This window comes from Suncus etruscus, chromosome 16, assembly GCF_024139225.1.
Source record: "Suncus etruscus isolate mSunEtr1 chromosome 16, mSunEtr1.pri.cur, whole genome shotgun sequence".
In the NCBI taxonomy this organism is placed as follows: Eukaryota; Metazoa; Chordata; class Mammalia; order Eulipotyphla; family Soricidae; genus Suncus; species Suncus etruscus.
Genome location: NC_064863.1, coordinates 49,770,727 through 49,838,748, shown reverse-complemented (window position 1 = coordinate 49,838,748; position 68,022 = coordinate 49,770,727). Strand labels below are relative to the sequence as shown.

General features: G+C 32.0%; 2 non-coding genes across 2 annotated transcripts; one reads left to right on the top strand and one right to left on the bottom strand.

Annotated features, from left to right (window-relative positions):
• Positions 1-8,630: 8,630 nt before the first annotated feature.
• LOC126032969 (U6 spliceosomal RNA) lies at positions 8,631-8,737 on the bottom strand. Its single transcript, XR_007504127.1, has one exon. It is a non-coding gene; the product is annotated as a U6 spliceosomal RNA (small nuclear RNA).
• A 27,776-nt stretch (positions 8,738-36,513) lies between these two features.
• On the top strand, positions 36,514-36,620 carry LOC126032883 (U6 spliceosomal RNA). Its single transcript, XR_007504044.1, has one exon. It is a non-coding gene; the product is annotated as a U6 spliceosomal RNA (small nuclear RNA).
• Positions 36,621-68,022: the final 31,402 nt, after the last annotated feature.

Here is a 68,022-nt window from a genome sequence, read left to right as displayed (position 1 = left end):
CTGGTTTAATCTTTAATATTTTATTTATATTTAATAGTGTACCCAGAACTTATACAATGTTGTTTTAGCTAATCAAAGTCATAACACTAATAGTAAAGCTTACATATCACCATAGAATTTCTTTCTGTTTGGAAGAACTGTATATAATTATAATTGTAACTCTCATGTTTAATTATATGTTTATTCAAAATGTAAAATCTTGAAACTTTATATTATGAATATGTAAACTTTCTTATTAAAATTCAACTTAGAACCTTCTCGTGATATTTCATTTCTTGTTCAATTTTTTTTAGTTTTTGTTTTGATGAGTGGACTTGTCATGTGTGTTAGAGACCCTTAGTTTCATTTTTCCTTAAATATTACATTTATTCATTTAGAGATGACAATTTTGGTTCACATTGGGATGTGCTAAGGTGTCCTGATTTTAGAGATAACTACTGGCTAAACTCTACGGACTACATGAATGATAGGGCTAAAATCCAGGTCCCCCATGTACAAAACAAAAACTTGATATGCTGTATCATTTCTATGAACCTCTATTAAATTTTTAAACTGCTTTAAGTTATTCATCTTTCAGCTGTTTTTTTTTTAATGAAGTATTATGCTATTGGACCAGAGAGATACCACAGCTGTAGGGCGTTTTTCCTTGCACATGGCCAACCCAGGACAAGCCAGGGTTTGACTCCCAGCATCCGATATGTTCCCCCGAGCCTGCCAGGAGAGATTTCTAATTGCAGAGCCAGGAGTAACCCCTGAGCACCACAGGTTGTGGACCAAAAATACAAACAAACAAAAAGAGGTAATATAGCAGCAGTCTTTCCTTTTAAGTTTTAGCTTAGCAGAGCTTTGTATTCCTGTTACATACACTCTTGAAAAGATAATTTTGGTGCATACAGTCTACATATACTGGCAATTTAATATAAACTATTTATATTGCCTAATCATATTAATTTAGATGATCAAAATTATAATGTTGTTTCAAATGAGTATTTCATGGTATAATAGTTTTTGTTGAAACTTTAAACTTAGAAAAGCATAGCATAAAGCAATAACTTTTGCTTATATTTACTTAATAGATACGTTTTGTTCTCATTTATAATTTCTCAAAAAAGTGGGAAAATTTTAAACTTTTTATATGTTAACTAGTTTCTCATATTACTACATACTGTGAAGTTCCAAGATGTGAGTTCGTTGTCTCTAGACAATTGAATAAAAGATTACTAACTGCAAGTATTGATAAATTTCCCTGGGGCAAATGTTTCAGTGCAGTTTACTTCTTCAGTTTCACAATTGCTTTTATATTTTTGGGCTTTGAGTAGCTAGTTAACTTTCCTTAAATATATCTTAAGAATATATTTAGAAAATTTATTCATGCATTTATTCAGCAGTTCAGTATGAACAGTAGCAGATTGTTTTAGAAAAAAAAACATGTAGCAAGTGCAAGAAGTTATCAACAAATTTATTCTTCAGAATAATGATTCAGATTGTTGATCAAAATTGATGCTTAACATCAAAGATAAGGTGAATGTTTTAAGAAGTTTATTGGAAGAGAATGATAAATCAAATAGGATTTTTCAATTGTAATATGTAACTGTAGCCAAACTGAAGATGCATTTTAGAGGTAAGGCTTATAGTAGTCACTGAAAGATGAGTAAAATAAATATTATAAAATAAAAATAATTTAAAGGGTATATGAAAATATATTTAGACATTAAGAAACTGAAACTAATTGTAAGGTCAGAGATTCATTGCAGAATTACTTAATTTAGACAAATGTGCTAACAAGTGTGTGTTATATAATAAAGATATGAAAGTAAGTAATATGACTTTTCCACAGATTCCAATAATAAATATACTTAAATTGTAAGAAGACATTACTTTTGTAAAAAGTTGACACTAAAATTTTAAGCATCTTGAATTTTAGATTCTTATGGGCATTCATTAGTTTATTTTAGATTGGTTTTGAACTCAGGAATATTCTTAGATATATTTATAGCCTTAGTGTAAAATTCTGAACTAAATATAAGACTTTTTAGAAATTTTGACACTAATTATTGAAGGTTCTAAAATATGAACATTAAATGCCTTTATTTGATATAATTTTCAAAGTCATTAATTTCTGTAAATATAAAAAACCCCCAAAAACTATAATTTAAGTGTCTCTTCAAATTTTGAATTTACCTTATCATTTCATTATTTTATTTAAATTACTAATATTATAAGTAGTGTTTGCATAATTCATATTTAAATTGCAAACCTTGACTTCAAATATTGTTTTCCTGTGTCAAATAAAATGATTAAAATTAAGATTCAAAACGTCCTTTATTAATCTGCTGCTGCGATGCTTACATTTATTTTTCTCTATTACATAACTTTGCTTCCAGGCTACACTGTATAAACAACTACAGTTCCATAACTGAACTTTGGCCCAAAACCAGGAATTTATTTTACTATTTTCCATATTTTCAAATTCTTTACTCGAAGTATAGGCATTCTCTAGAGAACAGAATCAATAAACCTTGAAGAATGCATATGGAACAATATTTAAACTCAGAACTGAAGTGAAGATAGCAGATGCTAAAGAGCATTGAGGGTGAACTGTAGAAATCTGTTAGAAACAATAGGCATGTAAATGAAACATGCATCCACAGAATGGTAACTATAATATAAGAAGAGTAAGAACCAAAATAAAAAGACTAGTAACTCAAAAAGAAAGAAACATGATAACCCGTATCAGAAACAAAAAGAGGAGTTCACTACAGATATTGCAGAGATTCAAAGGGTAATCAGAGATTATTTTGAGAAACTTTATGCCACTAAACATGAGAATCTGGAAGAAATGGATACATTTTTGGGCTACTGTAACCTTCTACGATTGAATAAGGAGGACATAGCATATCTAAACACCCCCACCACTACTGAGGAAATTACAATGGCAATCAAATATCTGCCCAAAAACAAAAGCAAGTTGAAAGTGTTCTAAATAAGTGCATGTACACAAGCAAAGTTATAAAATGATAATTTTTCTAAAAATGGGTTTAAATCCAAGGAGAAAGAGCTGAATAATATTTTGGGAAAAATACTTATAATTGTGATATCATTTACGTACTCATGTGTTATTAAGTGGTTCTTTCTCATAGAAAAAAGATTTCATGTAAAAGAGAAAGAGAAAAAAGCAATCAACAGGAGTTTAAGTTTTTAAAGAGATATTGAGTTAGCCTCTAAATTGAAATAATTTTTGTAAAGGATGGATAGTGGCAAAAAATTAGAATACTTAGGATATGACTTTTGTAATAAGTTTCTTTTTGTGAAAATAATAGGAGCTGCTGATAAAAATAAATCTATTAAGGTTTTCTAAATGATGGACATTATGGATAACTGGGTACTAAAGAATGTCATGAAGTTTGAATTTAATTTTTTCTTATATTTGTGACCACACTTGACTGTTAATAGCTTACTACTCAGGGGCCATTCATGCTAGTATTCAGAGAATTATATTTGTAAATACAGTGAATAAAATTTGTATTGGCTAGTTTGCTTAAGATAAGTACCTCAACTTCCATATTACACAATTTATATTTTGTTTTATTGTGAAGTGATGCAGAGATGCAATCTTCTTATTTAAGAAGGCAATGAGGACCTTAACTTGGCATCAGACTGGAGGATTTTATGAAGGAAGAAAGCGGGTTTTGTAACAAAATATTTATTTAAGAATTACTGGTTAAAATAAAAGAAGTAAGAATAATTACAGAAGTATTGAAAGTCAGTATTTCTCCTTTCCACTTCTTTTGGACCACATTTGGCTGTGCTCAGTACTGAATCCTAACTAAGGAATCATATTTGGTTGTGATTTAGGATGTTTACAGTGCCAAGGACAGTAACAGAGCTGCACAAGCAAGTCAAGTATATTTTCCAATGTTATGTTTCAAGAATCTAATATTTCAATTTCAAGAATACATAAGTTTCATAGTAAGTTTTATGCAAACAAAATTCCAAAACCAATGTAAACTTTCTTCCACTAAAGCCCTCAAGTAAGCATTAAATTCTGAAATGTCTGGGGCTAAAAACAGATAGTTCAGGAGATAAGGAATATAGCAATCCTAATTAAACCCAGTAGTGTACTCTGACCACAGAGTCAAAAGTAAACCCTGAACATCACTGGTATTGCCTCAAACCAAATATTAAATTGAAAATTCCTGAAATTTTACAAAAAATATTAAATACAAAAATGTACATATAGAAAATAGTAAATATAGAATTGGATACAATACTTAGTTTTTTTATTTAAAACTTTAGACAGAATATCTAAGGGACATTTAACATTTAGAGAAATTTACTGCACATGTAGTGCATATCTCTACTCTTGAGATAATGACTTTCTTACATTCATGCTGGCTTTGTAACAGGGCTCTCTCTGCCTTTTAAAAAATCCCACATTTTCTTTTGAACACCTCATTTACTCATTCTCATTTCTACTTCTCCTTTTTAAATATCTACACGTAATAGTAGATATTTAATAGTAGATACAAGTTTTTTGACGTAGTGGCATGAACTTTCCTCAAAATAATCAAGGGCATTTACCACATGCCCATGAAAAGTATTATTCTCAATGGAGAAAAACTGAAAGCCTTTCCCCTAAGATCTGGCACAAGGCAAGGCTGCCCCTTCTTGCCAATCTTATTCAAAATAGTTCTGAAAGTAATTAACATAGCAATTAGGCAAGAATAAAGATATAACGGGCATCCAGGTAGGAAGAAATCAAGAACATACTGTTTGTAAATCACATTATACTATATTTACAAAACCGTTACAACTATACCAAAGCTTCTATAAACAATATATCTGTATAAAAACTTGGCAGGCTATAAAATTAACTATCAATAGTAATGACTTTCTTTTACACAAAAAATGATAGGGAAGAAATATGCATTAAAAATTCTCATTCACAATAGCACCATAGAAATTCAAATACCTTGGAGTACACATTACTAAAGAAGTGAAGTACCTATAGAAGTAAAATATAAATCAGGGCTTCAAGAAATAAGAGAGGACACAAGAAAATGGAGACATATACCCTGCTCATGGATTGGAGTACTGACATCGCTGAAATGGTAATGCTCCCCAAAGCATTTATTTAATGCAGTCCTACTTCTGGTATTCAAAGAAGAAGATCAAACACTCCTGAAATTCATTTAGAACAATATATACTCAAGAATAGCTAAGGCAAAATTCAGTAAATAAAATAATGGACAAGATCAATTTTCCCAACTTTAAATTGTACTACAAACAAATAATCATTAAAACAGCATGGCACTGGAATAAAGAAAGAAACTCAGATCAATGTAATAAACTTGAGTATTCAGAGAATGAGCAGAATGACCCCAGACATACAATGAATTAATCTTTGGTAAAGGAGGCAAGAAACACAAAACAGAGCAAGCAAAGCCTCTTCAACAAGTGAGGTTGGGACAACTGGTCAGTCACATGCAAAAAAAACAATATCAAACATATTATAGGGTAATATTTATTCAAATTAATATTACGAGTATCTGAAAACATTAGTCTTTTTTTTTAAATTTTTGAGTCACAACCAGCGGTGCTCAGGGGTTACTCCTAGCTCTGTGCTCAGAAATCGCTCATGGTAGGCACAGGGGACCATATAGGATGCCAGGATTTGAATCACCTTTGGTCCTGGGTCAGTTGCTTGCAAGGCAAACACCATACCGCTGGGCTATCTCTCTGGCCCCAAATCTTAGCCTTTTAAAATAAATAACCACATGTGTTTGTTTCTTTTTAACTCTTGTAGCAGGATAAAAAAAGATTACTGAAGATGATGAAGATAAAGAAAAATATAGTTAAGAACTTTTACTAAATACTTCAGAGTATAAATTATAAAGTAGAAAATATAGTATAAGGTTGAGGGATGTATAATTTAAGAATCTAGAATCTAGAAAATACTTGAAGGTTTAAAATAGCAACAATTCAAAGTAGTTCTATAAAGCTACAGAGTAGTGTTAGTGATATAGTGATTATAGATCTAGATGTAAATTTGATAATTACAAATAAATAACAATTTATAAATAAATAACAATTTTAAAAACTGGTCAAATGGTCAAATTAGAAACAAAATACCAGGACAAAAAGACATCAGAAAGATTTGAATATTTATATATCAATTTATATAAAAATACTAATGGTAAAAAGACATATATGATTATTCCACATCATTAATTATCAATAAGATGCAAATTACATCAGCAATGAAATGTCATCCCATACTATTGTTACTGGCACACATCACAAAGAACGAGAACATCCAGTGCTGAAGCAGATGTGCAGAGAAAGAGTTTCTCATTCACTGATGGTAGAAATATCAACTGGTCCAGCCTTATTGAAAATAAATAGGTACATTTCTCAAAATACTAGATATTGAGCTTTCATGTGTTACCCAGTAATAAATCTTCAGGTAATATATTCTAGAGTCCAAAAGCACAATGCAGTAAAAGCATCTTCACTCTGATGTTTATTGCAGCACTATTCACGGTATCTAGAATTTGAAAATAACTCAATTGCCTAACACAGCTGAGTAAATAAAGAAACTGCTACATCTACACAATGGAATATTACATTATTTTTAGGAAAAATGAAGTAATAAACTCTGCTTATATATGGATGGATATGGATATTATTGTGTTGAGTGAAAAGTATCAGAACAAAGGGGGTTAGACATAGAATGATCTCACTAATTTGTGAATTATTAAAACGGATAATAAAAATATAAAGTGGTAAGAATACCTGAAAACAATAAAGATGACGGCCAGGAGGACTGATACTTGTCAGGACGCTTGCCACAAGAGCAAGTTAGTGCAGTTAGGGCAAAGAAGGGAACACTATGACAATGATAGTTGGAATGATTACTGGACTAAATCTGCGTTGCTAAAAGGAGGTAAAGTGATAAGAATGAAATTTCAGAAACTATATTGCAGACTACAGTGCCTGCCTATAAGGATTAAAAAAGGAAAAGAGAGAGCTAGAGGAAAAGAAAGGGAAAAGAAAGATATCTGCCATAAAGGCAGGTTGTAGGGAGAGCGTAGGAGGTGAAGGGATACAGGATATATTCATGGTGGGAAATATCCACTGGCAAAGGAATGGTTATTGGACATAGTGTGACTGACGCTCAATAAAAAATGACTTCTAATTGTGTATTCATGATGATTCCTTTAAAAAAATTGTACCTTAAATATTATTGTGAAAGATTTGTAATTCTCTTTAACACAATAAAAATTAAAAAAATTAAAAATCATTGGTAAGGAGAATTTAACACAATTAGTGGGTTCGGTGCTGGAACATGGTATTTCTAAAATTCAACTATGAATAATTTTTAAATCATGGTGCTTTAATAAAATTATAAAAAAACTATAAAGCTTTAAAAGGCTTTATATAGAAAATGTAACAAATATTTTTGAAATTTTAACTAAAAAGTTTCTTGAATATCAAAAAATGTTATTAGATAAAAAATTATAAAGGAACCAGTGCAATAGTACAGCATGTGGAGTGTTTGCTTTGAATAAACCCAGCCAGGGTTACCTCTTCCCATATGGTCCTGCAAGCACTGTCAGGTGTAATTCCGAATTGTAGAGCCAGGGGTAACTTCTAAACATGATAGAGTGGTCTCTTAAATTTTATAATAAAAATATGTTAGAAATATTAAAATATATGTATATCATTTATATGATTTAGTATATATAATCAAGCATTAATTCAAATATAAAAAATTCATTTAAATAGATGTATATTTATATGTAATTTAACTTGTGAAGTTTATAATATTTATTACTTAAATTCATAAATTATTTAATTTTTTGTTGTACCAAAATTTCCTGATAATAAAATATATCATCAATGTTCTTATTAAATCTCAATGTTTCTTGATATCAAGTCTGATCAAAGTTGTGATTATAAAAATATATAGCAAAATCACACATGAACATGTATATTTTAATCAGTATTTTAGTAATAATATCTAAATACGGTATATCAAGTTATAGCTACGTGAGTTATAGCTATATGAGAGCACTAAAGTTTTATTCAGGTTTTTTTGTTTGTTTTGTTTTGTTTTGGGGGGCTCACACCTGGTGATGCTCAAGCTACGAGCACAAAAATCACTCCTGGCAGGCTCAAGGGACCATATGGGATGCTAGGAATTGAACCAGGTCTGTCTGGTTGGACACGTGCAAGGCAAATGCCTACTGTTGTGCTATAGCTCCAGCCTCATGGTCTTGTTTTTTTCTGTTTTTTTAAATGAAAGCTTACAAATTCATTACAATTCATTCTAGGAGCTTTTTATCAACAGTCTTAAGCTGTAACAATCGTGTATTTAGATAGTAAAGGTGTTACTTTAATACAATAAAATATTTAAATATAGTTTTTAAAAATAAAAATTCAAAAAATTATAAGTATTCATTAACAATTTTAAGTTAAAGGTGCTCAACTAATAAAATTATAAAATAATAGATGTAATTTCAAAAAATACTAAAATGAAACTTAAAATTTAGTAAAATAATAATGAAAATTCATGTCATTAGGAAATCCTACTCATTAATTCAAATATATAGTTTTTAATTTTTTTTTTAAATATGGAATGCTTCACGAATTTGCATGTCATCCTTGCGCAGGGGCCATGCTAATCTTCTCTGTATCGTTCTAATTTTAGTATATGTGCTGCCAAAGCGAGCACAGTTTTTAATTTTTTAATTTTAATTTTATTTTGTTGAAACCATTGTTATTTACAAAGTCCTTCATAGTTGGGCTTCAGATAAACAATGAATCAGGGCCAATTCCACTAGCAGGGTAAACCTATCTCCACCAATATTCCCCAAGTGTATCCCATAACTCACCAGCCCTTTTCTCCCAATCTGTTAGTATCATAGGCCCATTTTAAAATGAGGTTGTTAACATTTTGGTCTCTTTATTCCATTGTTTTTGCTTTTGGCTTGGATATTTTGTTCTGTCCCTTTTAACACATTAATGCACCTGAGAACATTTGCCCCCTGGCACCCATCTTTTTATATTTGTTATCTCCTCTACCACTTGATTTAGTTCCTTCTCCTTGCTATACTCTGGGCCAAGGGTGTTTGAGGCAACTCCCATTTAGACCATTGCATTTCTTCATGCAGATATTCTAATTACCACATATAAGTGATATCATTCTGTATTTATTCGTTTTCTTCTGGTTTAATTAATTTAAAATAATGTCATCCAGGTCCATCCATATTACATCAAATTGTGTGATTGCATCATCTTAAATCTATGTAGTATTCCATTGCATATAATGTACCACATCCTTCTGATCCACTCAGCTATTGTTGTACATTTAGTTTGATTCCAATTATTAGCTATTGTGCAGATTGCTGCAATGAATAGTGATATGCATACATCCTTTTGGATGAATGTTTTTTGGTCCTAGGAATAGATACTCAAAAGTGGCTTTTCTGGGTTATATGAAAGCTCAATTTTGAATTACTTGAGAACCTCCGAATCTTTTTCCATAAAGGTTGGAGCAGGCAACTTTCCCACCATCAGTGGGATATAGTATCACATTAAAGAGAAACTGCTATTATGGTTTTTGTTAGTAATCAGTGATTTCAGTAGAAAATTATAAATTGAATAGTTTTAATTTAGCAGCATATATATGTATGTATACATCTATATATGTTTGAATCAAACTTATTGGAATGTTGAATAAATGATTGTGTTTTTATTCTATCTAGTATGATTCTGATGACATCAGCTAATGCTCAGAATTATAAATCATTATAAAGTGATATGGTAAGTGTGATAAGATATACAAATTTGTAAAGAAGGATAACAACTGTAAATTTATAATTATTTAGAAGTTGTTACTATAAATACATTATGTCCCACCTTATAATACCAAATTATTATCATTTCTATTTTATTATCATTCTCTATCATTCACTTTTCTTCTTCCACAGATATACATGATCATACAAAATTTATGGAAATTATGTACTGATAAATATGCTATTTCCCTTTTAATAATAATATGTTGCTCAGTATTAATTCACATATTGTGTAAAACAAACATAATACTGTATTTTCAGATTCTATATTAGTCAATAAATTTAAAATTAATGTGTAATAATTAGCTTATAAAAATAATTTTTTATTTTTTTACTAATCTAACTGATTTTTATTGTTATTATGTATTTATATGGATGTATTATTTAATATTAAAATACTTTACATCTCTCACAATGTTTAAATAAGAGGCAACATTCCTCTAACAGAATCAAAGAATACCTTTATCTCATTTTTAAAATAAATGCTAAAGTCATTTATTAGTTCTCATAACCTAGTTAATGCAGAAGAAGTGAGACCATTATCTCTATAATATTTCTGTTTTTGTAATAAATTGGACAGTTGAAAATTTTGGAAATTATTCACTACGTATGCTCTGCCATGTTCAACAGTTTGCTTCCTACATTTTCTTGGAGTAGCATAAGGGGCACAGGTGGAGTAATTTTATGAGCCAAGCCTGTACTAGCTGCCAGTCATTTTCACACATATTTCATTTCCTGGAACTTAGTAACATGGCCATACCTAACTGCCAAAGAATCTGTTAAATTTATTTATCTGTTTTCTAGTTCTTTGAGAAATATTGCTTCAATGTTAGATAAAGAAAAAGTAACTGTTTTTATTTAAGTAATATCAGGGAAAGACTATTAATACCACAGTAATGTAGACTAAGTTATAGAAGTGAGAATATATTCTATTATTCAGATTACCCCTAAATCCCTTGACCACAGTTAATATGGATATTTTAATTATATAACTCCTCATTTTATTTAATCTTTAAAAATTCCCATTATTTATTTCAGTAAAATAATAACTGTAGAATTTATAGCAAAAGTCTAATTTTTTGTTTGTTTATTTGGGGTGGGCACAACCAGTGATGCTCAGGGGTTATACATGGTGATGCACTTAGAAATAGCTCAGGGGACCATATAGGATGCCAGAAATAGAACCTATTGCTCTGGCCCCAAGAGTCTAATTCTTATATACACAAATTCCTGTGGACATTTTTATTTATTTATTCATTAGGCTTATTTCCAAATGTGCTCAAAGTTTATTCCTTATGGTACCAAGTGACTACATATGGTGCTGGAGACTGAATCTTGCAAGACAACATGCTAAGCAAGCATGTTACCCTCTTATACTATATGTCAGTATACAAACTTGTTTAATTCAAATCCATATTTTATTTTCAGTTTACTATCTACCTAATTATATTTTACTTTACTCTTTCTGAAACCCATATTCTGGTTGAATACTGAAACAATTTATCAGAAATATTCTATTTATGTTTTAATTTTATTTTTTGTAAAACTCCATACTGTTTTACATATATTATATAAAATTATATGTATGTTGAAAGTGTTCAATTGCTACATATTTACAACCTAATCAACAATTATTATTTCTTAAATAGAATATCAACATGATATATATGACTCAAAATTAAAAATGGAATTAAAGAATGTTAATAGCTGTTAATATAAATATGTCAAATGAACATTAGTAAACTGAATTCAAATACACAACAAAAATAATAAATACATGATAAAGGAGTTTATCTGGGATGCAAAAGGAAGAATATTGTGTAATTTAATTAATTTGATTTTTATATTGATACAATAAAAGAGAAAAAAATTGGGGGGGGGCCTCACCTGGTGGCGCTCAGGGGTCACTCCTGGCTATCTGTTCAGAAATAGCTCCTGGCAGTCACATGGGACCATATGGGACACCGGGATTTGAACCAACCACCTTAGATCCTGGGTCAGCTATTTGCAAGGCAAACGCCACTGTGCTCTCTCTCTGGCCAAAGAAAAATATATTTTAATAGAAGAGAATTAACAATATCTTTCTACAATAAGATCCAAAATATAGTGTTTTATAAGAAATTGACAAACATAACAAAGCTCATTTAAAATGTTATAATAAAATTAAAAACAAATCATGAAAATAAAGAATGGTATCAATTAGATGAAAATGTATACCATTGTAACTATTGGATAATTTATTATAGTTAAAATGTACATATTACAAAAATCATGTATAAATCCAATGTAATCCCTTAAATCTCTAATGATATTCCAAGCAGGCTTTATATTTTCTATTCTGAGATTTTCTTTTTTTGAGGGTTTGTTGGACCACACATGTGGTGCTCAGATGTTACTCCTGACCCTGAACTCAGGGATCACTTCTGGCAAGACTCAGGAAATATATAGGATGCTAGGGATTGAAGTTGGGTCAGATACATGCAAAGTAATCACCTTACCAATTGTACTATCTCTTCAGCCCTCAAAAGAATTTTTTATCTAAATAGAAATATACTAAATTATTTGGGGGCTGGAGAGATAGCACAGCTGTAGAGCATTTGCCTTGCATGCTACCAACACAGGACAGACCCTGGTTCGATTTCCAGCATCTCATAGAGTCCCCCAGCATGCCATGAGTGATTTCGATGCAGAGCCAGAGGTAACCCCTGAGTGACGCCAGGTGTTACCCAAACCCTCTCCCCACCCCCAAGAAAAAGAAAAATAAATATATTAAATTATAAATTTAAAAAATTCAACATAGAATGGATGAATTAGGTTAAATAATTGAATCAAATGAAAGACATGTACAAGATCCCATGTTTGATTCCTTGCTAGGGGAACCCAGAGCTTTGCTTGTGATTATAGTTGACATTCGAGCACTACTGGGTTGTCCTGTTAGTACATTGATGATAAGATAAGAGTATTGCTTCAACATTATGCTTAAACATTGAGCATATAGTCCCACGTGCCAGTGGAACTGTGAGCCCAGCTTAATTGTTCCTTCTCAAAAGAAAAACAAAACCCTTAATGGAGTCAGTGAGATAGCACAGAGATTATAATGCATGATTTTATTGGGTTGATATAGATTTAATATTCAGTGCTCTTGATTATCTGCTCTGGCTTAAACAATCCCACAATTCAAACAGAATAAATTTCATGGTCTCTGGATTCTCATCGATCTAAACAGCAACATATTCTTGGGGCTTCACATTGTCTAGTTCTCCAACTATTGCTAGGGGTAACTTGAACCACTGGAAGGTAAATTTGAGATAAAGGAAAAAAGAAAAATATCCAAAAATAGCCTTAGAAAGAAAAAAGTTGGACACTTAACTCATCTTTATTTCAAACAATAAAACTATATTAATCAAAACAGTATAGTGCTAAAATAGAAAAAATACATATCCACCACATAACAGATTAGACAATAGAAATAAACTCCCATCAATCTACAATTTTGTATAATATATATAAAAAATCTTATTTTGGAAAGCTAAAAAATTATTTTGCTAAAAAAGTATATCCATATGCAGAAAAAGTGGTACTAAATCAAATAGCAACTTGTTAATTAACTCAAAATTTAAAAGCAGTTTAATGTGGATAAATGAGATGTAATACATAATATAGAAATTTTAGTTTTATCTCCAGAAAGCTATATTGCATTTGTATTTATTAAAATGTTATAGTAAAATACTTACATAAGTTGAAAGACATAAACTCATGCATATATTAAAATTATGGCAGATTATGCAAAATTCATGTTTGTTACATAGGTTCTCAATAGATCTTCCTTATATTTCAATTACTGTACATATACTGAGTCCTTACTCTTTTATTATAATAATTTTATTTCAAATTAATAACATAATTGTAGTATAACTTTGAGATATAGCTCAGCAGTCTAAAAATGTAATTTTCTACTTAAAGGAAGTAAAGTAATCAAAAATTAATTTGTACTGCTCTTAAGAATTATATGTAAACTATTTTAATGTATCCTGTATACTTGTACTACACGTTAAGTTTTTTTTTATTATTCTTTTGTCATCATTCTTAAAGTATCAGATTTAGTGCTTTGAATCAAATTTTATTATCTTGTGGCTGTTTCACATATATTTTAGGATTTTTTAAAAGACATTTGTAATGCTAGCAGCAAATGGGTGATTAACAGTATTATTGGCTTCTGTCCTCAGAAATATTGAATATATTGATGATTAAGACTTGTAAGTTTATAATAAATGAAATGGCCACCCAAGTTTTAGGAATAGGTGTGATGAATGTAATTAATGTATCTGAATATGATGATAGAGATTGTGAAATTGTGCAGGGTTAAAACTCTTACCTTGCATGCGCATAACCAGGTTTTAATACTCAGAACACATAAGGTCCTCTGATCAACATCAAAGATAATTTCTAAGCAAAGAAATAGAAACAGCCACAGAATACCTCTGTTTGGGTGTGGCCCCAAAATTCTCCCAAATAAAATTTTATATATATATATATATATTGTACTTTGGCAGTTATATTATGTAAATACATATTAAATGAATTTCACTAAGCATGATATATCAGATAACATCTGATAGAGCAGAAACCTCATAATAATTTAATTTTCTCAATTTTTTTCCATTCTTACTCATAGATCAGTAACATCCAATGTGTTAATTTTTATTTAGACTAAAAAATAGTTACATGAGCTTTGTAACCAGGAGTAAATTCTGAGCATCACTGGGTATACACCAAGACCATAAACATTAAAAAAAATAAACATGATTTTTTATAACTCTTCTAGAGCCTCATTCAACGATCAATCTAGATTTAGTAAATATACATGTGACAAATTATATTGACAGCTTTAGACCTAGGAATATTTAATATGCACAAATAAAGGTTTTATTTTCCTGTGGCCAGTCTGGCTAACAGTATGCATTTAATTTTAAACATGCAAATTATGTTTTCCACAATTATTTAAACTACATTTTCTAGTTGAATGCTCCTATAAGATGAATTTTAGCTTTAAAGTGTTAAGGCAACAGATCTGAAATAGGAGAGATAGCAAAAGCAGAATATTGCTGACAGAAAGAACTTTGAGCCTGCGAAACTCACTAGTATGTTTAGTGAAGCATAATTGATGAACCCAGAAGGCAGGTTGCTGTGAGCTCATTTACAACAATGGAAGAGATGGGTCAGTTATTGACAACCAGAACTACCAAACTTCTGAACCAAATAAACCTGAAGTTTATATGCATACACAGCAATGATGAAAACAAATAGAAAAGGAAAGAGAGGCTAATAGGAAGAAAATTATTTCAGAAGTCAGAACACCATGCTGTGCTAAATTATCTTTTCTGGTTGCTGCATAATGAATTTTAAATCAATAGTTCTAGTGTACACTTAAATATAAATTTTCAGTAAATGTATTTTTCTTTTTAACATTGTGGATAAAGCCATTGTAGCAGAAAATTGCAAATGATTCAGAAATGAAGAAGAACAGATGAAAATTTCAAATACCTAACAAAAAAATATAGTGGAAGCATTTTCGTAGGGAAGTATCAAAGTAACTTCTGTGAAGTGAAACACTGACTTTCCAGCATGTGCAACATTTATGACTGTGGTATTTTAATATACTTTTACATATTTAAATGTTTCTATTTACTTGGATGCTACTTTGCATACAATTTATCTTGGTACATGCAAACTATGAAAAAATGTGACTCTTCAGATTTCTATTCTTACCCTCCACAAAGTTTCTTAACTCTGAAACTCTGTCTAAACAGCTTTCTGGAACAATTCTTTAAAATTTTGTCCCAGTCATTCTACCCACCATATTCATATACCAAAATAGTCTTCAATCAGTTTAAATAGTGGGAGGGGGCGAGTTGTTGGAGAGATAGTCTAGTAGGTAGGAAACTTGCCTTGTAAGTAGCAGATCCAAGTTCAATTTCTGGAACTTCTTATGTCTCCTAAGTCCTGCCAGGTGTGAACCCTGAGAATAGAGCTGAGAATAAGCCCTGTGTATAAATGGATGTTGTCAAAAAACTAATCAGAAAAACACACCAAAATAGTTCCAGTTGGGATTAATTCAATAACAGAGATTAACCTTTTATTATTTTTAAAACACATTTTGTCTACATTATTAAAGTCATTGTGAAATTAATTTAAAATGAATTGACTTTCATTCATCAATTTTGATGATTACATTTTTTCTGTAGTAATGAGCAACCTGAGTAAACATTTTTGGTGGCTATTAGGTAAATAAGATATGGATTGTGTGCAGGAAACTAGGAAATTAGAAAAGCGAAAGTCACACTGGTGGTGAAATTGTTGTTGGATATTCCAACTGAAAAAATAACTATCATAAATAACTTGAAAAATGATGGTGTTATAAAATAAAATAAAATAAAATAAATTTTATTTACCGTAGTCCATGAGTTAACAAGTTATTTGTGATTGAATTTAAGTTTATAAAATTTTTTCTTCTTATTTGTAATTATTGTTTCTAATAAATATTTATTAAAAATTTCTTTGAAAGCTGCCTATTGTCAATAGTGTAAGATTTCTGTTATTTATTTGATAATTTTTTACAAGCTGCCTTTTCTAATATATAGATAAGACATAGTATGTGTAAAATAAATTTGTATTATTGGTTTTATGTTTTTATTTAATAAAAACTCACTATTAGATTACAGCAAAATATGAATATCTAAATATATTTATTTATCAATCACTTTGAATCCAATAAGTCTAATTATTTTTTCTCTATTATCAATTGTCTTCCTAGTACTTTAAATTATTTCTATTACAAAATTCTGATTAATTCATAGCTAACTCTCATAAAAATAACACAGTTAATCTTGTATGGAAAATTATCCTTCACAAACACTCATTTAATACTTTAGACTAAAAACCCAAGATTTCAAAGATGTCAGCATGACTGATGATTTGAAGTTTTTACCAGTGAAAACATGTGTGTGGGCCTCTCCTCAAATGGTTCTTTTGTCTCTATCCATGTCTATACAAAAGAGTCAAATAGGAATAAAGCTTGCAGTTCATTTACAATAATATTGTTATGTGGCCACAGTTTCAATATTCTAAATGCCAACTATACATTGGCAATCAAAAACAGTTTTGTATCCATCCAAATTTTTATTCTTTTGAATATGCATAATTTCTTCATCACTAAAGAGTTTGGCAATGTTAAAATTTGGATTCAAGTATGGCACTCAAAGGCCAACAAAATAGATTTTAATGAAAAAAAGAAATCAAGATTTGCATTTAAGTAAAAGATGAGTTGATAAGACAAAGATTGTAAAATAATTAGGAGATAGTCAGAGATTGTAAAAATAATGCTAAATAAATAAAAAAAACCTTTAGATTGAGAAAAAAAGTAAAACCATTTATGTAGTCAACACCATTGAAATCAGACTTTAGAAATACAGGTACAAATGAAGACAAATGAAATAACTCTGATATAAATACCAATTGATAATCAACATACATGTGTGAACTAATACACAGTTAAATTGTATAATACCAATGTTATATAAATATTTTAGACTTGAGATCAATGAAGATTTTATAGCAAGAAAAATGTGATGGCAAATGTTGAAAATTTTCTTACCGATGCAATTTTTATGTCAAGGAAAATCAGAAAATTATTACTTTATGTATTAATTTACTATGATTCTATAAAAGATTACCACAAATTGGAATAACAAAACTACTCAACATATTCTCTCATAGATCTCTGGCCATAAAGCCAAAATCTAAAATCTCTGAGCCAAAAAAGACAAAGAAAGTGCCAGCAGGATTGCCAACCTCAGAAGGCTCTAGAGAACAATATAATTCATGCTAAATGTAGTTTCCAATGCTACTGACATCTTGGTTTATGGCCAAATCACTTCAATATCTGTCCCCATAATCACTCTGACATCTACTCTCTTTGTATTTAAGCTCTTTCTGTCCTATTATATGCACAGTTGTGATTAAGTTGTGAGTAAGGTCTACATAAAAAATTCAGGACAGTATTTTTATTTCAAATGCCTTTTTTACAATAATGTTTTTTAAATTTAATCACTGTGTTTACAAAAAATTGTACTTGGGTTTTAATTATAAAATGAACATACCCTTCACCAATGTGATATTCCCACTAAGTATCCCCCCTAGTATTCCTTTCCCATCTCAACCACCAGCTTGTCTTTCAGACAGGGACTCTAACTCTTTGCCTCAGTATCATTGTCAAGGTTGTCATTGTTGTTATTACTATAGTAGCACACACTTTTCTGTGAATCAAGTTTCATGTCATGAACTGGTCTTCCTGGCATTCAGCTCTATATTCTCTGAATAGTACTGCAATACAGTCTATTATTTTTCTTATATCCTGCAGATAAATGAAACTATTCTATGTCTATCCTCTTCCTCTGGCTCATTTTAATCAGCAAAATAGTTTCCATGTCCATCTATGTATAAGTAAAATTTAATAATTAATTTATCCTAATAGCTACATAGCATTTCATTGTGTAAATGTACCACAGTATCTTTAGTCACTAATCTTTTGTTGAGCCCCTATTTTTTTCAATATTCTGGTTTTGTAAATAGTGCTATGATAAACATAGGTGTATAGAGAACATTTTTGTATTGAATTTTGTATTCCTAGGAGTTACATTGCTAGATCATATGGGAGCTTATTTCTTAGATATTTGATGAATATCCATATTGTTTTCAGAAAGGTTGGTCTAGGTGGCATGCATAGAAGCAGTGAATGAGAGTTCCTTATTTCTAAATCCCTGCCAGCAATGGTTATTCTTGTTATTTGTGATGTGTGCCAGTGTCTGCAAAGAGAGATGATACTTCATTCTTATTTTCATTTACACTTCTCTGTTTGTTAGTGATGTGAAGCATGTTTCATGAGCCTTATGTGCATCAGTATTTCTTCTTTGAGGAAATGTCTGTTCATTTTTCTCATTTTTTGATGGGGTTAGATGTTTCTTTTTCTTGTTAAGATATGTTTGTATTTTTTATTTTTTTGAATATTAGCCCCTTGTCAGATGCGCTTTAGGTGAATAGTTTCTCCCATGTTGGGTGGCCTTTGTATCCTAGTTACTGTTAACTTGAGGTAAGGAAGGTTCTAATTTAATGTAGACCCATTTGTTTATCTCTTCTTCCACTTGTTTGGACAATGATGTTTCTTCCTTGAATATTCCTTTTGTATCAATGTCAGAAGTGTATGTCCTACATTTTCTTCGACATACCTTAGAACTTGCAGTGGTCCTCAAACTATGGCCCTCGGGCCACATATTGTATTTGTATCGGTTTTGTTTCTTCATTGCAAAATAAGATATATGCAGTGTGCATAAGAATTCGTTCATAAGTTTTGTTTTTACTATAGTCAGATCCTCCAATGGTCTGAGGGACAGTGAACTGGCCCCCTGTTTAAAAAGTTTGAGGACCCCTGCGAGTTTCAGGTCTGATATCAAGGTCTTTAATACAATTTGCTTTGACCTTTGTTCCTTAGTGTTAGAAAAAGATCTGATTTCTCATTTTTGCATGTGGCTGACCAGTTTTCCCACACCACTCATTGGAGAAGCTTTCTTTGCTTAATTTTAGCTTCCTTCTCCTTTATTAAAGATTGCTTGACTGTACAACTGGGGGGTCATTCTCTCAATACTCAAGTCTATTCCACTGATCTCAGGGTCTGACTTTATTTCAATACCACGTCTTTTTAGTGACAATTTCTTTGTATTACATTTTAAAGTTGGTGAAAGTGATGCCTTCCATCTTCTTTTATCCAAGAGTTGCTTTAGTTGTCCATGAGCACCTATTTTTCCAAATGTTTAATCCACTTCTTGAACTATGTCAAAGTTATTGTTAGAGTGATTGCATTAAATGTGCACAATGATTTGGAGTGTATTGCCATTTTATTTATGTTGATTATCCCATTCCATAAGCAGAGTATATGCCTCCACTTCCTTGTGTCCACTTCCATTTCTTGAAACAATATTTTGTTGTTTTCTTTGTATAGGATTTTCACCTCTTTAGTTAAGGTGACACCAAAGTAGTTGATTTTTTTGTTACTTTTCTGAAAGGGATTGGATTGTTTTCATAGTACTTATTTCTTCTCTTTCATTATTTTTATATAAGAAGGCCATTGATTTATGTGTGTTACTTTTGCAGCCTCTCAATTTTCTGTACAAATCTAGTTTTTCTAGACACTTTCTTGATAGAGTCTTAGGGTCTTTGAAAGATAGTTTCATACATCTACAAAGAGTGAGGGCTTGACTTTTCTGTTTCTCATCTGGATGTACTTGATAACTTTTACTTTCCTAATTGTTCTCTCAAGTGATTCCATTACTATGTTGAATAGGATTCAGGAGAGGGTGCCAGATTCTAGATGAAAGGCTTTTAGATTATTTTCCCCATTGAGTATAATATTTGTCATGGACTTGAGGTAAATAGCCCTGATTATATTAAAATAACTTTCTTCCAGTTTCTTCCCAGGGTTATTATCATGAAAGGATATTAGAATTTATCAAATCCTTTGTCAGTATTTATTATATAATATTTTTTAAATTTTTGGTGATATGACATAGTACATTGATTAACTTGAATTTGTTAATAAATCCTTGCATCTCTCAGATGTATGATATGCAGTCATATGTATGACCTTGATGAGACATTGGATCGAGTTTGATAGGATTTTGTAAAGGGATTTTGCATCTGTTGTTATCAAGGATTTAGTATGTAGTTTACTTTATTTTTCTGACAAGCTATCAGCTTTTGGTATCAGGGTGATGGTAGCTTCATAAAAACTATTGGGAAACATTTTTTCTTAAATTTCCCTGAAGAGTATAAAAAAGATTGGCAGTAGGTCCTTTTAAAACGTGTTAAAGAAGAAAAAAAAAAGAAAGAAAGAAAAGGGTGTGAAAGAATTTGTTAGTGAATCCATCTAAGCCTGGGCTTTTGTTTTGTGGAACATTTTTGATTACCATTTTTATATCCTTAATAGTGATAAGTATGTTTAGATATGCCAGATCATATTAATTTAACTTTGGGAGGTTATAGGAATCCAATAATTTATCCATTTATTTCAGGTTCTCTGTTTTATAGCATAGAGTTTCTCAAAGTAATCTCTGAATACTCTTTGAATTTTTTGTAGAACCTGTAGTAATATTTCTGATTTGGATTATTAAGTTTCTTTCTGTCCCTTGTTTTGCAAGTTTGTCTAAAGTTTTATTAATCTTTATTTTTTCAAAGAACCAACTCATATTCATTGATATTTTGGATCAATTATTGTATTTACATTAATATGTTTCTAAGCTTTTTTATTTTGTCTATTTTGTCTTTTGTCTGCATATTTTTGGTTCATTTTGTTTTTTCAAATTTTAAATTTATGCCACTAAATGATATATATAGGACCCTTCTTCCTTCCTGATGAATGCTTGTAAAGCTATAAATTTTTATCTTAATACTGCTTTTACTGTGTTTCACAAATTCTGATACTTTGGGGCCAAAGTGATAGTACAGCTGTAAGACATTTACCTTGCACACAGACAAATCTGGACAGGCCTGGGTTTGATCCCTAGCATCCCATTGGTCCCCTGAACTTGCCATGAGTGATTTCTGAGCACAGAGCCAGGAGTAAGCCCTGAGCACCTCTGGGTGTGACTCCCCCCAAAATATATTAATAATTTGTGCCTTTAATCTCATTTGTTTCCAAGAATCTTTTGATTTTCTCTTTGACTTTTTTCTCTGACCCAAAAGAAGTTCAATAGTGAGTTGTTTAATATAAGGCATTAATTTTTTTCAGTTTCTGTTTGTGATTCACCTATAATTTCAATGCATGACATATGAGAGAGTAATTCTTACGTTCTATTCTCTTGATTTTATTAAAATATGTGTTATGGCTCAAGATGTGGTCTTCGTTGGAGAATGACAATGTACCTTGGAAAAGAATGTGCATTCATTTTTTTTTCTGGGGATATAAAGCCCTATATATCTAGTAAGTCATTTTTTTATATTTCCTCCTTCAGAGAAAGTATGTTCTTGTTTGCTTTTAGCTTGTTTGACCTCTCAAGGCAAAACAGGGAGTACTGAAGACTCACTATTATTTTGTTGCAGTTTATGTCTTTCTTCAGATTAGTCAGCAATTGTTTTAAATATTTTGCTGGTTCCTCTCAGTACATATTTGTGTATTAGTATGATTTCTTCTTTTCGAAACTATCCCTTCAATTTCAAGAAGTGTCCATCTCAATCCCTTAAAGCCTTTTTAAGTCTAAAGTCTGTGTCTTCTGATATATATCCATGCCTGATCTTTTAAAGGATTTGTTTGCTTGAATGATTGTTCTCCAATCTTTGACTTTGAGTCTATTTGCTCTGCACAAGTGAAATGTTTTTCTTGGAGGCAACAAAATATGGGTTTCAGCATTTGCATCTATTTTGCCACTTTGTGTCTCTTAACTGGTGCATTTAGTCCATTGTTATTGAGAGTTATGATTGTCATGGGATTTAGTGTCATCTCTTAAGAGTCTGACGTGTTTGTTAGGATGCCTTGCCTTAAATTAGAACTTACAATTCTTCATTTAAGTTTGGTTTTGTGTCTTTCAAAGTTTTTCAGCTATTGTCTATCTGTGAACTGTGTTTCTTTCCTTCAAACCTTAATGTAAACCTGGCTGTGTAAAGTAGTCTTAGTGAAACATCAGTTTTATTGAGGTTTGTAACTATATCCCACCAGTGTTTTAGGCCTTTAGATAAATCTGGTGTAAACATTAAGAGTGGTCCATTGTACATAATTTTCCTTTCTGATTTTGCTGCATTTAGTGTTCCATACCTATCAGTGCGATTCCTCTTTAGGATTAAGATGTGGCTGAAGTTGTTTTTCTTTGAATTTCTTTTAACCAGTGTTTTTTGGGCATGCAATATTTGGTTGCATTCACTAATTAGCTCTGTGAGTTTTTCTGCAAAGATGTTCTCGACTGTTGATTTTTTTCTTAGAGTTTCTTACAGATCCTCTGGGACTCTAACCATTTTTATGTTATTTTTATTGAGCTTATCGCATACCTCTCTGTTTTTTTTTTCTATTCGTTTTTTTTAAGATTTTTCCCCATCATCAGATAGATTATTTATTTTAAGGCTCTTTTCTAGTCTCTTATGTTTAATGCAATTGTTATGCATCTCATCTTCTAGCTCACTGATTCTGTCTTCAGCAGCTGTTACTCTGGCAGAATAAGCCTGTGTGTTCCCTCAGCAGAGGAGGGCCATCACAATCAGATTATTTTTGTCTTTTAGGGGAGGAGAGCCACTCACTCTTCTTTTTCTCAGAAATTTTGCCAGTCTCAGCCTCAAAAGCCTAAATTTAATCACATCTGAAAGTGCTGTTATATAAAAAAAAATACAGAACACTATTTTTGGAGATTTCTGGGAAAATATATTTAACTTGCAACTGTACCCTAAGTAATAGGAAGTAACAAAAAAAGTTTAGTTGGGAAAGACAACTAATAAATTTCCCTGAAATCTAGGATTATTTTATAAATCTGAAATCTGAGTAATTTATAGTGATTATGTAATATATGTTCACCTAGTCTTCATTGTCCTTAAGAAATTGTTCATACTAACGTTGCAAATTTTCCTGTTTGTGTGTATATGCCGGGATTCCAACCACCATCGTTCTGCATGGAAGGCAAACGCATTACCTCCATGCTATCTCACCGGCCCCTTCTCTGAGCAATTCTGAGTAATTTCTGAGAGAAGAGCCAGTAGTAACCCTTGAGCATTGCTGGATGTAATCACAAAACAAAACACAAAAATAAATACAACTATATATCAATAATTTTTTTTTTTTTGGTTTTTGGGTCACACCTGGCAGCGCTCAGGGGTTACTCCTGGCTCTATGCTCAGAAATTGCTCCTGGCAGGCTCGGGGGACCATATGGGAAGCCAGGATCTGAATCACCATACTTCTGCATGCAAGGCAAATGCCCTAATACCATGCTATTTCTCTGGCCCAATTGTTATAAAACTATATTATATGGTTCAGTTTGATTAAACTGACTCATCGATAAAAAAATTCCAATGACTATAACAATAATATTAGCAAAGTTTTGATTAAATGTCATTATTTCTGATATATCATTTCACAAATTATTCTAATAATATATTTCAAAATTTTATTTGATAATTTGTGGACTTCAGGGATAGGTCAGAATTTAAATGTTTTGCTTTTTTGTGGTCATTCTCAATTCAGTCTCCAGTACCATATGCGACAACACAAGCAGAGCCTAGAATGACCTCTGAGCAAGCCAATTGAAATGAAGTTACTTTATTTTCCTCTAATAATATAAATTGAAATTATAGAAAAACTTATTGCAGGAAGAGCACATGCATTTAACATTCAAAATGTGGAGCAAGAGAGATGAATGGGATAAGATGATTGTTTGCATACATCTAACTCCCAGGTTCAATGCCCCCACATAACTTAGGTTTCATTGAGCTCTGTGAACTAAGGTTTGGCCCCAATAAAACACAAAAACATATAATAAATGTATGCATATTTAACTTTTTTCTATTGAAAATGCACAACAAAATTTACTTCGAAAATGGGGAGAAACATTTTTATCACTTCAGAATCCCATTATTGTGTACTTATTTACTATTCACCTATTCACTACAGCTGAGGTCAAAAGGTGCTGATATTTGCGTCAGAGGGGAAGGAGTCAACATTTGATCTTTTTTTTGTCCTTTCCCAAGACAGTTATTATTAGATAAAATAAGATATGTAGTGGACAATCAGAATCTGAGAAGAAATTTTTTATTATTTCATAGAAATGTAATATATATCAAAAATTACAAGTAATATTTGAATTTTATATGGACTTTTATATATTCCCTGGTTTTCATTTAGAATTGTCTCCTTTTGAGACAGTTTTCTGTATTAGGTAAACAGAAATAGATGTTATTCTCTAAAGAAATACATACTATATCTCCTCTTATATAATTTATAATCTTAACCTAAAATATAGTTCTAAAAATTATGACGGTAGTGAAGAAATAAATGAAAAGTTGGAAAAAAATCTTAGCATACCAGTTTTTAGTGTCACATCTTTTAGCATTACTTTTGTTACAAATACTGAACTTGTTTTGTTGATACTTATAATAATTGTCAGAATGCTTTTGTGTGTGTGTATGGTGTGTGTGTGTGTGTGTGTGTGTGTGTGTGTGTGTGTGTGTGTGTTAGGACCATACTCAGTGGCTCTGAGTAATATCTGAATGCTCCTGTCTGCATTCAGATATTCCTTGTAGCAGACTAGAGGGACCAGATGGGATGCCGGTAATTGAAGTTAGGTTAGCTATGTGTAAGGAAAATGCCATAACAAATCTGCTATCTCTGGTCTCAGAATGCCCTTTTAAATATTATTGCTTTCTCACGTCACTTTGGAGCCAGTGGATTAATACTTGATTTTAATAAATCATGGTATTCCTGTTAGTTTCCAAACAGAGCTTGTTCTCTCTCCTCTTATGATTTCCTTTGTTCCTAACTTAGTTAGCTTCAAAAAAATTATATCCTTGCTTATTTCTCAAACGCAGCAACTCTTTCTAAATTTCTACCTGTTTTGGCTAATTTTTTTTCTTTAGCCAGTGTATGATCTTATATATCTAAATGATTTTATCCTCCCTTTCTTATGTTTTTCTAAAATATCACTAAGTCAGAAATAATTATCCAGTCTAGTATGCTTAAAATAATATATTCGAGTCATTTTCTATCCACTTATTTCCTTCTAGCTACCATTCAATTAATTGTTTTATGTTCATCATTGCCTTCTGATAGAATCTTTGTTCCATGAGATCAAGTATATTTTATGTTTATTACTAAATTGTCAAAGTTTAAATAGTAAATACTGATGTATGGCCCTTAACATTAAATAAGTATCTTATGGGGCCGGAGAGATAGCATGGAGGTAAGGCGTTTGCCTTTCATGCAGGAAGGTCATCAGTTCAAATCCCGGCATTCCATATGGTCCCCTGTGCCTGCCAGGAGCAATTTCTGAGCATGGAGCCAGGAATAACCCCTGAGCACTGCCGGGTGTGACCCCAAAACAAAAACAAAACAAAACAAAAGTATCTTATTTAGATTAGGTTTATTTAGCATCTTATTAGTATTAGTATCTTATTTCTGATTAGTAAAATTAGAATATTACTAGGTTGGAGAGTTTTTACTTTTTTTCTAAATTCCATCTCCAAGAATAAGCATTTTTGAACTGTCAGCAAAAACACTTTTAATTTGTTTTTGTTTGGGGGCCACCCAGAAGTGTCCAGGACACAATACTGAATCTATGTTCAAGCATCATTTATGGGAAGGTTTCAGGGAACCTTAGTAGATTCCAAAAATCAGACTGAAACTGTAACAAAGAAGGCAAACACTCTACTCTGTACTATATCCAGTCCTAAAGTCACTTTTGATATTAAAGCCAGTAAGTAGGTCAAGGGAGATCATTTAGAAATCTCATGACTTCACATAGTCAAATGTGTCATCTTCATCATGGCTCTTTAATATCCCATAAAATGCTTTACTTATTATTATTTCCCTGGTCTTAACAGTGAAAAGGGCATTCCATCATGTTCATATTTTTTAAAGAATGGTTTCAAACAAGATATTTGTATTTTTTACCCATGGAAGAGACAATTGTGTGTAGTAGAATTATCTTTAGCAAAAATAGACTCATGTTAGATAATTCTCATGGAGCTAATGAAATACTATAATAAATGAAGCACTCATAAATTGAAGGTAATAGAACTATATTGTATGCAAAGAAATTTCCTGTGACATATACTACTAATTAAAGTACAGTTCCATTCTTCTGACCATTCACTGCAAAATTTCATTCAGTTTGATTTATAATTCATCACCAAAAGTTTGAAGATATACACTTCAGTGTGCTATAATTTTGACATCATGCACCTCCACTAACAAAGAACAAAGAGAAATATAGTTATTGCTGCACAGTAGAATTCATATGAATAGTGTTTAGTTTCCCTAGGGACACACTAACAGAAAATTGCAAGATATCATTTAGTAAGGGATAAAAGTACATTCAGATGTGTATATAGGAAAAAAAATCCCTCTCAGTTCATTTATCAAAGTGCCTGAAGCTATGCTTTCAGGGAAGTTTAATCAACAATATATATTTGTAAAATGAATTAATCTGTATTGAGCATTTTAATAAATAAAGAGTAAAAAATTCCATGCAGAGCTTTAAGTTTTTGTCAAATTATGAGTTTTTATATAAAATAAGACAAAATATCATAAGGGGAAAATTTCCTAAGATGTGTTGAAGAAAATGTGTTCTTGTTAATTGTATATACATTACTTTCACTCAATTTTAATTGTAAATATTCACATAAATGTAAATCGCAGTGAATAATTAGCAACCCAAACATAGACCTACAATTTTGATTTTGATTGTGAAAATATTTTAATGATTACAATTTCTTCAGACAAGAAGTTTTGAATGTTTAATAAATTAGAATAAAGAGATAAATTGTCAGCTATAGAAAAATTTCTAGAAACTGCTAAGATACTTTTTTTCTGGTTTATCTGTTTTCAAATATTAAAGATTAAAACAAATTAAAAGTACATTTCCTAAAATTTCACTAACCAGGTTATGAGACAGTTTATTGATTCTGGAGCAGTGTTTAAGTATATTAGAAATCTTTATGCATTTGTGTGTCTTTATGACAAAATGAAAAATGTTTTGTTATCAATAATAACTAAAAACAAACCATAATGAAATGGAATGAAATTAAATGGGAATCATTTATCCTTGTAGATTGGCTTTGTAATAGCTTATAGTCTTCAAAGAAAATTTGAAAAAGAGCCACAAAACAAGAATCTAGAAACTAGTTATGGTTAAAATCAAATATAGTTTAGACAAATATTTTATTCAATATTTTATTGGGCATCCTTGTACCTGAGGCAGAAATATCAAGCTCATCATGTATTCAACTAACTTGTGCATCTTTTGGAGAAAATTATGTGCCTCCCAAAGTTGTTGTCAGGAAGTCTTGTGGAACATCCCATAATGCACACTAACTGGATATTATATTCAGTTTCAGATAAAAAGTGTGCAATCTTGACCCTATAATTTTGGATAAAGTAGGCCTCCATTTCAGTGCTGCGGGACTCCAGAGCCACTCCAATGTTATTCAGGGCCTCCATAGAACTACCAGAGGAACTTGTGTGGCTAAGAATAGCACATCAGTGCATCTTAACTGCTGTACTATTCCCTGGGACCCAAATTTTTAAATATATAATTGTTTTCAGTCACAAGTTACCCACAAGTTTAAAAGAATCATTAATTATGTACAACGTACTAAACACAATTCTGTTCTTATTGATGCCTTGGTTTTCCCTTTATCCATATCTAATACTACCACATCAATGTCTCTTTATTTTTTATCTTAAGTGTTACAGTAGCTTCCTGTATATTTCTATCTTTAGTTATGCTACTCAAATCAATTGTCTCCCTTCAGAATAGCATAGAAAAACATAATTTCTTTATTGTCAAAGCTTAAGATCCTTATAATTTTTAGATAAATAAAGAAAATAAATGAATTTTTTTTAACACTTAAGTACTTTATGTTCTGGAACTAGTATATTTTCTTTTTTTAGTTATATTAGTCTATTGTTAACTTTTTATAACTTTGTTAAATACTATGACGTCTGAAAACTCAAACTCCTAAAATGCTTATTGTGTGTGCTATGTCTTCATGTCACAATAGAGAAATAATAGCAATGATACAAATGACTTCTTTAGTTAATTTCTTTAATCAAATTCTGTCATTAGCAACCAGTATCTATACATTTGAGTTTAAGAACAAATAAACAAATATGTATTTTTGTGATCCAATTTTCCACAAGAGAAGATTGAGACATACATATAAGTAACTCACTCTTTCGGTGCCATTAGGATCAATAATAAAAACCCACATAGTAAATTCCAGGAATTCATGCTATTAAACATTTTAACTGATTTTTTACTCATCAATTTAAAATGAAAGTTAAAATTTCCATTCTCAAAATGTGTATCATCAACCACTATATAAAATTAATTTTATGTTTTCTGTTAAAATCTTCATGTTTTAAGTTCTATTTTTTTCAGAGATTATCTCCGAAATCTACTCTGTTGGAGGAAATATTCAATCTTTTATCTGAATGCTCCAATGTACATTATGTAATTAACCTATGTTTATTAAATAGAACATTCCTAGTGTTTATGTAAACATCTTTACCTCAGCACCTATAATTTGCATGTTATTTTTCTTGGGATTTTCATTTCTTATTCTTACGCACATAAACTTGATACTTTCCCATGTAAAATCTAAAATAAAATTATTCTAATTTTACAATATTTTTTCTGAGAAATAAAAGAAAATATGTGTGCTTGCCTCAAGAAAAAAAGCTGACAAATTAGCTTTGTTAATTTTACCCTATTCTAAGAAAAAATTACTTTGTAATTAGATATGTTTGGTTATGAAAATATTTTAATATTAGTTTTACTATATTACTTGGTATTTATTTTTCACTTTTTTCCTTCTCTCATTCATTCCTTTATTTTTTCCTCCTTTATTGGGATTGAATTTTGGTCAACAACCTCCCCATTACAATATGCCCCCCAACTTTCTTTGATGTTTTGTTAACTGTCACATTCAAAACAAGCCTAACAAAGAAAATCATTTAAATCATAAATAAAGTATAGTGACATTTTTGAAAAAGATGAAGATACATTTTGATGCTGGAAACACAAGTTTGATTCCACACCACATCCCACATGTAATACAAATTCACACTGAATCTGCAGGTCACACTGCCAGTGTCCCAAAATATTAGATCTAGAGTGGTAAGGTGACCCTTGTTGAAATAAAATAATGGGTACCGATAATTTAGACTATTTAGACTAATTTAGAATATTTTATATTCCCTAGGAATTTAAACATTACTTTGTATACTGAATCATGCTCAATATCCTACAGTCCTTAAGAAAAATATTCAAATATGGTATATAAGAGCTTCTTCATAGCCAACCACCTCCATGTCTCCTGAACCTCTATATCTATTTCCAATGAACCAAGTGAGGAAGCTCCCATGACATTCAGAGGCCTTTATCACTCCAGCTATTTACTATCCCTATTTACTATTCCACTTAGCTAAACCAAAGCATTCAATACCAAGGATTAGGATAAATGATGCCACAGAACCCCCTAACAGTGTTAACTTCTAGAGTTTCTCAATCAGTGTTTGGGAGCACTAGACTAAATCCATCCGTGTTTAGACAGACTTGTGATTGGCATATTGACATGAGAGGCTTGGCCATGATGCTTCTACAGCACTTTTAATACAAATATTTATATAACTTTTCAGTTTTGGTTGATTTGTTCTGTTTTCTATTGAGGTGAGTATAAGTTTTTAAACCAATGAAAGGAATGTGACCAAAAATTCATATTGCATAGAGTGAAATTAAATTTTACACATTTTAATAAAGTACAATGCCACAATACAAAGACAGTTTCTATGATATAATTATTCAAGGGATGTACTGTTCAATAAATATAATAAAAATAATAGAATATACAGACGATAATTGTCCAATGACGTTAGAAAAGAAAGGACAACATTTCTGAGCACAGAGCCAGTGTAACACCCAAGAGTCACCGGGTGTGGCCAAAACAAACAAACAAACAAAAAAACAGAAGTGTAGCTTTTGTAGAGTATAGCTTCCAGGTCTCCTGGAAGTAGGAGAATGCCAGGATGGGAAGTACCAATCCAAAAACAAAACAAAACAAAAAACCTGGGTGTTTTGTTTTGTTTTGTTTTGTTTTGTTTTGTTTTGTTTTGTTTTTTGGCCAAATAGCCGAATACCTGGAGTTTGATTATATTGGTGTCTCTCCACTGTATCTTAAAGAAGTGATGGAGCAAGGTCATGGCAAAGAGGCAGTTAATAGATTTAATTATGGCAAAGTGCGGCTGTTCCCCAACTCCTGAAATTGCCTGATTTCAGTTGCATGAACATTGTACCCATGACTTTTCAAGTTTGTTTTACATTTCTTTGGAGAAAAGTGATTTTATGGAGCTGGCTTGATAAGATTATGGTAACCATTTGTGGGCATAGCTACATCTGGCAAGCCTAAGAAGTAGGAGCAGGCAGAGATTGGGGATGTTGTCTCCATTCCAGAAAGCTCTGATGAAATTAACCCAAATAGCAGTATACCTGGAGTTTGGTCAAATTTTGTTTTTGCAGAGAATCTTAAAGGAGTTTTGAGCAGGGTCATAGACAAAGAGACTATTATGGGTGATGGATGCCACTAGTGTCACTACAACAGGGTGGGGCACACCTGTCCTTCCCAAATTGTCAGCTTTCTGCTTAGTGGCTAGTGAACCCATGATTATTTTACAGCTTGGTTTACTTTTTTTTTTTTTTTTTTTTGAGAAATGAGTCTATGAAGCTGGCCTGATGCAAACATGGTGACTGCTTTTTAGCCAAAACATTTTTAAATTAATGCCAAAGAGGTAAATCCTACATATATACAACCTATTCAGAGTAAACAAAGGAAAGATAAAAACTTTAAAGTTACAATTTAAAGTTTTAACTTGTTGGGGCCAGGGGTAGGAGAGTGAATAGGGTACTTGCATTAAATGCAGTCAACCTAAATTCAATTTCTGACAACCCAGGAGGTCCCCCTTGTCCAATAGAAGAGATCCCGAGTACTCAGCCATGAGAAAGCCATAAATACCACTAATTGTGGCCCCAAAATAAAATTACAGTGTTTTATTATAAGAATTATTATAAGAAAGAGAATATTGATTTTATATTAAAATATAATAGTATAGGTATTTAAGTATCTGCACTAATAAATAAATGGTTATAATAAAAATCTCTGTTGATACAGAAAATTTACATGAATAGATATAGATCACTCATTATACTTGAAACATTCATTCTTTTTGAAAAGATTTAAAAATTCCCTAGGAAGCTAGGAATATGAAGATCTTTCTTAATATTGTAGAGAACAAAATAAATGGCATGCATGCATGAATTACTTAATGACTAAGTGCTAAAATGTCTGTCTTGTCTTTTAAAGTTCTTTTAAAGCTTCTTGCAAAACTGATTTTAATGTGATAAATTTCCTAAGCTGTTGCCTGCCCATGAAACTCCATATTGTTCTTTCAAATAAGAACATAATATAATATAATAAGAATATAATATAATAAGAATATTATAATATTCTTGGTGAGGTGTTCATTTTTTTCGGCAATTTTCATCTGTTTATACTATATATTATTCTTTTGTAGTACACAGTAGTTTAATTTGATAGTTACGCTTTATTTTTAATTTTATTTTATTAAAATCATTGTGACTGACAAGATCCGTCATAATTGAGTTTCAGTCAAAAGATGATTGAAGGCCAATCTCACCACTTATGTCATTCTCTCTCCACCATGTTCCAGTCTGATCATTTTTTATTTTCACTACATGTTCATATGATTGGTCCTGGTATCATCATTTCCCCCCCTCAATTTATGAGGCTGAATGATTCAAGTTAAGCGATTCTGTTGGCGATAAAGAGGTTAAGAAAAAGAGAAGAAAAATTTGGTATCAACTACCAACAAAATGCACCCAGCCAAAAAAAAAAAAGTCACCAAATAATATTCACAAGAGTGAAAAAGAAAGAAAAAAGTGGAAGAAGAAAAAAGAGAAGGAAAATAATATAAAAAATAACCAAAACAAAACCAAAACAAAACAAGTAAAAAGAATGCTGGAATGGCAGGGTTTGGTGTTTCCCCCACTTTTTTTTTTTTTTTTTTTTTGCATAGTCACAGTAAGTACTGGGGGAAGGAAGGAAATTCCCGTGGCCTAAGAGGTCCAGGGTTTCTCTACTCTTGAAGCATACTGTCATGGGAACAACCACTGGCTCCATACATACTCATTGCCATATCCCAGGTTGGCTTTTTTTTTTTTTTTTTTTTTTTTTTTGTGGTGTCAGGAAACTTTCCTCTCAGTTGTGGATGAGAAAATCAGGCCACTGTTGCTAGCAGTCTTGGTATTTGCGCAGGTTCTAGGACAAGGTCTAGGATAGAGTCTTTACGGTTCTAGAGGTTCTATTCCATCATTGTTGGTGTGTTCAGTCTTCTGTGTCATGTGCTCCATGTTTTTGCTTGGTCCCTAAGCCAAAGTCTAGGAAATTGTGGTTCCAAAGATTATGCTCAGTCTCTTGTCAAAATTGGGCCTCTGTGTGGGCGACCAAGCACCCACCGTTTCTGTGAAGAAGCTTACACCCACCAGCCATCTTCTTGCTTTGCTGGCAGTTGCGGTTTTTTGCCCCTGAGCTAACAGGAAAAGCAGCATGTTTAAATTTGGCTCTTGCAACAGTAACTTGCTCAATGCATGTTCCATTTGTTATTTGCCCTGGGGACTTGAACCCTCTTCTACTTCTGAACAAAACATCTTTACAATGTATTGCTATGTTTCTCCATTCCCTCTGACCTTAAAATTGTTTAAGTTACTGTCATGCTTGATGTATAACATTTGTCTTTTGAAGCTAGTTCCTGTAACTGAAACCAGATGTCCTGCTTAGATAAGGAAGTCCTATGATCTGTTCCTCCCCCACTGTTGCAATCCAGCTTCCCGCCTTGTACCCCAGAAAAACAAGTTAGCCGTATTTGCCTTGTGAGGAAGAAATGTTATCATTGGATATTTTGTATGTACCTGGCCAAATGTGATTGGCTAAGTGATGCTTCCCGCTTTTCGTGAAACCTCCCCTAATTGCTAGGGGATAAAAGACCCAGCTTTTTCCTGAATAAACGCTCTTAAATGGCAACTGTCATCTTGAGTCTTTCTTATTAACCTCTCCTAATTCGGTTTGTAGGTGCTGGGTGATTCAGGCCATTTGCGAATAATTTGGAGATGTCCTCTGGCTGTTCCCTGGGTTGAGAGAAACTGCTGGCCGGAATTCTCTCCCCTTAGGGGAAGCTTCCAAGGGCATTTTCACCTCTGTACTAAGAAATCTTGATTTTTGTAAGAGTCCTGGGATATAGCCTAGGGTAGGGTTTTCATTATTGGTCTCAAGGTAAGTTCTGCCCAGTCACGGTTGTCAAAGTCAGTTTTCTGTAGTTAGCGCTCTTATTTTTCATAGTTCAAAGGACGATACATCTTCTGATTTCCACTTAGTGTTAGGTGATATAATAGGACCTCCTGGTCTTAGGTCAAGTTGTCATTTCCTCGCTGTCCTCGTTGTCATATTAACACTGGCACAAGTAAATCTCCCAATGGAACTTAGTTCCTGGTGTTGTTGCGGGAGCCTTATCAGTTCTATGTCTGGTATCTGGGGTTTGAGAATGAACTAACACTGTCCAATTTCGTGGAGACTGAGTTGTATCCACATGACATATGTCCAGGATGGGGGGCATCCTTGTGTAAAAAGTGTGAGTTCTTATTCTTAGAAGATAAGATCTTGTTTCTGTGTCTATGATTTCCCCTTATTTACTGTACCTATACAAAAACGTATGGTGTCCTTTTGTATTGCTGGTGCTATTCTGGGTAAGGATGACAGGCTACGCTACACACACACACACACACACACACACACACAGTATCTGTGGTCTGGTCTGAGCTTTTATCCCAGGCAAGATGCTTTCTTGATTTTTGTACCAAGTAGCACCAAAACTGGTGAGGATAGAGAAAATATGTATATATAAAAAGTAGAACAATAGATAAAACTGAGATAAAAAATAAGTTAAAAAAGAAAAAGGGGAAATAATGGTATTTGAAGAAAACAAGTGATGGGGAGTCTACCTGTATGTTTAGGAATACACATTTTAAGATGCATTATTATAAAGGTATTAAGCTTACATAGGCAATATAGGCCTCCCAATTAGGTCTTTTGATATATTCATGTGAGGAGTGAAAGCCAAGGCACTTTTTCGTATCACAGAGCTTGGTCTTGAGTTTGAAGTATGATTTGCGGCATTTCGAAGTCCTGTAGTGTCCTTGAGCTGGGGGTTTTGCTGAAGCTGATTCCGGTATCATGCAACCGTCCACGATTTGATGGGGGTGAGAGGGGCCACAAGCTTGAGTCAGCAGGTGTGTTGATTGTGATTTCTTGTCGAGACAAGAGATGGGGGGTTGGATCGAGAGGGTGTCTTTCATTGAGGAGCTGGATGGTGATCTGTTGAGGCAGGAGGTTGGTCTTGGTGCCTAACGAGTTAAGAACTGAGGGTAAAGAGTGTTAAATAAGGGTAAGATAACAAACCTGGGTTGGAAGATGAGGGAGTAGAAAGGTCTCTGAGTGGGGAAGCGGCAATATATAACTGGCTCTATATACGTTGTATAGATGAATTGTTTATGGATTAGGCTTGGCAGTCAGAGAGGATCACTTTATCGAAAGTAAAGTTCACATATACACTGAATTCAGAGAACTATTTGAGTGCTATCCTCCATATATAGGTCATTTCATTTCCTTTCCTAGAAATAGTCAAGAATTAAGAATTTTTTGGACGATGTTAAAAAGGGTATTTGTTGTGAAGGCGCAAATGCGCCCGTGCTCATTTGAAAATGATTATCAGTAAGAAAAGACACCCCTGGGGCCCGGAGAGATAGCACAGCGGCGTTTGCCTTGCAAGCAGCCAATCCAGGACCAAAGGTGGTTGGTTTGAATCCCGGTGCCCCATATGGTCCCCTGTGCCTGCCAGCAGCTATTTCTGAGCAGAAAGCCAGGAGTAACCCCTGAGCACTGCCGGGTGTGACCCAAAAAAACAAAAAACAAAACAAAACAAAACAAGAAAAGACACCCCTGTAGGGGGTCTAATATGCATATGGAGGTTTTCCTTTGGCTAGCTGTCCAGCCCAGTGCCCCCAACATACCAATAGAAGAGGAACAGAAGTCCTGGCATGTGGGGGTCTCTAAAACTGCTACATTTTTAAGAAAAAAAAGCAGAAGTGGATAAAGGCCAAAATAGAAAAAAAAACTAATTAAATTGACCGATTTTGTTAATAGATGTTTTATATATAATATATGTATAAATATTTTGTTTATTATATGTTATAACATATACTTATGTGTATAGTATATATTATATATAAACATGTATTAAGAAATATAGTCAGACTAAAATTCTATAAGTATATATGACTATTTCTCAATAAAGAAAATGTATATTAAGACTAAAGTTCTAGGGGCCAGAGCAATAGCAGAGCAGGTAGGGTTTTGCCTTGCACGCAGCTGACCCAGAATAGATCCTTGGAATCATTATGGTCCCTGAGCCTGCCAGGAAAGGATTTCTAACTGTAGAACCAGGAGTTATCTCTGAGTGCCGCTGAGTGTGGCCCTCAAATAAAATAAACACATAAAGTTCTACAAATTTATATTAATATTTTATAAAATTCATTACAAATTATAATTCTATTTCCAATTCTTTAGATAGTTAGTTTTTACAAATGAGAATTATGAGTTGCATAGCTATGAACATCTAAACTAATTTTAAATACTTAATCTTCTTTTAAAGTATTTTCTCAAGAACATTTGTATAACTTTTTACTTTACATATCCACATATATTAATACCTTTAATAAAGTGTGCTCGCTTTGGCAGCACATATACTAAAATTGGAACGATACAGAGAAGATTAGCATGGCCCCTGCACAAGGATGACACGTAAATTTGTGAAGCATTCCATATTTTTTAAAAAGAAAAAAAATAAAGTATTGAAAATAAGAGCTTTCCAGTTATAGCTGGAAAAACATTTGAATATTGACATTAAATACAGAACATTCTTTAATTTTCCTTAGAGATAATATTAATTTGAGAAAAATGTCATATATTATTTTTACTCATCAGTTTTTATATTATCAGCCTTGTTAGAACAAATTATTATTTTTTATTTTTTATTTTTTCTTTATTTAAACATCTTGATTACATAAATGATTGTGATTAGGTTTCAGTCATGTAAAGAACACCCCCTTCATCAGTGCAACATTCCCACCACCAATGTCCCAAATCTACCTCCATCCCACCCCACCCCCACCTGTACTCCAGACAGGCTTTCCAGTTCCCTCATTCATTCACATGATTAAGGAAGTACTCTGTGTAGTTATTTCTATAAACTCTTAATCACAGCAACATCATGCATATGTCTAAGACTTACCACATATATATTTAACTTATTTTATTCTTAAAATAATAGAGACATATATGACTATTTTATGCTATTTTAAAACTTCATAATTTTGAACCCTACCATACTCCATTAAATTATAATCACAAAATAATTTTTTTAAAAAGATTTTAAATTGGGGGCCGGGTAGGTGGCGCTGGAGGTAAGGTGTCTGCCTTGCAAGCGCTAGCCAAGGAAGGACCGCGGTTCGATCCCCCGGCGTCCCATATGGTCCCCCCAAGCCAGGGGCGACTTCTGAGCACATAGCCAGGAGTAACCCCTGAGCGTCAAACGGGTGTGGCCCAAAAACCAAAAAAAAAAAAAGATTTTAAATTATAAGATTAGAGTAAAAACAAAATGTTATGTTACTAAAACTTGCAGATATTCAGCACGTAAAGTGAAGAAATCAAGTAGACCTGAGACAACATATGTCAAAATGAAGAAAAAAATACTCCACAAAAGAATATTTGAATTCTAACAAAAAATCTTCATTAACTTTGGAAAAGTGCACCAATATTAGTACTAGTACTAGTATTGAAGTACTAACACATAATGGTTTCCATTTGTATGCATACTTTAAAGATATATCAACATTAGTTAAAGTTTTGTCCATATTTGTATGCATGCTTTAAAGATATATCAACATTAGTTAAAGTTTTGTCCATATTTGTATGCATGCTTTAATGATATATCAACATTAGTTAAAGTTTTGTCCATCCCCCACCCAGGAATCAGACAAATTGTACATCAGATTAGGTATTTGCTTTGTGTACAATTGACACACGTTTGATTTCTGGCACCACATGTGATCTCCCAAGTACCACTAGAAATGACTGTATGCACAGAGCCAGGAATAAAACTCAAGCATATTGAGTGTGATATGCTCACATATCCCCTTCCACCCAATTTTTATATATTAAAATGTATATATAGGATGGGGACTTGGGAGATATCTAAATGGTGTGTAACAATCTCCTTCAGATATTAAGACTCAAGACTGGTCCTTGATGATTTATGTTCCTCTGAGAACACCAGGTGACCCCTGGTGCTATGATAGAATTTAATCACTGGCATTAATCTCTAGTCAATCCAAAAATATGTGAAGGTTGCTGGATATAGTCTTTGAGACATCTGACAACTTTTTAGTTGATTACCTTCTGTTACTATAGATTAAAAAAACACGAAAATGTTCCTTTAAAATATTTTTTTAATTTATCAGCTAGAAAATGCAACTCTAATAAGTATAGCAGGTACACCTGGTACAAAGCTTAAAGATCGGTAACAAGGAAAATTACATTTTAGGAAGCATTGCACTGATAAGATATTAAAAGTTTGAGTCTTGCAAATTTATTAAAGTGTATATTAGAATTCAATTTTTATTATAGAAATTTAATAAAATAAAATAGGGTAGGGGGGGACAACATTGGTGGTGGGAGTGCCCCGATTCAATGTCACTAGGTACCTGAAATACTACTGTGAATGATTTGTAATTCACTTTGGTCAAAATACAAATTATTAATAAATAAACATTGAATCCCTATGCAATCACATTAATAATTTTTAAATATTTTCATTTTGCATTGGTGTTAGTTTGTAGTGTTATTTTTATCATTCCATTAGCCATGTAAATCATCTAATTTTTAAAATGATCAATGTATCATTTGTACTGGTTAGTAACTGTCCTAGAATGCATTAAAATAGCTATGAAACTGTAATGAAAGTCTATTACATGTAAGATTTTATTTATTTTGAGTACTGAAAGAAATTCTTGGTTGTCTATTAAGAATTAGTTCTTTGAATAACAAATGTTTTATCCATGTGCTTGGCTGTATTATTTCATGGTTGTTCAAGATTCTTGTAGCAAAAGTTGATGTCATGATTTGAGAGTAGATCTGAAACCTGTAAATCACATGCCATTGAAATATGTGTGCTTCTGTTTGAAAATAACACAAAGAACCCTGAGCTCTGTCTGCAACTTCAGCCCAAATTTTCTCATTTTTTTATTTAAAAATCATCACTAATTTTGGGGGCTGGAGCAGTGGCATAAGCAGTAGAGTGGTTGCCATGCTAACCTATGATGGTCCTCTTTTCTATCCCCTGGTATCCTATATGGTACCCCAAGGCTAGGAGCGATTTCTGAGTGCTTAACTAGGAGCAACCCCTGAGCAACACCGTGTGTGGGTCAAAAACAAAACAAAAAACAAACAACAACAACAAATTATCCAAAATTTTTATCCTAAAAAAGAAAAGAATGTTTAATCTGTAGAAAATGATGATTTCCCAAACCCACTATCTTTAATAAAGTATGAATTTGCAAACACAAATATAGTATGTTCATCATAATTGTTGTTATGCTCCCTATGCTCCATAATGTAAGAACAGGAATTTTAAAAAGAAATTCTGAGAAAACAAAAAATTTCTAAAAAAAGGTAAAAATTCTAACTTCACTAAAACTCAAGTTTCTAGTAATATAGAACATAAAGGAAATGTACATTCAGACCAGTAAAATATTTCTGTGACATTGGTTAAGTATTTTTTACTTCATTCAATGATGTAACCATGCAATATGCTATAATATTTAGGTTAGGCTGATTAAGTGAAATATTATAAATTATGAAACACCTTTAAGAGGAAGCAGAATAAATTGTTCTTATCACTTTGGTATTAGATATGGTCCATGATCAAATAGAATCCATGCACTCACCATGGATTCTATTTCTGCTTCACAACTTTCCTTTCAGGTAGAAAAGTCACTTTACTACTGCCTTCTCAGGCACCATTACTCTGGTGTTCTTCCAGAGCCAGAAATTCCTATTTGTTTAAAAATTTCCATTCTTCACCACTAAGGAAAAGTTGTTTCTTCTGGGCCATATTTCCCTTAGGCCATCTCCTGATTGCTAAATTGGTGGTCCATTAATTTGACAAATGAAGATGTCACAATACTAACTCAAAAGCATTTAAGCTTTTGGGCATCTAAACTAAGTTTAAAACAGATCCTATGGGGATTATAAAGAGGTTGCATGAATCTAATTTTCCAATGAGTAAACTAACTGAATTGGTGGCCATTTCTTTCTTCTCACTTATGTTAGATAAAAAAAAAAGAGCTAGGAGCAAATGCCCCTCATTAATGTGTATGTTTTTAAAAGGTCTGAGTATCCTACTGTTTCTTCTATTAGAGTTAATATGGAAAGCAATGCAGGGCAGACATTTATAGCTGTCTTCGAAAACAGATTGAGCTTGTAATTTACTCATAAAGTCTTATTTATTAAATAAAAATTTTGCCATATAATTTCAATTTAACTAATCTGCTTGACATTAATGATCACACACATTTCTAAATCTTTAGAAATAATTAAAAATTGATGTTTGACCAACAGAAGTGTAGAGTACTTGCCTTGCATGGAACTGATCTGGGTTCAATCTTGGCAACCCAAATAGTCCCCAGAGCAACATCAAGAATCATTTCTGAGCCAGGAGTAATCTAGAGTAAACCCTGAGCATTGCTAGGTATAGTCTACCAAAATATTGGATGTGCATATGGTCTCCTTGATCTTATCAGGAATGAAGCTCAGATAAAAAAAAAACAACAACACACAGCAGGTCATAACCCAAAAATATAGCATGTATTATATGACAAATAACTATTGTATTGAAAGTGGAAAAATAGCCATTTGTAGATGGAAGAGTCATTAAATATACACATATATCAACATGTTAAAATTTATTTAAATTTCTTACATGAAATAATGTTGACTTATCAGTAGAAAACACATTTGCATTATTTTTTTCTTTTTTCTTTCATATATTTTTATTGTGGGCAAAGTGAATTGCAAATCTTTCACAGTAATTTTTAAGACACATAGTAGTAATGAATAAGGAGCATTTCCACCACCAGTGTTGTCCTCCTTCAGCTCCTGTTCCCATCATGTATCCCTCTTCTGCCTCCTCAACCCCTTCTAATGCTCATGCAGCTGTTCCCCCCATGTACAGCTTGATGTAGATTGGGTATCATTTCTGCTGTAGTTGACTTTAGATTTTGTGTTCAAGTCTGCTCATTTTTTATTTCCACCAAGTGGTCATAAGACTGATCTTGGTACCATCATTTTTCTCCCTCCAAATCTGATGCTGATCAAGGTGATTCCAGTAATGTGGCTCTATTTGAGATATAAGAAGGGATATGGGAGGCATCTGTGTAGATGCTATAAGTATCCCTTCAGAAGAAAAAGGGGAATGAAAAAAAAAGTAACAAAACAAAATAAAACTTTGACAAGAAGAAAACAAACTAATAAGGGTGTAACCAAAAAATTAAAAAAAGATTTTAAAAAAAGTAAACCAAAAAACCAAAAACCATCTGCTATGAAGAAATAAACCACACACAAAAAAAATCAAAAACAAAAAGGAGAGTAAAAACAAGAAAGGAGAAACAAACAAAAAAAACCAAACCAGCAACTTCTTAAAAAAGTGTTCTGTTTCTTTTTCTTTTCTTTTTTTTATTTTTTGTATAGGCACAAGTAAACATTGGGGAAATTAGAACGGGAATTCCCTTGGCCTAAGAGACAGGTTTTCTCCACCCTTGAAGCATACTGCCATGGGAACAATTACAGACTTCGTACTCACTCTTGCACTATATTTTTAAAAAGTTACTGTACCTGGAGAGATAGTAAAGCAGTAGGGCATTTGCCATGGGAACAATTACAGGCTTCGTACTCACTCTTGCATTATATTTTTTAAAAGTTACTATACCTGGAGAGATAGTAAAGCAGTAAGGCATTTGCCTTACAGCAGCCGATGCAAGACAGACCAGTGGTTTGAATCCAGAAATCACATATGATTCCCCATGCCTGCCAGAAGCAATTTCTGAGCACAGAGCCAGGAGTAACCCCTAGTGTAGCCAGATGTGGCCCACCCCCCCACCAAATAAAATAAATACCAAATAAAGTCAAATTTAGCAAAAGTAAATCATTAAAATTCATAAAAATTAAATTGTTTTGCAATTTATTTATTTATTTATATTGATGGACAGATGTTATCACCAATATCTTATTGTATATTTGCCTTAAAACTTAAACAAATGACATTTTAAAGTAAACACATAACATATATGGTTTAGTTTGTAAATATTAAAATGATAAATATACAGAACTTTGTACTAAGAAACTAAATTACAAGTATACTTCATCCTTCATCAAAATTATAACTGAAATGCTATTGTGAAAAATTTAAAGAAATTTATATTTTGATTAACATTTTTGCAGTTATTTATTCATTGTTTTTTTGTTTTAAATATCTCAAGCACATAATCAGTTTAATACTTATGGTATTAATCAATATTTAAAATGACTTTTTGGATCTTACACAAAACAAACAATGTAGTTTTTAATAAATGACTGAAAAGTAATTAAATGTATTTTTCACAAGGATCCTAGTCAGAACAAAAGTGTTTTTGATATAATCTGGTATTTGTCAATATGTTTTTGACATATTATTTTTATTGATGTTTTTCAATTCTACCCAAGACATGGCAAAATGAAAAATTTAATCTTTTCTCAAAGATTAATATTATTTCATTCAGTTAATATATCAGAGATTACTACTCATTTTTTATCATTTTTTATTTTTAAAATTTTGTCATTTTATTTTTATTTTACTCACTTTATGCTGGTAATAAAGTTACAAAGTACTATACAAACACAAATATATACACTATTATGTGTACATAATTGATGAAAACAAAGTCGTGGTTTATATTTATGTTTATTCTGTCTGGGTTACTGTACTATGGTTATAATCAATAACCAATTAGTAATTGGTTAGGGAAATGAAGGGAAAGGATCAGAAGTGAAGGGAAAGAAAGAGAAGAGATCAGAAGGGAAGAGAAGAAGGGAAATGAAGGGAAGGAAAGGGAAGGGAAGGGAACAGAAAGAAAGGGAGGGGAAAGGAAAGAAGGGTAAGGGAAGGGAGGGAGAGGAAGGAAAGGGAAAAGGAAAGGTAAAGGGAAGAGAAAGGAAAAGTAAAGAAGAGAAGACAAGGGATGGGAAGGCAATCTAAGGAAAGGGAAGGTAGTCTAGAGAAGCAAAGCGAATGGAAGGCAAAGGGAAGGTTGTGCAGAGAATGAAAGTGATGGGATGGGGAATGGAGGGATAGTTGGGAGGACAGGAGATGGAAGTATGTGGATAGAGATAGACCAGGGTTTGATTCCTGGAATCCAATATAATATGCATATTGGTACCAGGAATAATTTCTGAGTGTGGAGTTGTATGTGCTGTGCATAATAACCTGATGTAGCCGAAAGCAAAAATAAGAACAATATTAACAAAATTAGAAAAGAACTATTAATAGTACAAGGCTTCCTGGTGATAATTTCAATTAACTTTTATTCAGAAAATTCTATGACAAGTCTGTGTGGATAAATTGTATAAAATCTTCTCTCTCAAAAGCTAGTCTCTGGATTTTTTTCTATTTTCCCGAAACTTAGCTCTCTCTCACTTTCTTGCTCTCTCTCTCCTTATCTTTCTCTAAAGTTCTTTCAATAAAAACTGTTTTGCACAAGAGATTGTAGAGATATTTTATTGAATAAGAAATTTACCTTGCATGGTGCTATTTTACTACTTGTATTTTTTAATTGACTCTTATTGTTTTTTGTATATCTTTATTTAAACAGCTTGATGACAAATATGAGTGTAGTTGAGTTTCAGTCATGCAAAGAACATCCCCCTTCACCAGTGCAACATTAACTGATAAGGATATAATTTCCTGAAAAATAAGACAAACGATAATTTGTATTTTTTCAGAAGTATATTTCACATACACCCAGTTTAAATAGAAATTTCTTTCTTTTTGCTAGCAGTTTTTCTTTAATTCATAAATTAAATGTATCATTTTTGTATGATTTTGCACTTTATATTTTCTGATTATATGAGAAAAAGGAACACAAAATATCGTTATGTAATCTCACTCATCTTAGATATAAAGTAACTGCATGAGGTGTTACAATGAACTACAAAACACCAGGATGTTCCTGGAAAACTCTGTTGTGTATTATTTAATATTCTTTAGTGTACACTTATATCTTTTGAACTTCACATATAACCATGTAGGGAATAAGATATCACTTAGTTCAAAAGTATTTTAAGTAGAATTTGTTCCTAAGAAAGTTTTCAAAAAGGAAAAGATCTTCAAAAATTTTGCTGACCTCAAATGTTGATAAATGAAACATCAAGAGGATAGTACTTTTAGGCATTTTCTTTTTTGCTACATTGTTTTAAAAAATAATATTTTATTATAATAGCATTCATGCTAAGATTCCATATATTTTTTACTTAAATGTACTTGGAACAAATTGCATAAGTAAAATTTAACTTATTAAGTAAAATATATGTAGTGTGAATATTTCTTAATGCATTTGGCTAATAGTCTATATTTTATATAAGTTATGGCAATGAATCCCTAAAGACAAATCTCTTTCACTTTCATTTGAGCAAATCTTTTTTCAACTGACAAGATAATAAGACATCACATCTTTGCAGACTGAACAAGCATAAAATGAGGGGACAGAGAGCAGTTAAGCTTAAAAAAAGCACATATACACATAATAATAATAAATGGGATAGAAATGTGAAGATAGCTATATTATGGATTCTAAAGTTACAGACTGTGTAATTGTGTGTTCTCTGGTTTTAGATAAGGATATATTACATCCAAATGTAGAGAAATAATGTATCATGGTTATACAATTTTTTTATGGTTCTACAGCTGTGGTGGCTACACGGCATGATGCTGAGTGTGTCATGACCCAACTACATGGTACTTGGGCTAAAATTTAATATTTTAGTAACTAATATTTAATTTTAGGTAATAAAACCTCAAAAAGTATATAATGTAAAATGGACAAGGATATAGTACCATAAATAGGACACAGGCAAAACAGTTTAGTCCCAGCACCACATAAGCCCCAAGTATAGACAAATATATATATATATATATATACATATATAGGTATATATAGACAGATATATGTATATCCAGGTATATATAAAATATATGTATATATATTTATATTTCATATAATTATATGTATATGCATTCATATCATAAAGATATGTATGCATATACATTTATATTTTATATAATAAATATATGTATATACATACATATCATTGAGATATGTATGGATTAACCCTACTGGATTAACCTTACTGTTGCCTGACACTTAAAGCATTATGGATTCTAGCAATGAAGTATTCATACCAGTTGTCCTAGAATTGCTTGGAGTAACACATGAGCTCTCTTAGCACCATATGACTGCCATCCACATCTCCTCAATAAAAGCAAAAAACTATAAAAAAAATCTTTGTGTGTGTTTGCATGTGTTTGTAGCAGACATAGTTGTATTCACAGTTACTTCAAACTCTATGCTTATAGATCACTCCTTGTAGTGCTCTAGGAGAAGGAGTAGGCTGTAAATTCATACCCAGTGCCTGGATACAAAACATAGTCTCTGTTGTTTGAGATTAATCTTACCTCTAAATACATTTTAAAATTATTAAAAATATCTCAACAAAGGGAAAGAGAAATAGTACAGAGGGGTTGGTATAAACAACCAATATTTTTTGCCAAATATAAAGAGTAAAAGATATGTTACATTAAAATCTTATCAGTGGGGACTCATTTTTATAAGACAGCTTTCACAGATTTAACAGTTACCAGATCTATATATCTCCAAAGTGCCCAAAAAACCCTGAATACTGCTTATATTTGTACTTGTCAGCTTGCCCTTTGTTCTTCTCTTTAACTTTGAATTTTTCTGTAATCTAGGGCTAAATGTTGGCTTACTTTGATTCCTTTCATTCCCTCAACATGCAATTCTAAATACCAAGATAATTTAGAGTATCTAGTATATAGAAAAAGATGTAGATAAAACACTCTATGACATTGAGACTAAAGGCATCTTCAAGGAGGAAACAGTACTATCCAAACAAGTGAAAATGGAAATAAACCGATGGGGCTATATTAAGCTGAGAAAGTTTTGCACAGAATGGGAGAAAATATTCACTCAATACCCATCAACGGCTAATATCTAAGATATACAAGGTACTAAAAGAACTTAACAAAAAACAAAACAAAACAAAAAAAACATCTAACCCCATCAAAAATAGGTAGAAGAAATGAACAGACACTTCCTCAAAGAAGAAATATAAATGGTCAATAGGAATATGAAAAAATATTCCACATCACTAATCATCAATGAAATGCAAATCAAAACAACAATGATGTACCATCTCACACCCCAGAGACTGGCACACATCACAAAGAACAAGAATAATCAGTGCTGATGGGAATGTGGGGGGAAAGGTAATCTCATTCGCTGCTGATAAGAATGATGTCTTGTCCAGCCTTTATAGAAAACTGGACCTGTGCAGATACTGAGATCTCTAGATACAGAGGTCTTATCTCATCACCCAGGACGGAGCAGAAGTTTTCCAAACACCACTAAAGCACCACCGGTAGAGTTAATGAACCTGAACGGAGTCTATTGTTAATCCCGTGACAATATACCCCAAGGGTGGAGAAACCCCATAGCGCTTAGGCCAAGTGAATTCCTTTTCGAATGACCCCAATATTTACTGTGCCAGTGCAGGAGGGAAAAAAAAGGCAAAAAGCACAGAACATTTTTTATCTTTTATATATTTTTTCTTTCTTCATTTATTATTATTTTTATTTTTATTTACCTATCTACTTTTTGTCGATTTCTTTGTTTTGGTGTGATTATTGAAGTTGTTGTCCCCATTTATATTTATATTGATATTGGTTTTTTTTTCTTTTTTCTTCTTTTCTTTTCTTTCTTTAGGTACTCCGCCATGTTTTTTTAACTCAAGACCATGGCTTTGTTTTTGTAGTGTCTATCGTTATCACTGGAGTGCTCACTGAATATTTGACAATTCTTTTTATACTGTTGGGCTGTTTCACCTTATTTTTCTCCTTCATCTCGCAAAGCAACGATGAGAGCCTCTAGAAGGATTCCGCCCATTTTCAGCATATTAGACTTTTACCCCAGTTTACTACTTTTCTCTTCTTCAAATAAAACCACATAACTTGAACTATATAATCCTTCCTCCCAGTTAGAGAAGGAAATAAGGGAGGCACCAAGACCAAGACTTCTAAGTAGTTAGCTAGGTACAGAGGGGACCACATATTCTTGCAGCCCCGGGGGGTGAGGGAGGAGGATATGGGAGGTAGGATGATATGGGGGGGTAGGACGAACACGGAGGGGTAGGGAGGACAAATCGGTGATGGGAACCCCCCTGATTTTATGTAAATATGTACCCATAATATTATTGTCAACAATATAAACCACTACGATCAAAATAAAAATTATATTTAAAAAAAGAAAATGATATGGAGATTCCTCAAAAACCTGAAAATTCAGCTCCCATATGATCCAGCTATACCACTCCTATGGATATACCCTAGGAACACAAAAAACGCCTTCTACATATCTATATTCATTGCAGCGCTATTTATAATAGCCAGATTCTGGACACAACCAAGATGCCCTTCATCAGATTAATGACTAAAGAAAATGTGGTACACAGACACAATGAAATATTATGCAGCCATCAGGAGAAATGAAGACATGAAATTTTCCTATAAATGGATGGATATGGAAACTATTATGCTGAGTGAAATACGTCAGAGGGGGAGAGATCGAAACAGAACAGTCTCACTCATCTATGGGATTTAAGAAAAATAAAATGCATTATTATAATAATGTCCAGAGACAATAGAGTTGAGGTCTAAAAGGACCAGCTCACAATATGAAGCTCTCCACAAAGAGTGGTGAGTGCAGTTAGAGAAGTACCTACACTAACAGCTATCCTGACAATGTTAATAAATGAGAGAAATGTAATGCATGTCTTGAATACAGACAGTGGGTGGGGGAGGAGTGAGATGGAGGGGTATTGGTAGTGGGAATGTTGCAATGTTACACTGGTGAAGCAGAGGTGTTCATTTTATGATTGAAACTCAACTACAAACATGTTTATAATCATGGTACTTAAATAAAGATACTTAAAAAACATTTTGAATGGTTAAAAAAAATAATAATCTGCCTGGAGCCAGAGCATTAACACAGTGGTAGGGCATTTGCATTGCAAAAGGCCAAGCCAGGACCAAACTGGGTTCGATCCCTAGCATCCAGTACAGTCTTTGTGTTTGCCAGGATGATTTCTGAGTGCTGATCCAGGAATAACCCCTGATCACCACCGGTGTGACCTAACCGCCCCCTACCCCCATAAAAGGAATCTTCTGGCAAAATCTTGTGTTAAATAGAAATGTAATGTATTATATATTTTCTTTTATTTAAACAGGATTAAAAATTTGTTCATGATTTGGTTTAGTATTAAAATGTACACCGCAATTTACTTGTGAGCATTACCAATAATCAATGTTCCCAGTTTCCCTCCGACTCTTCCCAACCTGCCTCTGAAGCACAGATTTCATTCTTTTCACACTCTTTCACTTTCTTTTCACTCTTTCTCTTCCTTTTTTATTTTCCCTTTAAACACTTTTGATTGCACTATTGACATAGAAGGGGTACAGTGCAGATCACTATTTCTTCAATCAAAACTTAGATATTGTCCAGTATTCCTTCTCTAACCTAATTTCATTGGAAACTTGATAGGAAATGGCAAGCTTTCTGACATAAACTGGTCCTTCTGATACTCGTCTCTATAGTTTCTGGATATTATTGCCATATTATCTTTTATTTTATAACACAAATGAATGAGATTATCTTATGTCTATCCTGCTCCTGGCTGATTTCACTCAGCATACATCCATAAATAAGCAAATTTCATGACTTCATTTTTCGTAAATGTTATACTGTTTCTTTAACAACGCATCTATTATCAAGCACTTGGGTTGTTTTCAGTTTCCGGATATTGTAAAAAGATCTATGTTGATAGGAGAGCAAGGGCTTTTCTGTACGTGTTTTTTGAGTTCCTAGGGTATATCCCTTGGAATGGTGTTGCTACATCAAATAGAAGCTCAATCTCCATATTTTTTGAGAAATATTATTATTGTTTTCCAAAAAGGCTGGACTGGTCAACATCCCCACTGGCAGTGAATGATTCCCTTTTTTCCCTCATCCATGCCAGCATTAGTTGTTTAATTTCTTTGTGAATCATGCCTGTCTCTGTGGTGTGATATATGTCATTCTTGCTTTGGTTTTGCATGTCCCTAATGATTGAATAGTGATGTGGTGCATTTTTATCTTGGTGCATTTTTCATACGCCTTTTGGCTGAATGTATTTCTTCTTCGAGAAAATATTTGTATATTTCTTCTCCTCGTTTTTGATGGATTAAATGTTTTTTACCTGCTGAGGTTTATCAGTTCCTTGTCTGTATTAGTAGATATTAACATATTATCAGAAGGCTATTGGGTGAACAGTTCTTCCCATTCTATGGTTAGTCATTGTTTATTATTTATTAACTTTTTTTTATTTTTATTTATTTATTTATTTATTTTGGTTTTTGGGCCACACCCGGTAATGCTCAGGGGTTACTCCTGGCTATGTGCTCAGAAGTTGCTCCTGGCTTGGGGGACCATATGGGACACCGGGGGATCGAACTGCAGTCCGTCCAAGGCTAGCGCAGGCAAGGCAGGCACCTTACCTTTAGCGCCACCGCCCGGCCCCTATTTATTAACTTTTATCTTATTTTATTATTTAAGAAAAGTGTCTTAAAATTAAAATTTTGATATTAGTGCATTCTGTCTCAGATTTACACATTATATTTAATATCTGATACTGGATGTTAGTATAATTAATTAATTGTATAGGTTTATTATTTGTTTAAAACATATCTTTTGCATAATATTTAATGTAAATAATTTTTGTTTCAAATTCAACATAAAATCATTTTTCCAATGACTATACTGCAAAAACTCTAGTTAAAATTAGTTTTTGAGTACTCTATTTTAGGCAATCATTTTATTTTATAATGCACGTAGCATTTCCAACCACCTGGTACTCATTCAATCTTCTTTTAAGGAAAGAAGATTTTGTATACTTGGTTGAAACTAGTAGATTGCTAGTTTACCTAGTTAATCATTTTTTTTTTTTGCTACAAATAGTGACATTTACAAAATCATAGACCAAATATTCTTAACTATAACGACAATTCAATATGCATTTGAATTTAAATAGATAAAACATTGCACATATAACTAAATTATATAACTATAATCTTGTATATAACTGAATCAGGAAACAATATTTTATTTAATTTGATAATACATTTCAATTCTGTTATAATTTTTATATTCAAAACTTATTTTTAAATCTCTATAAGTTAAATAATTAATTTTTATGTTTGGTTTGCTTTTATAGTAAAACCCACCTGTACTTATGGTTTATTACTAGATTTATATTCAAGTTCATTTCTGGCTTACTTGATAAACCAAATGGAATATAGTAGATCAAACCCATATCGGTTGCATGCATTGCAAGCACCTTATATACTGTACTGTCTTTTTGGTTCTGAAATTTGGTATATTTTATAACACTAGCTTTAAGAATATTTTAAGTGACTTCACAAGTTATTTTTGTAATCTGAGACACAGAAATTAAAAATTATAAAATATACCTTGCATGGGTTTTAAATTTTCTAAAGCATGTAAATTCTCAAGTTCTTTTTAGGTAACACTACACAAAATATGTCTCTTCTGGAATAATAAATTATAAAAAAATTATATACCTATAAATAAATTTTAATATGTTTAGTTCTGTTGAAATTAAATTGTGAAATAACTTTTCACATTACTGTTTTGGGGATTCAAAGCTAAATATACATAAATATTTGAAAATCTCTATAGAGTTGTTATATCAAATAATAGAACAAACTTTAATTCACCATTTTAAATTAAATTTCATTTCTAAGTGATGTTAGTTTTATGAAGAAAACTATTAATATATAATAAAACACCAAGATAGGCTTTAATCTATAACTTATTTAGCTATTGTGCTATTATTTATGTCTCCTCAAATAAACTATACTTATGAAACAGGATTGGTTTTAAAGTCAAATCACTGTGTTTTTGTTTTTGATCTTTATAAAGTAGTGGTTAGCTTAGTATAGGAGGCAAGATAATTACAATTTCTTTTATAATTATTCCCTTTCTGTAGTGCCTGGTATTGAACCACAGTAAGCCATATACAATACAAGGGTACTACCCATGGTACTATTTCTTCTAGTCTTTGATGGATAATATATTTCAATTCTGACAAAAAGATAATATCTACTGATAATTCATATTAATCACTTGATTAAACAAAGTTATCCAGTCTTAGAAAAATGTTTCTAGGGGCCGGGCGGTGGCGCTGGAGGTAAGGTGCCTGCCTTACCTGCACTAGCCTAGGAGACGGACCGAGGTTCGATCCCCCGGCGTCCCATATGGTCCCCCAAGCAAGGAGCGACTTCTGAGCGCATAGCCAGGAGTAACCCCTGAGCGTTACCGGGTGTGGCCCAAAAACCAAAAAAAAAAAAAAAAAAAAAAAAAGTTTCTAAACTGTATCTGGGCCAATTTAAAACATTCTAATTCCTAATTTCAATTATATTAGAAAAATATCAAATTATTACCATTTTCAAGCAAAAAATCTAAAACCTTACTGTTGTTGATAAAACAGGAGTATTATATGCATGGCAACACTATGAATTTATTGTTTATTTATGTTATCCTGTTGGAGGGATAACATGTATGCTCACATGCTATTTCTTGCTATGTTTGGGAGACATCCATGTCAGTGCTTGGAGATATATGCAACACTGTGAATCCGGCCAGAACGACTCACATTATGACAAGTTTTTACACTTTTCTACTTTTCTGACTTTTGTTTATTTAAACTAATCTTTTATTGCTCTCTTCTAATATCAAAGTCCATTTTCTTTTAAAAAAAAAAGCATATTATATTGTAAGTTATTCAAATATATAAAATATAAGGTAGAAAGAAAATATATTATTTTTATATTTAGATATTCATATTTTTTTTAAATTTTCACATAACAAACAGTCAAATTAAAAATTATTCATAGCTTTTCATTGCAGTGGTTCATCCTGACTATATGCCAAAAACACTCATCAGGCACAGGGAGCATATGGTGTGGTAGGAACAGAAAAAGATTTGGTCACATTGATATGCAAATGAGCTAAGCCTTTTATGAACATTCCAGTCCCAGACTGTATATATTTTAAATAAGCCTACGAGAACATATTACTGAGGACTAAAATTTCAAACAGAATAAAGAAATATTAAAACATATTAAAAAACAGTCTTAACCAGGCAACTTAACTATTGCAATTTTAAGTTGAACAGAATTTTATGGAATGTCAATTTTGTTTTCAATGTGTCAGACTTCAAATATTGCACTTACAATAAAAATCCTGAAGTACAAGGGAATAATATAAATTAATCTTTATGTGGAAACTTCTTATTATAGATAGAAGACATTTAAAAATAGAAAAAATATATAGCAAACTCCCTTAATAATTTATTTTTGATAGTATATTCTTAAATTTGATACACATTTAAATCTATGTGCATATATATTAAAATCACTAGATTGAGATAGCATATATAATCAGAATCTTCATACTCCATCACTAATTACTCTCCTTTCATGATATTCAACATTTATTTTGTTATTGACATATGAGATATAGTTAAAAAGATGTTGATCGTTGAATTTCATACAATGTGTCAGCAAGCATCCCTTCCCCAATATTCACTTTTTATCACCAATCTCCTCAATTTCCCTCTCTTCTCCCATTCCATTCTGTCTCAATGGCAGACAGCTTTCTTTTCACTCACTCACTCACTCACTCACTCACTCACTCACTCACTCACTCACTCACTCACTCACTCTCTCTCCCTTTATTTTTTTAAAATTAGGTACTAATTTATGCAATACTGTTACTGAGACAGTTTCATGCCTATCACTTTATGTCTTCCCAGTCTTTCATTTCATACATTTTGGTTTGATTTCTCCTTTTTTTTCATCGTTCTGAGTTATTGTGATACTTACCAAAAGTTGTTGACTACAGGACTTGTTCAATAAATTCTTGTGTAGGAATTATTTATTAATTATTTATTCATTGATTCACCTTTTGAAAAATTTTCTTTCAGTATTTAGCTTTTATATTAAAATGTTTTGGATATCCAAAATAAATAAAACATTAACATTAAATTGTATGATCCTATAAATATATTTAAATGACATTTAATTTTTTAATTTAACAGTACTAAAAGTTACCTCATAAGATTATTTCAAAATTATTACAAGAATGTTCAAACTTTTTCTGGTATCTATACATTAACATATATTGTTTATTTTAGTTTGGGAGAGACAACATTTGAAAATTTATTCAGAGTACTCCTATTTCTGTATTCAATGATCACCTCTGTTGATGAGTGGAAGTATATGTAATGCCAGGGATAAAACCTACTCAGCCACATGTAAGGCAAAAATGCAACTATTCCACTAGTGTTCTGGCCTATTGTATACTTTGTAAGTAAAAACTTGTCTTAGATAATCCAAATTTCTAACACACAGACTAACAGAAAACTAAATTATATGTTTAGGGAAACTATATATGTGTGTGTGTGTGTGTGTGTGTATTAATAAAAAGTGCCAAAATGGATACACACATATATATAGAGAGAGACAGAGAGAGACAAAGAGACAGAGGGAGACAGAGAGAATGAGAGAGAGAAAATGAACCTGTGTATGCCATATGTCACATGCAAAAACGGTGCTATACACAATATACTATCTCTCCAGGCCCTAAAATGGAGGTAGACTGAGGAAATGTAGACTCATAAAAAAATTGAGATAGCCTTTTGTTTCACAGGAAGTGGGAAAAGCTCACAAGTGAGGAGAGTGGAATTAATCTAAGAGAGATCAGCTACATTTTAATTATATGCTCACTCTGACATATTCTGACAGATGCAGGGGTCTCAAACTCGTGGCCCCAAACGGTCTTCCCTACAACATTTTGTGGCCCTGCCCTAGACGAATCTTTTTTTGTTTTGTTTTGTTTTAGTAGTTTGGGTCACACCCCTCAATGTTCAAGGCTTACTACTGACTTTGCACTCAAGGATCACCCCGACTTTGCCTCCTACGGCCCCCAGGTAAATTGAGTTTGAGGATTTTTTTCTTATAATAACTCTAACTATGGTATTCATTCCTTTAGGTAGATAGAAGTATGGTTAAAGATTTTTCTGAATTTGCATGGGACAATGACCTCAGACAGAAGGAATTTATATATATATATATATGCATATTTATATGCATATATATATATAAACACACAAATGGCATGTCTTTAAAAAATAATTTAGGGGCCAGAGAGGTGGTGCTAGAAGTAAGGCATCTGCCTTGCAAGAGCTAGCCCTAGGACAGACCACAGTTTCATCCCCCTGCGTCCCATATGGTGCCCCCCCCAAACCAGGGGCGATTTATGAGCGCATAGCCAAGAGTCAAATGGGTGTGGCCAAAAAACAAGCAAACAAACAAACAAAAAAACTAATTTAATCATTTTAAGTTCTTTCCTTCTAGAACAACGCTATTTTTACAAATCATCTCTATTGTAGGTTGTATTCCAAGAGGCATTTATTTTCATAGTAAAGATATGGAGGCTGAAGCAGTGGAGCAAGTGGTAAGGGGTCTGCCTTGCCCTCCCCTCACGAGTGGTTAGATCCCCCAGCATCTCATATGGTCCCCCAAGCCAGGAGTTATGTCTGAGCACATAGCTAGGAGTAACCCCTGAGAGTCACCGGGTGTGGCCCAAAAACCAAAAGGGAGAAAGAGAGAGAGGAGGGGGGGAGAGAGAGAGGAGGGGAGAGAGAGAGAGAGAGAGAGAGAGAGAGAGAGAGAGAGAGAGAGAGAGAGAGAGAGAGAGAGAGAGATGTTAAAATAATAGCCATTAAATCAAATGCAAATTAAATCTCTGAATCTAAGTTTTGGAAACAAAGATCCTAATTATTAATTTAATTCTTACTGCTACTCTTATTATTATTGTTATTAGTAGTACTGGGTGTTGAGGGTTACACCCACTGACGCTCAGATTCTACTACTAACTCTCCTGAGAGGTGCTCTAGACTGGCCCCAGGGACCACATTATTGCCAGTCATAGGGGTAAGGCAAGCCACACAAAGCCAGCATTAGAAAAAGTTAATTTTAAAAGTTACTAATAAATGGGAAGATCTGGCAGCAAAAAAATTTATTTGAATCGAAAGATTAGCCATTTAAATAATATAATAGGTATGAACAAATTATGTTTTTAATTAAATGCAATTTCCTCCCTCGTATTAGAAAATAAAACATAGATATGTTAAAAATAGATCCACAAAATAAAAAAAAACTTTTCTACCAAAATTTATTTTGGAATCTTGATTTAAAATACTTTTAAAATTGAATGGTAAGCATACAATGTTCTTGACCGTAAACAATATCCAAGTGTCAGTTTCCCTCCTCATGTTTCAGTGTTTTTCTACAAGTAGCTGCCCTATGCTCAGTTATGATAATTTAGCCATGGGTCTATTACTAATAGTCAATTACTTGTTCTTTCTTTCCCAGTCCTTTCCTCTTACTTTTTATGGCATCCTCTATTTAATTCTACAGAGATGGATTGAGTTTTGGCTTTATAGACAAAATATGATCATGGATGATCATCTTTATGTCAGATTTTCTGGGTAAATGAGACTTAAAGTCAACAATTTTTTTTCAATTTATATGGTTGGCTGTTTTAACATTTTATTTGTCATCAAAAACTCACAACATAAATATATTGGCTCCTGTAATTTTTTGTTATAAATATATAACTTTTATTTTGGTCATAGTGGCTTACATAACTTTCCCGGTAATATTTTAGGTACGTATTAACATTGAATCAGGGGGATTCCTATCACCAAATTTGTCCTCCCTCCACCCAGGTTCCCATCTTACATCCCATATCTCCCACCCTCACCAGCCGGGCTGCTAGAATGAGTGGCCCTCTCTGTGTCTAGCTTACTACTTAGTGATCATACAACTGTCTGGTCTTGGTACCCTACATTATTTCCCCCTCTATTAGAGAGGTGGAACTAGATAGTTTAAGTTATGTGGTTTTGTTTGAAGAAAAGAAAAGCAATTTAAAATTTTTTTTCTTTCTCTTTTTTTTGTTTCTTTCTTTTATCTATTTTTTTCTTTTTTCCTTATTTTCTTTTTCTTTTATTTCTTTCTGGCTTTCTTCTCATTCTTGTTTGCTTTATTCCTTCTTTCATTTGTTTTTTTTCTTCACTTCATGTCATATTTTTATTCTTTTACTTTCTCATTTATCTTTTTTCCTTCTTTCTCCTTTCATTTCTTTTTTCATCACTTTTGTTCTCTCTTCTACTAGTTTGTTTTTCTCTCTTTCATTCTCATCAGCAGTACTCAAATCTTACTCCTGGTTCTACAATCAGCTGTCACTCCTGCTCAGATATCATATGAGGTGCCCACAATTGAATTTGGGTCAGCATTGTGTCAACTCAGTATATATGTGTGCATGCATACCTATCTATATGATATCATGAGTGTATAAAATGTTTTATATATGCTGATGAATGTTTTACATTTATATACAAATATAATTATATTTACTCACTCATTCTGTACAATTAAATTGCTTTCAGAATATTACAACTAATAAATAAGATGCATTAAACTTAGGAATGCAGATGTCTTTTGAAATAGTAGTTTTTAAATTCTTGGGGTAGATAACAAGAAGTGGTATTTCATAGGTCTTCTGGAAGCTTTATTATTACTTTCATTGCAAAGTATATTCTTCCACCTAGGCTGAACTGGATAACACTTTCACCAAAAATATGTAGGTTTGCTTTTCCAATAAGCCAAGTCTACATTGATTATTTCTATAGCTTTTTGGATGTATTATTTTCAATAGGATAAGATATTTTCTTTTTGTGTTGTTTTGCACGTTATGATGGTAAATATTATGAACACTTTTTCATATACCATTTGGTCATTTATATTTTATCTTTGACCATGTCTACTCATCTTTCAACATTTTGGATAGTGTCTCTTTTATTAATAAGTGAGTATTTTTGTATGTTTGGTTTGGGGCCACATATTTTGGTGCACATGGGTTATACTGGCTTAGCAGTCATAAATTACTGTTGGCAGACTTGGGGGACCACTTTGATGCCAGGGATCAAAGCTGGGTCAGTTATGTGAAAGGCAAACACCCTACTTCTGTTCTACAGCTCCAGTATTTATTAATAAAATTTTTAAGTGTTCATATATTGTGACATTACCCTTTTTCAGATGACTGGTGAGCAAATAATTCCACTCAGTTCATTTTTTCATTTTGGGGTTATTATTTTTTATTATTTTTTTATTTTTTTAAATTTTATTCTGACCATTTTGGCTTACATATCTTTATTTTTTATACCACAGAAGCTTTATATTTTTATATAAATCAGTTTGTTTATTTTTGCTTTTTTTTACTTGTCTAGTGACATTATTTCATTGAAGATGCCTTGACAGTCATTATCATGTAGAGATCTCTTAATGTTTTCTAGATTCTGTATTACAATTTGTTTCCGGTGTAATAAAACCATAAATATTTTAAAATGTTCATAATCAAGCAGTATCCAAATAACAACATATTGATATATAAAACATCCTCATAGAAAGTCATTGAAAACTGCTTCTATAGAAACACACAGAATTGAGATGAAAGAGATGACACAGTATAGAAAGTTATTACATTGTGCATTGATAATCTGGATGTAATCTCTAGTACTATACACTGTCTCCTAAGATCTGCCACAAGTGATCCTTGAGCTCAGAGCCAAGAGCAAACCCTGAATAAATACCCTGTGTCAAAAAAAAGAAAAAAAATAATTCACAAGAAAAAATAAAAAGTATGATTGAGTCCTCATTACAAGTAATTCATAGGGGCTGGAGCAATAGTGCAGCAGTAGGACATTTGCCTTGCACACAGCTGACCAAAGACAGATCTGGGTTAGATCCCCAGCACCCTATCTGGAGCCAGGAGCTATATCTGAGTGCATAGCTAGGAGTAACCACAGAGTGTCACTGGGTGTGGTCCAAATGTAAAAAAAATCATAAAGATAGATGAATCCTGGGTCCGGCGAGTTGGCGCTAGAGGCAAGGTGTCTTCCTTGCAAGCGCTAGCCAAGGAAGTACCGCGGTTGGATCCCCTGACGTCCCATATGGTCCCCCAAGCTAGGGCCAATTTCTGAGCGCTTAGCCAGGAGTAACCCCTTAGCATCAAACGGGTGTGGCCCGAAAAAAACAAAAAAAAAAAAAAGGAAAGAAAAAGATAGATGAATCTTTAAGACTACATAGAAATTATGATTTTCTGAGGGAGATAACGTATTTAATAATAACTCTTATTTTAATAACTAAGTCTTTTGTGCTACAGGATTTTTGCTTGTTTGTTTTATTTTGGGGCCACATCCTGTGATGCTCACAGGTTACTCCTGGCTCTGCTCTCAGAAATCACTTCTGGCTTGGGGAACCATATGGGACACCAGGGGATTGAATCGTGGTCCATCCTAGGTCAGCTGTGTGCAATGCAAACCCCCTACTGCTGTGCCACCATTCTGGGCCCTGTGCTACAGATTTTATAATATTAACACTTCTTAAATTATACTTAATTTTCTATAAAATCTAAGCAACAAAGAATATTTTATTACTTTCATATTTTAGTAGTTGAAATTTATAAAGATGTTCAAGTACTAAAATAATTTTATGGTAGATATAAGTATAAATACTTATATGAAAGTATACACATATATACAATTCAAGGATTGCAGATAGTGAATCTTTAACTGCAGCTTTTGATGTCTGGAGGTTTTAGTAACTTTATAATGAGACTCTTATAGACAGATATAATTTGTTCAGGTTTGGAAGAAGCTATTGATTTTATGCTTTGCTAATCTGGAAAATAAACACATTTAGTTGCTTTTCTAAATCAATAATTTTTTTCCAACATTGATATGATGAGTGACCCAAAAAAGCCCCTAGAGAACTCATTAAAAGTCTCTGTAGTTACTATTCCAATCTGCGTTTTAAATTATTTTCTACTTATTTTATCTTTAGCTGATTTTCCAGGTTCCAAAATTTAGTTCTGGGGAAATAATCAGTCTGTGAAGAAAATTCTAACTAGATTCTTATATTTTAATTGCACTACCTGAAATATAAATTTTTCTACAATCTGTTTCCTATGTCTATAATAATATTTGATGTCAGTTTTTAAAGATATACTACAAAACTCATTTGATTAATGTAATATTTATGCTTACATAAAGTATTTGTATCCATTTCATCTAAATATTTAATACTATCTTAATGAAAGTGTCATCATGATGTATAGCGTATTTACATCAAATATAATAAAACAATATATTTTCACCAATTAATCTCACATGTTAATTTATTTTATAAAAAATGACGCTAAATTCATCTTTTGATCCATATTGCCATTGCTTTCCTTATGTAGTCAATAATATTCTGGTCACATGTACACTTTACTCTCACATAATCAGAAAATTATGGCATGAATATTGAATGACTAAATGAATACATATAAATTGAAAGAGCAAAATAATAAATATAAAATATATATGAATACTTGGTTATTGAAGCAAAATATTCAAAAATATGTTCATAACTGCTCCCATTTTTCCACATTATGGACAGTTTTGTAGAGATAATGTTGTGTCTTATGGTTCTAGTCACTCTAAGCTAAAAGCCATTTAATATTATATGCTTAAAGACTATAGAGTAACAATAAATATAAGTAAATATTCATAAATGCATTCAATATAATAAAGCACCAAGGATATATATAATTTGTAGATATATGATATTGCCTTAGCCTTAATTGCAATAAGCAAAACTCCAAAATTTATCTACATAAAATTAAGAATTCTAATGTAAATTTAAATACATTATCTATATTGATGGATTCCTTGAGTACTGCCAGGAGTAAAGCTAGAACACAGAATGAGGAGTAAATCCCAAGAATAATCTTGTATATCCTTCCATTCTAACCAAAAGTATATAAACGGATTTTGTTAATTTTTAAACATAAATTTTAAATAGAAAAATAGAAAATAATATGAATTTAAAATATAAGAAAACTTTGGCAAGGAACATAGTGTTGGAGTAAATCTATTCTTATGAGACACTGGGTTTAATACTAGTACAGCAACAATAAATTACATGTGTATATAATATATATTTTATTTTATACAAAGACCAACCTATTACATAAAATATGTTGTACATGACTTGATAATCAACTCTGTATCTAATAAAACTATTTTGTTATTTCTTCAATCTTTGTCTTCTATATCATTTATTTTGCTGTAATAGAATTTATTTCAATTTATTTTATTTACTCCATAGTTTTTATTTACTTTTTTTTATTTACTCCTTTTATTTACTCCTTAGCTAAGTTCAAATTGATTCCATGATCTGCATTAGGGACTCATTCTCTTAGTCCCACATCACACTTAACACTTTTAACTTGTGAGCATTTACATAAATTAAGCTGTTAAAAGATTGTCTCTCTAGGTTGTTAAGTATCTTTTACTCTTATTCCTAGTTCCTCATTCAATCAATACAATACACTTCATTATTTTCTAAAAGGCATAAATAGAAAAATTGCAGCAGCAACCTCTAGAAATTTTATTTGGGATTAAACTACTACATATTGTTTTATATTTATTCCACAATTTATTAAATTATAGATATTTGTTAAAAATAAGTAAGCATAACATTTATACTGATCACAATCAAATCAATTATTTTGTACAGCATTTCTTTAAAAATTACGTTGGGGAAAGATATAAAATGTTCATAGATAAATATATTAAGAAAATACCAAAATATACCATGACCTCTTCCGGACAATATTTTTAAGGCAAGACCCCTTGAGAAATCATATTCCTTTTACACATGTAATGTTTTTATTTTGTTTTATCATAATTGGGTTCAGGTATTACTATTTTACATAACAATTTATGCTATTAAATATGCATTTATTCAAAAATAAACTTGTTTCTATACATCTTTTGAACTGAGAAAAAACTACAAGCTACAAAATGGTACAAAGTATATTTTTAAACTTATTCTTTTAAGTATTTGAAGTATTTTTATTGAAAGTTTTATCAATTTTTTTTAAAAAAAAACTATGATTATAATTTTAGTTATAGTTTAGTTTTTACAATGTTCCATCACCAATTCTGGTACAAGTATCAACCTCCCTTCTCAATTATCTCAGCTTTTGAAAAAAAAAATAGGTCTGTAGAGAAAACAACTAGAGCTCCAGCTAAAATCTTGGTATGCATAAATAACAGTGGCTATGAAAAGCATTAATATCTCATTTGTGACTCATCTATATCTATGCCTGGAATTTATAATATATTCTAATCAAACCATTACTAGAAAAATTTCAATGAATATACACTCAAATATAAAAATAACAAAAATAAAAATAATAAAATGCATGTGCATCTCTTAAATTAAAAACTTAAGAAATAAAAAATATGAATTTAGAATCATATAATTATTTATGCAAAATGATCTTTTAAAAAATTATAATGAAAATGCAATAGTCTATTTTTTAATGAAAATATATAATTTATAAAGAAAAGTCAATTGTACTAACCACATTTGAGATCCTAATGCTGCACTATTTAAGAAATTTCTTAATGATAAAAATAATTCCCAGAGTTACAAGTTTAAGCTTTTAAAACTGTCAAAAATCTAGAAATATATCTGAAAGAATTTACTGATGACCTTGTTGTGCAGGACTAAGAAAAATATATAATTGGAGTCATATAACACCTTTTAGTTTGCATAAAATAAGTATAAAATATACATATACATTTCTCTGGAAATGTTTAAATGTTCATTTCCAAAGAATGGTAATTGTCTTAGAAGAAATTAAGCACTTTTCATAAAACAGACAATGGCATACACAAAAATATCATAAACAAAATTAGTTAGGTTATTATTTTTAGGTAATTGCCCTATTATTCATATAGTTGTCAAAATACATCTATTTTTAATTCAAGTAAAATAAATTGTGTCTCAAAGATTGATGGAAAAGAGGATGGGAAAGTTTTAGATTAATGACTTGTAGCAATTTAGGGAGAATTGTTGGTGTTCCTTGAGACAGGAAAGGTTATGAAAGGTTTTGTGTGTTTTGGCATCTCAATGCTATTGAATTGACCTGACTTCTTTTAATCTAGCTTAAAAACTCCAAGAAGAGAATGTCATTAAGACAGACAGGACTGGATTCCAGAAGCAGAGACAGTGGCTATTCCAAACTCAGTTTAGTGCACCAGAATAGAGCATGGCCAGAACACAGACAGAAAAATCATCTGGAGTATGCTTTAACAGAGAAAAGCCACCTCACCACAGTTTAAAACAACCTTAGAGAAAATAAAAGTAAAAAAGTGAGAGGAGGAGCCTTCAGCTATGCTGTTAGAAGAAACCGAGACAGACAGAAATACTGGGATTGGTCCCTCTTTGACACAGAAGAACCATTATCACCCTAGGTAAATGCTCAGAAGATCACAACCCCTCTATTTTGGTCTATGACCACACATTATTTTCTAGTCAAAGAGCTCCATCAAAATATAAAGGCCACAATGGTAAAACAATGCAGAGCCCCACCAGGTTTAACAAATAAAGATGGTAGTCCTGAGGAACGAAGATCAACCACCTAAATAGACACTTTGATAATAGCATTAGACAATATTTGTTGAGATTTCTCAAAGAATTCAAAGAAACCATAAAAGAAACAACATATGACTCAAGAGGATATGAAAGTAGAAATGAGAACATTTCAAACTGAAATAACAGAACTGAAAAGCTTGGTAGGCAAAATGAAAAACGCACTGGAACTTCTCACCACAAGAATATACACTGCTGAGAAAGAATCATTGCGCTGGAAGATGCTCTGTATAATACCGCCATATAATAGAAGAGGTTGGGGCCGAACAGATAGCACCATGGTAAGGCGTTTCCCTTGCACGAAGCTGATTCAAACAGATGGTGGTTCAAAACCTAGACATCCGATATGGCCCCCATACCTGCAAGGAGCAACTTCTGAGCACAGAGCCAGGAGTAAACCCTGAGATCCGCTAGGTGTGATCAGAAAAAAAAAAAAAAAAAAGAAAGAAAGAAAGAAAGAAAGAAAGAAAGAAAGAAAGAAAGAAAGAAAGAAAGAAAGAAAGAAAGAAAGAAAGAAAGAAAGAAAGAAAGAAAGAAAGAAAGAAAGAAAGAAAGAAAGAAAGAAAAAGAAAAAAATAGAGGTTGGAAAAGAGCCTCAAGATAAATGAACAGAAATAGAAAAATTGCAAAAAGTAAGCAAACAGGTGTCAGTAGATATTTGGAAAATATTAAACAGAATCATTAGGTTCTCAGAGACATAACAAACAAACTCCACAATTTTGAAACCAGGTTTTTTTTTGTTTTTTTTGTTTTGTTTTTTGTTTGTTTAGTATCAAAAATTAGTGTATTAAATCCAATTAATATGATAATAAATATTAAAATAAAGACAGAAGCATCCAGGTAGTTTTTTTAAGTAAGTAGTAAGCCTTCTGCCTTATATTAAACAGAAAATTTGCATGTTAAGTCCTACATGGCTGGTTTTATTTTTATTTAAACACTGATGACAAAACTCCAGTACAAACTCATTGACAGAAGGTTAGATTTTGATCTTATAGAAAGTAAGTGAGATAATCAGGGGAACTCATCAAAGTTTCTTCAGAGTTCATTTTCTTCAGCTGCAAGCAAGGGTAAGGGAATGAATTATTTGATAGTTTTCTTCCACTAAAATTATATGATTGCTTGATATCCTGGATATAGTAGAAAAATAATTTCAAAGTTTTATGAGATAATGCATTTTAAACTTATAGTAATCACTCAGGAATATACAGCCATTTAAAATATTTCAACTGGGCCTAGTTGAATAGCAGTGACTTAGAATACCAGTTTTGCAAACATATGATCATGTGTTCAAATCCTCAATGTCACATGTGCTGATATGATTCTGGCAACTCTCTTAATTGATTTTTGTTTGAGGTTTCTTTGTTGAGTGCAATTCTTAGGGCCACAAGTCAATTCTGGCCATTCTGGAATGAATATTTTTGTTAAGTTGTTAAGGGATTCCTGAGCATAGCCTGATGTAACACCTGAGCACTACTGGATGTGACTCAAAAACAAACAACCAAACAAAAATCATTCTAGTTGTGGTACTTAACCAGGTTCTGCACATAGGAATCTCTCCTAGTGGGAAGGATTTTAATTTACTTTATTTAAAGAGCATGAATCACATAGTTGATCATAATATATTTGTTTTCCTTTTTTTAAATTTTTATTGTGACCAAAGTGCATTACAAAACTTTCACTGCATCATTTATGGTACATAGTGACAATGAATGAGGGGCATTCCACCACCAGTGCTGTCCTCCCTCCGCCCCTGTTCCCAGTATGCATCCCATATCTCCCTCCTCTACCCCCAGAATGCTAGTGCAACTGGTCTCCACTTTACAGCTTGTTGTAGATTGAGCATCTATTCCACCGTCATTGGAGATAAAAAGAATAAGAAAAAAGGGAGAAAAAATTTGGTGACAACTAGCTATAAAAGAAAGAAGAGAGAGAAAAAAAAAGAAAATAAAAATGGAAGAAAAAAGAGAAAAAAAATGGACCCGGCAAATAAAAATAAAAATAAATCTCTAAATAATAACCACAGAGTGAAAAAGAAAGAGAAAAGTGGAAGAAAAAAGAGAAGGAAAATAAAGTCAAAAACTAACAAATCAAAACAAAACAAGAAAAAGTATGGGTGCTGGAGTAGGGTTTGGCGTTCTCCCCACTTTTTTTTTTTTTTTTTTTTTTTGCTTAGGCACAGTAAGCATTGGGGAAGAAAGGGAATTCCCGTGGCTTAAGAGATTCAGGGTTTCTCCATCCTTGAAGCATACCATCATGGATCAACCCCTGGCTCCATATATATGCATTACCTCATCCCAAAGGCTTTTTTGTGATGCCAGGAAAGTTTCCTCTTGGTTGTGTGTGAGAAAATCAAGCCACTGTAGCTAGCGATCTTGGTATTTGCGCGGGTTATAGATCAGGGTCTAGGATAGAGTCTCTAGGCTCTAGAGGTTCCCATCCATCGTTGTTGTTGTGTTCAGTCTTCTGTAACACTTGCTCCCTGTTTTCGTTCAGTCCCTAAGCTGAAGCCTAGGATATTATGGATCCAAAGGTTCTGTTCAGTCTCTGTGGTCCAAGTTGGACCTCTACAATAAGACATCTTCTTTTTGTTGTTGTTGTTGTTGTTGTTGTTGTTGTTGTTTTTATGTGTCCTGGGCTATAGCCTAGGGTAAGGTTTTCCTTATTAGTCCCAAGGTAGGTTCTGTTCAGTCACGGTTGTCAAAATCAGATTTCTGTTGTTGGTGCTCTTATTTTTCACACTTCAAAAGAAGAAGATATCTCTTCTGATTTCCATTTAGTGTTAGGTGATGTGATAGGACAACATGGTCTTAGGTCAAGTTTTCCTTTCCTCGTTGTCATATCAAAACTGGTACAAGTTGGTGCCAGAGTAGTGTTATAAATCTCTCAATGGAGCTTAGTTCCTGGTGGTGTTGCTCGGAGCTGTATCATTTCTATGTCGGGGATCTGGGGTTTTGGATTGGACTAACACTGTCCAATCTCCTGGGGACTGGTTGTATCCACATGACACATGTTCAGGATGGGAGGCACCCTTCTGCTATAAAAAGTGAGTTCTTATCCCTAGAAGATAAGATCTTGTTTCTGTGTCTAAAATAAAAATAAATAAGATTGATGGATCTGATCATTTATTAAGTAGATATTTTATTTTTTATATAAAGCATCATGATAGGCTTGCTCAACTAGAAACAAAAAGTTAGCATCATGATATACAAAAATTATTCGTTCATGGTTGAGTCTGGCAACTCAAACATACAATGTTTCAGCAACAGTTTCATCACCAGTATCAAGTTTCTTCTGCCAATGTTCTCATAGTGCATTGTTCCACCACCCCTGCTCCAATACGCCATCAATTGCCATCGTAGCAGCCATTTTTATCTTTGGCTGTTAAATTTTTGGTCCAATGGTTTCATTGTTCTGACAATCTAATCTGTATATTTACTTTTTTCCTTGCTTAATACCATCAATGCACCTGAATCCTCTTGTCCCTGCCCTGCAATTTCACATTTGCATTAATCCTCCTCTGCTCAGTTTATTTCTTTCTCCTTACTATACTCTGAGACTAAGAGTAATTAGACAACCTCTATTTAAACCATTGCTTTCTTTATACAGTTATTATAAGTCACACATAAGTGATATCATCCTGTTTTGTGTATCTTAGGTATCAACCCTTTATCTAGTATATTGAAGATAAATATTTTATCCCACTCAGCTGTCATTTAGTTTTAGCTTATGTTTCTGTTTTCATTCAGGAGCTTTTTAGTTTGAAGTAGACTGCTGTATGCAGATTTGATTCTGTAATCTTTACAATTGCCATCATATCATTTGGATTCATTTGAATTCATCATATCATTCATCATATCAGAGGATTCATTTGAAGTGTTAGACTAATACAATTTTAAATAAAGTTATAAATATATATTATGAAGCTAGGATAGTTCAGTTCAAAATTAGTCAATTGTTATGTACAGTCTTGATAAAATAATATGAATTTTATTAACTTCTCTGCATTGTAAAAAACATAATTTTAATGTGTTAAAATGATTAAATGCTATCTATAATTAGATACCTATAGATAATTACAGTATATTTTAAATGATCTATACTGAAAAAATTACAACTATAAAACATTTAGGAAGTCAATTTTCCTTCACAGAAGTAGTCTTATTCCTGCATTATTATATTATATTATATTATATTATATTATATTATATTATATTAATTATATTAATTATATTAATTATATTAATTATATTAATTATATTAATTATATTATATTATATTATATTATATTATATTATATTATATTATATTATATTATATTATATTATATTATATTATATTATATTATATTATATTATATTATATTATATTATATTATACTATACTATATTTATTATATTATATTATATTTATTATGTTATGCTATGTTATGCTATGCTATGTTATGTTATTATAATGTTATATTATATTAGTATATTATGTATATTAGTATATTATATATTCCCCACAAAAAAAGGAATAAATATAATAAAGATAATCACAAAGTGCCTTCCCTATTTTTTCTTAGCTTTAATTACTGTAGCAGAATACATGCAAAGATTAGATCAGTAAGGAAATAAAAAAAAGTATGATGCACTTAGATGCACTTCATAATATTTTTCATTATTGTTATTGATTATGATTTTGATAGGAAAAAAAGAAATTTAGAGTAGAATATTGTAAGATAATCCCTAGTAACTATATTAAAACTTCAGCATTAGTAGTGACTGATCTTTGAGCACAGTCAAGAGTAAGTCCTGAGCATAAGAGAATGTTAACCAAAAATAAATAAATAAATAAATAAATAAATAAAATAAATACCGAAAAGTCACAAAAGGTCATATGAATAAAACAACATGAAAGTCTTATACACTATTATGTTAAAATTTGCCTTTATGATATGTGTAAAACAGTTTTCCTCATATATTCATATTAATTTTTCTTATAAAATGGAAAATGATTCCTTTTTAGAATTATTTCAGCTGATTAGGGTGAACCATTATGGAGAGAGGTAGCTTTGGAACAAAGTGCTTCTAATTTCTACTAGACCCACCCCCATCCTAGTCAGCCCAAAAAAAGCCAG